Here is a 72,089-nt window from a genome sequence, read left to right as displayed (position 1 = left end):
CATTGCACGTTTTCACATATGTATTTAGGTATTTTGAAAATGTTACATACATTTTTTGACTGAACTATCCATAATTTGATATTTGATGTTCCTTGCAGTTACGAAACTTCTCCAACAAAAATTGTCAACATAGGTCCACGTTTGGTAAAGCCCACATATAACGATACCTCCAGATTTTAGTTATTTTGAGGAGTTTATCTAAATTTTTCGACCGTACTATATGTTATTTGACATTTGAGGTTCCCAGTGACTGTCAACTGTAGGTTCATGTTTTCTTAAAGGCCGCATTTAACGAAAATCGGGATGAACATTTCTATGGGGGATATATGATGACGTGGGTCAGTCAATACCGACAAATTTTGAGTTGAAATTGTATATCCCCAACGAAGACTAATGGCGTGTTTCTCTAAAGGGGAGTACACACTATCATTCAAAACTGACAGTCAACGTACTTTTAGGACAATTTTCCGGAAAATAACAACTTTTATTTAGCTAAAAACTGTTGAAATACAATATATACGGTATTATTTAGAGATTTCAAAAAAATTTATAAGTTAGGCTTTGATATTCACGAAATAGTCCTCGATGACTGTCAGTTTTGCTTGTCAATGTGTACTATACTTAAGACGATTCGAATTCAAATTAGATCGAAATACTATCAAATCCCTGTTATTGTACACAATTTGTGTGTGATTGAAAACAAAAGTTAATCAAATATTGTTCAAAAAACTGAATTCGAATCGTCATAGTGAAGCAGGACCTTAGTACCAAATTTAAGCCATTCCGGTCCTATATAAGGGCGACAGCTTTTAAAATACATAAAATCTAAAGGTGGACACTGACCTCCCCGTGGTGTCACATGGGGAACTGCTTTTAACACCCGTTAAAGGTAGTGAGCTAACATGTGCCGCACGTTCACCCATAAGAACGTTAAAAACTTGGGTTTGGGCGTCAGGTTAGTAACCCTCCCCTAGAAAAAACAGCCTACTATGAAAAAAACGAAAGAAAAACAAACCCCTCTAAAGTTGACGAACCCCGCAAACGTTTTAAGGACCATGATCTGCGAATCTGCACCTGGAATGTTCGCACTCTTTATAGAGAAGGTGCAGTCTTCGCATTGGCAAACGTACTTTAAAAGTACAAGGCCGATATTACTGCCATACAGGAAATACGATGGATTGGGAAAGGCGTCACAACAACACCTAAAGGTGACGCACTGTATTATAGCTGCCATGACGTAAAGCATGAGATTGGTTGCGGATTCGTAGTTAGTCGGAGACTAAAACATCTGGTATCCAGCTTCACCCCAGTGAATGAAAGACTTGCTGCAATTCGAATAAAAGCTAAATTCTTCAACATCAGCTTTATTTGCGCTCATGTTCCCACTGAAGAAAAGGACGAACAGACCAAAGATATATTCGACGAGCGCTTAGAAGAAACATAGGACCGTTGTCCTGCCCATGACATTAAATTTGTTCTAGGCGATTTTAATGCCAAAATTGGAAAGGAGAATATCTTTGGACAAACAGTCGGGAAATTCAGTCTACATAGTGAAACATCTGACAATGGTATGAGGCTGATAGACTTTGCAGCTGCAAAAAACATGGTAGTTAGCAGTACCAGATTTAATCATCTCGATATTCATAAGGGCACCTGGCTGTCTCCAGATCAAAGAACTAGTAATCAAATTGATCATGTTGTGATAGATGGAAGACATTCATCCAGCGTGTTGGATGTACGATCGTTCCGAGGCGCAAACATTGATTCGGACCACTACCTTGTTGCAGCAAAGGTACGTACCCGTCTAAACGTTGCAAATAAAGCACGAACAGACACAACGCGGAAGTTGGACATCGATAGGCTGCAAACACAACAGATAGCCACAGCATATTCCACTCAACTAGCCCAATTGCTTAACGCGAGCACTCCTTGTCCCGATAACATAACAACACAATGGCAAAATATTGCCCACTCCATGCAAACAGCCGCAAAATCCATACTTGGATTCCAGAGACCTCCACAAAGGAATTCATGGTATGACCAGGAGTGTCGTGCTGCTACCGAAGTTAAAAATGCGGCATATAGAGCTACTTTACAATCAGTAGCAACGCGTAGCGCACGAGAGAGATATCGGGAGAAAAAGACAGAAATGGAAAAGCGGGAGTGTGAAAAAATCAAGATGTACAGGAGCCAGAATGAAGTCCGAAAATTCTACCAAGGAGTGAAACATCAAACAGATGGCTTTGGTACAGGCACATCCTCCTGTAGAGACCAGCAAGGTAATCTGGTAACAGATAGCGTGCTCAGGATATGGAAGGAACATTTCTCCAATCTGCTGGTATCCAATAGTAGCGAAGACGATGATACCACATATCCCATCCCAGAAGATGGTATAGAATGTATACCACCCGGCCAAGATGAGGTAAAAACAGCAATCAACCGGCTGAAGAATAATAAAGTAGCAAGAGCCGATGGCTTACCAGCCGAGCTGTTTAAAACCGGAGGCGACGCGCTGATAAGGTGTATGCATCAGCTAGTTAGCACCATCGGGCAGGAAGAACGCGTACCCGACGATTGGAACCTGAGCATCCTATGTCCCGTCCACAAGAAAGGAGATAAGACTGTATGCTCTAACTATAGAGGCATACGTGTTCTCCCTATTGCCTTTAATATAGTGTCAGGGATATTATGCGAACGACTAAAGCCTATGGTCAATAAAATAATTGGTCCATACCAATGTGGCTTTAGACCTGGCAGGTCCACCATTGACCAGATATTTACCCTGCGGCAAATCCTAGAGAAGACCCAAGAGATGCAGATTGACACATGTCACCTTTTTGTCGATTATAAAGCAGCATTCGACAGTCCCCTCCGATCAAAGGTATTCCATGCAATGTCTGAATTTGGTATTCCCGCAAAGCTCATCCGGCTTTGTAAGATGACTTTAACTGATACTAGGTCCTCAGTTAAAATTGGAAAGAACCTCTCCGAAAAATTTTGTACCAAAAGAGGTTTCAGACAAGGAGACAGCCTTTCGTGTGACCTATTCAACAGTTTGCTGGAAAAGGTAATACGAGATGCAAATGTCAAAAGAAATGGCACAATTTACACCAATAGCCACATGTTACTTGCCTATGCTGATGACAAAGACATCATGGGACGATCAGTAAAGGAAGTAACTGATACCTTTAGGAAGGTCGAAGCAGAATCTGCGAAAGTGGGTCTGGCGGTAAACGGCGAAAATTGATGGTATCGACGCGCAAAGCGTCCATAGAGCTCGGACCAACTGTGGAAGTTGTTACCTACAATTTTGAGGTAGTTAAAGATTTCGTCTACCTCGGCACTGCCATAAACACAACAAACAACATCAGTTGTGAAATAAGAAGAAGAATTGTATTGGCCAACAGATGCTACTATGGTTTAAGTAAGCAATTTAAAAACAAAGCCACATCTCGTCAAACAAAAATAACACTATACAAAACGCTGATACTACCCGTGCTAATGTATGGCTCCGAAGCATGGGTACTTGCGCAAGCAGATAAGGCAATGCTTGGTGTGTTTGAGAGGAAAATTCTTCGAAAGATATACGGGCCGATTTGCGTTGACGGTGAATATCGACGTCGTATGAACCACGAGCTATATAAGCTATACAAAGACATGAATATAGTTAAACGTATCGAGATGCAACGATTGCGTTGGCTAGGCTATATTATGAGAATGAACGATGATGAACCCGTTAAAAAGGCGTATGAATACATGCCACATGGCGGTGCACGCAGAATCGGCAGGCCTAAGCTTCGATGGAGCATACAAGTGGGTGAAGAAATGGAAAGGCGCGGTATTCCAAAAAGTCAAACGAAAAACAGAGAGGAATGGATATCTTTTCTTAGTTCGGTCTATGGAAAAAATGTTCTGTAATGGGCCAACTAAGTAAGTAAGTAAAATCTAGAGGTACCGTTCTATGTGGGCTCTATGAAGGCGTGGACCTTTACCGACAAATTCTACATACCAAATTTCAGCCATGCCGGTGGAATATTGGGACCAAAAACTTCAACATACCGAAAATTATGGAAGTATCTTTCCATGGGGCTGTATAAAGACGTAGACCTATAACAACAAAATTCAGTTGGAATGTTTAATATCCTAAACGAAGAGTGCATTACAAATTTCAGCCAAAAATCGTAAGGTACTGTTCTTTGATAACCAAATTTCATGAGGAAAGTTTTATAATAAATACTAAAGACCAGGGACGTAGCCAGGATTTCATTTCGGGGGGGGCCCACCTGACCAAAATTTTGAAAGTTCATGTTAGCGAAAATGTCTTATTTAGCAAAGATGTAAACCTTATTTCAGACCAGGGACGTAGCCAGGATTTCATTTCGGGACTATGTAAACCTTGTTTTAGACTTATAATACTGATAACATAATTTTCATTGAAATGTCATAAGACTTCTTGACTAATTTTCCCGTTATTCAACAATAAATAGAAGTTAATATACATATGTTCAAAACAATTGGTCTATTAACAATTGCATTTATTTTTGGTGTCATGTATCAAATTGGAGATCCTCGTCAATATACTTCACAACTAGAGTAAATGGTAAATTTCAAATATCCTTTTCAATACCAATGAAAAAAAATTTTTTTTTGCGAGCACATCCGCCGTTTTTGGTACTTAGGTTAAGAAATAAATTGTGGTTTCAAATATTTTCGCGTTCACAAAATTGGATGCTGCACCCAAAAGTTATGGGGGTTATGTTCACTTATAAAGAAAAAATATTTAAAAATTCCCTTTGGGTATTAATAAGAAAATATATGTACAAATCATTAACAGAATGTTATATCTATCCGCTGATGTGAAAATATTTCTAAATTTGTTTTTATTTTCGCGGAAAATCAACAAATAATGAAAAAATCTTAGAGTAAATTTAATTCATTCTAACTCAGAGTCCATATAAATCTCAAAAAAAAATAAATTCAAAATCTCTACAGAATATAGACAATGCCCAGAAAAATGTGAGACCAACATTTTAAAGATTGGTTTTTTAACTTGCATATTGCAGCAACAACAAAAGATAGAAACTTATTGTTGGAATATTATTTCAAAAATATATTTTTTGGTTTAATACGAAAAATTGGAGAAACAGTTTCAGGAGTTATTCTACTATTTCGCTAAATTTCCATACAAAGCCTGAAGTATTTTTCTAAATCTTCTTCAAGGAAAATAGTTTGTCATCGTGAAAGTATATTTGCTTAGTGTGATTAGCAATAGAATTAAGAAGTACAGAGTAATATTGAAATTACAATCAAAGAAAAAACATAGAAGATAAAACCCGTATAATTCGCGAATCCGTTTAAATCAGTTGAGGTGCATGTGCTTTTCGGATACAGGGAGTCCATGTCTATCAATATGCATGGATTTTCCACATGTTTCATTCAGTGGCCAAAGTGTGCCATCAGTTGCATCTTACTATTCAAAAAACCTTCAAGTGGGCATATGATTACAAGGAGCATCCGATTTCAATGGCCGCCTATTAAAAATACGTCAATATAAATTGTTTTAGACAGATTCGTCAAGAACTGCGGATTTGCCACCACATTCTATTTTGGGATAAATAGGGATAATACTCACGAATCTTTGTAATTTGTGACACACCTTTTTGGCAAATATATAAAGGATTACATTTATGTAAAAATAATCAATGAAAATCGCGGTTCAATTCGCGAATTGTCAAAATATATTTTTGCAGATTTTCCTACTTTCAAGGTATCTATATCCGGCGTTTTAGTATATGGATTCGAAAGCGGAAGGGCTTATTAGATCTGGCACATAAAAAAACTAAAATCACGCCTGTACCTGTACGACAGTTGTAAATTTTAAAGCCAAAAAATAGGTTTTTTTCAGAAAATTTACGCACCAAATTTTCGCCTTTGGACTTCTATTACTCGGAAGCTGTACGGAGCACACTCATGAGATATATGTACATCGAACGACGTGGAATCGCGAGTTCTACAATCCTATAACTAGTTTGGGTTATTATCTAGTTGCACCCTCTAATTATAAGAAAAATTCGAAAAACACTGAAATCAAAAAAAAAATGTCAGCATCGATTTTAGGGGGATGCAGTGTATATATCGAAAAGTCATGCACTAGAACCATGTTACCCAAGGGGTATTCTTTAGTTCTTTCTTTGAACACAGATTTGAATTTTGCGTGGTTTGGCCAGAAATCAAGAAAGAACACAAATAAACTTGTTTACTTCAATACATTTTCCCATTTTTTTATATTACCACCAACGCAGCTTCCACGAAAATTATTTGTTATGGTCCATATCATGAGATCGTGGCTAAAGCACTTCAATTAATATAAATATATTCATATTTTATAAAATATATTAGCAGTTCGCGACTTATTAAATGGTGAACCTCAACTTCAACGATTGTAAAACTTTTTTGAATATTACCATATACATACATACGATAAGTATCATTCAATTCATTGACATCACTTCGGTAAGACCAACGTAGTTAAATGAGAAAAGAAATCGAATACAATCGGAAAACCTTAAAAATATAAGAAAATATCTTAAAAATATTGTTTTCTTTGTTTACAAATACATATTTAATTTAGAACAGAGAATATAGCCAAAGCAGTTGTAGCGCTGTGGATAAAACAACTAAAAAATTTCTTAGGAAATGCAATCTTCTCGAAATAATGTTTAATGTTCCTTGCCTTGCTTTATGTCTGACATAATAAAAATAAAAGAGGTCTTTAGATCCTTTCCTTTGAACAAAAATTCAAAATTACAGATTTATTTCTTCACTCTAATTTTTTGAGTAATTTATTAGAAGATGTGATTAGATGAGAATTGATCCATGCAGAGGGAACGTTGGGACATCATGGCGTCATCCACTTGTATTTTTTTGTATGTACAGATGGAATTCAGGAGTTGTGAAAGTGATGGGAAAAACGCCGAGACGCATGTCCTCGTTGTTAGTCTTTAATCACGCTGCGGTGTCAATATGGTCAATTTTCCATGACCCAAAAATTACGCACAGTGTTCTGTTTTTATTAATATTCCAATCGTTGTTGTTTTAATAAGAAACCAAGATATTTCTAGAACGGAGCAACAGATTGGTCCAAGCTTTGGATTTAGTAATATTTTGTGAAAGATCATTTTTAGCTCGCCATATCGGGGCGCTCCTTGGGTAACTCCCCCACTAAAGTTCATCTTTGTTTAAGTGCAGTCTGTTAGAGGATCCTTTGGAAATGTTTACAGAAGGTACTCCCTGTTTAGAGCGATACAGCCTTACCCGGCAAACCCGACTGATACTTTTTTACTTGTTAAGATTTTGAGGAACAAGAATCGGCATCCGATCAGTTTTTTCTTTTGTCTTCCCAAAGTCGAAGAAGAAATAGGAAAATTCTTAGAAATATTATGCTTCCATTGAAAGTACATATTTATTCCATAGCGTCCTATTTTACCCAAAATACAAATATTTTGGTTTTCTATGCTAGATGCAGTCGGTTTAAATCAACTCTTCTGCCTTTATTAACAAAATAACAAGTAAGAAAGTATCAGTCAGCTGAGCCGACAGAGATATACCCTCAGCCTGTGCAAATTGAAACACTTTTTTCACAAAAAAAAACTTATGTATTTAGGGGGTTTCAAAATTTTGGTCGTAAGAACCGACAAAAATGTTGATTAGGATTAAAGTTCAAAAATGTTGAGGAAAAGGTACTTAAAGGAATGGACCGACATAGACCATGGGGGTGCCATAGGGAGTTTTTACACCCTACGGGCTGTTTTCTCAAGAAGTATGGACTTGCCCCTGAAACAACTTTTACCATCGTGATTGAGGCAGCGAATGTAAGTTGCGTCAACAAAAATCAAAGTGATTCAATAGCAGGACTTAAAGTGAACTTATGGACAAATATAGTCCATATTCGAACCTGATCTATATCTGGTAGACATTATGAGAATGTGTAAAGTATGGACCAAATCGGTCACTCCCATCAACGTGCGCACAGTTTTTCCGAATATTTTTGAACTTTTGTGGGGTAGGTACCTGAAGGAGTGGACCGATATGGCTTATCTACGAACTTAAACTAAGTTTGGAAACAATATTACGAAGGCCAAATTTTGGCCGGAAATGGCTTTCCCGTTCGAGAATTATCTTGCGCTTCCACCCATAAACATGGTGTCATAGGGTTTGTTTTTCAACTTTCAGGCTATTTTTTCAGGAAGTGTGGACTTGCCCCTGAGGAAACTTGTATCTTCGTATAGGGGACAGTGAATACAAGATGTTACAACAAAAACCAAGGCGATTCGAGAGCAGGTCCTAAACTGAACTTTTCCCAAATTTTGTGTGGGAGGTACTCGACGGAGTTTACCGATTGGGTCCATATTGAAACCTCATCTAAGTCTGGTAGAAATTTCATAATGTGCAAAGTATGGACCAAATCGGTTACTCCCTTCAAAAGTTATCGTACGCACAAATTTTCCGAACATTTTCGAACTTTTGTGGGGGAGGTACCGGAAGGAGTGGACCGATATAATCCATCTTTGAACTTGAACTAAGTTTGGACAAAATATTACGAAAGCCAAATTTTGGACCGAATCGGCAGATCCGTTCGAGAGTTATCTTGCGCTCCAACCACTACACACGGTGTCATAGGGTTTTTTGTAACTTTCAGGCTATTTTCTCAGGAAGTATGGACTTGCCGCTAATGAAACTTACAGCGTCGTATAGAGGACAGCGAATACAACTTGCGTAAACAAAAATCAAAGCGATTCGAGACCAGGTCCTAAACTGAACTTTTCCGAAATTTTGTGTGGGAGGTACCCGAAGGAGTGGACCGATTGAGTCCATATTGGAACCTCATCTATGTTTGGTAGAAATTACACGATGTGGAAAGTATGGACCAAATCGGTTGTTCCCTGCAAGAGTTATCGTGCGCACAAGTTTTGCGACAATTTTTGAACATTTGTGGGGGAGATACCTGAAGGAGTGGACCTATATGGCCCATCTTCGAACTTAAATCGAATATGGACAAAATATTTCGATACCCAAAATTTGAACCGAATCGATTGATCCGTTCGAGAGTTATCGTGCGCACCAGCCAGCCAGCCAGACAGACAGACGGACAGACAGACAGACGGACGGACGTTGCTAGATCTACTCAAAATTGTCTGAAACGGATATCGTACAAACATACTTGGGGTCTAAAACCATTATTTCGATGAGGCACATTTTTGGTCGTATCAAAGTGTAAATACCCTCTTTAGCCTAAAGGCTGAGGGTATAATCAGCAGAAATTTCCTATTTCGTTAAATAGACATTTAAGAAGAGTTCAAAATAGGGCTTATTTTCTAACGTATGCTGTATCTCTGAAACGTATTCGAAGTAAAACAAATAGACCAATTTAACATAGTCTTAACGGACATCTCTGCGGTGGAACATAAATTGTATCATGATAAATGGTTGATATATATATTTTTTGCATATTTTAAGCACAATAAAGAGTTTGTAATTCTTATAATAACCAGAATAGCTCATTACAAAAACCAGTTCATTTATTGTTGAATTAATGTTGTCAAAAATTTGTTCATAAGTATTGGACGTTTTATGCCACAAGCGTTCAATAAATATTACATTGTTCTGAAGTCAGTAACACTATAGCCGGTCCAAATTACGATTAGACCCTTCAAAACGAGTATAAACTGGACATCAACTGTGCAGAAAATTAATCATATATTTTGGACAATAAGTATACAGATGTAGTCAAATTATATTCTGTAATACTCCCTCCAATACTTTTCATATTTCTCGACAAATTTAAAACAGTATAAAATTTTAGGAAGAAATGAAAAAAGTGTGTAGCATAAGCTAAAATCATATGCGAACCAAAATCATTTCGGGGGGGGCCCGGGCCCCCCGGCCCCCCCCCCTGGCTACGTCGGTGCTAAAGACTAAATGACACATTTCAGACATTTTGGTGGAATATTGAGATCACAGCCTTAAAAATACCGAAAATCTAGAGGTATTGTTCTTTGGGTGCTATATAAAGACATGGACCAATATCGACAAATTTCAGGTGAAAATTTGTATACCCCGTGCGAAGACTAAATGCCACATTTTAGCCATTTCTTTGTGATAATAAGGCTAAACTCTTCAAAATACGGAAAATCGGGAGTTACTATTCTATGGGGGCTATACCAAAATGTGGACCGATATAAACCATTTTCAACATCAACCCTCCTGGGAGTAATAAAAACTTTTATACAAAATTATAAAGCTCTATCTTAAAAACAGCAACCTCTATCTTGATTTCAACAGACGGACATGGTTACATATATCGACTTAGAATTTATATACTTTATAGAGTCTCCGACGTATATTTTGATGTGTTACAAATGACAAATTTGATTATATCCTCCATATAATGGTGGAAGGTATAATAAATAGAGCTAGGGGAGGTACCCCGTCCCCTCCAAAATTCAACATAATATATAGCATCTTTTAAACAGAGGTCACCCTGTATATTATCTGAAAATTTCAGGAAACTACAAACATATAATAATTGATTTTTACACCCTCTACCATAATATGGAGGGTATAATCAAATTTGTCACGCGGTTTGTAACACATCGAAATATACATACGTCGGAGACCCCATAAAGTATACAAATTCTAAGTCGATATAACCTGGTCCATCTCTCCGTATGTCTGTTGAGATCAAGATACAGCTCGCAGTATCTTAGATCCAGTTTTATAATTTAGTATAGAAGTTTTTATTACTCCTAGGATTTTGAAATTGAATTTGATATAGCCCTATAGAACGGTACCCCTCTGTTTAATGTTCGTCGACATTAAACCATTTTTAATAGCATAGTATGACGAACATATTTAATAATAACATTATTATTACTTTTACCATCCCAAATTCATATGGAATGACCCACATACTTATTATTTCTACTCTCAAAAATAGATTCAAGGCCATATGTACATTGACCTCTTTTTATGTTTAAACAATAATAACAATAACAACAAACATCTTAGTTACGATCCACAGGTAACGGACATGTCTCTTGTTATTGTCTATTCTTTTCTTCTTTCTCTAATCTCAATACACAACAACAACATATCATTAGTAGCCGCTGGTTATGAGGGACCTAACCAACGACTTACATTGTTGTTGCTAATAATTTGCAACTGACTTCTAATGACATCTTCACTGCAACGAAGAGTCAGTTAGCAAGTCAACGTCATCAACAGAACATCAACGAGCCCTCACCAAACACAGAAGGAGAACAAAAAGAAGATCACATCAATTACAAAAACAAAACAGTGGAACATTAAATTAGAAATAAACGAACAGAAATAAAACATTGTAAAATAAAATTGTAAATACATTTAGTTAAACAAAAACAAACAAAATCAAATAAGAATTAAATATTAAAAATACGAATAGAAACTGAACATAAATGTGTAAATAAATTGAATAATAAATAAAAACAAATATGAGTATACATAAAATAAAATAATTGGAATTTGGAAATAAAATAAAATACAGAACATTGTAAAACTAAATTTGTAAATAAAATGAATTATACACGAAAATAAGTTTAGAATAAAAACAACAAACACTGGTATACAAAAAATACAAAATTTAAAATAAAATAAATTAAATTGTACACAAAATATAAACACAACAATAAAAATCTTTTACTAAACAAACGGAAAAAAGGGTAAAAATTTAGAACACACAAAAATTAAGAACTAAATAAAAATCATCCTTGACAAATTAAAAACCCACACCCCACCCCTAAACATTTGGTCCTAGCGAGCCGAATTGTGTTTTAAAAAACTTTTGTGATTAATTCCCTCTTATGTGTACCAGTGACTTTACTCTTTTTCTTTCATAAAATTTGATAAATATTGTGAAAGGTGACCTAACTCACAAAAAAATAAAATCAATTTAAGAAATAAAGTCTAAAATAAAAAGACAAACTACAAGGAATTTAAAACAAAAAAAAAAATCTTTCTCATAAACGATTAAATCAGCAGTCACAAATTAGAAAATACATAAACTAATTTTATTGACTTTTGAAAATTCGATGGTGTAAATGTTAACTTAAAAAAAAAAATACAATCATCAAACCAACACACGCAGAGAAAAAAATATGTTTGATCCAACAATATTCCAAGAGCAAAATATGTATTGTTAACATATTGTTGGATTCCTCATGTAGTATTGTAAATCCAAAAATAGTTTGTGTCAACTGAACAATATTTCTCTCTTTTCTTCGAAAATTTGTTTCTCTTCTCTCGCTATTCGATGCCGTGTTGAAAAAACAATTTTGGTGAGTTGTGGTGTGTTTGTATGACATGCTGCCTTTACCTTTGTTTTTGTGTGTATGTACTTGTGAGACTCTTGTTTTTATTTGTTTCTGTTTTGTTTCATTCTTCTTTCCTTTTCATGTTTGTTATGGTGTTTAATTATTCCTTATGTTGTGGTGGGTTCTTGTGGCTTTTTGTTTGTCTTTGTTGTCAGCCAATGCAGCAAACCATGTATTGTGTTCATCAATGATTGCAATATTATACGCGACATTTATATCCAAGTTATGCGAAAAGTGTATATGAGAAGTATATGCACTCAAATCAAAAATTTCTGGGCTGGTTTTCTGTATTGACAATACTTTTTGTAAACAAAATTAGATTATGATAGTTCCTACAATCGGTATTGTTAACGATTTTAACAATATTGCGGAAATTCGAAAGTTGTTTTTGTTTTCTATGTTTGGAACAAAAGATGGTATTTTTGGATTTGGATTACAATGTTTGAACAAAACAAATACATTTTTGGAACCAAAACATATATTTTTTTTCCAACAAAAGCGAAAAATATTTTTTCTGTGCGTGCAATCACAAAACATAGCGCAGCGATTAAGTGTGCATTTGAAAGTCGAAAACATCTGCACAATTTCTGGGAAAGTACTACAAATTCAAAGGCTGACCTATAAAATTCAAGTTCTGGAGTTGGAACAAACCTGAACCGCAGACCTTTCGTTTGGAAACTTTATTCAAAAACAAACAACAAATCACGCAAGTACACAACTACTGACAGTTTAAGTGAGTACAAAACAAAAAAACATCATAACAAAATAGGTAAAGCGCAGACGACTCATCACAAATAAATTTTCAATCTTTGCATGGTATAAGTAGCCAAATTTGACTTCTACTATAGTACGTGGAAAAAGGTTTCGTGCAACTAACGCTTTTTGAAATTTGCAAAAAATACTCCAATATTTAGACTTTTTCTCTAAAGAAAATGGGCCTCCCAAAGAAGTTTTTGAATATTTATAATGACCTTGTAGACTTCGAAGAATCTCAGTTAAGCTGTAAGGCGGAAGACAATAAACATACATTCCAAGTACTTCAAGTACATTTAGATTATGTCTGGTCACAGCTTAAATCTTGTTATCAAGATTGTGTGGATCATGTAGACAACGATCAAGACCTACAAAATTTGAGAGGAATGTATAGAGACGCCTTTTCCCTTTATATATCATCTTTAGTTTTCTTAAATGACAAAATTGATGCGATCTCTTCAACGACAACCTATAATAATTCCTCAAAGGAAAATCAACTTCCCAAATCAAACCTAATGAATATACAGTCCACAACTGCTAATACGAAACTTCAATCGTCGCAAGCTCTCCATGGTAGTTATCACAAAATATCACACTACAATTTGCTTACTGCACCTCTTCTTGAAACAAATAATTTGATATCAAAACCTCCTTGCACACTATCCGACTGCGACTTGCTAACAACCACTTCTTTTGAAACAAATAATTTGATATCAAGACCTCCTATTGAAAAATCTCGAGAACTCTTAACAAAAACTTTGTTTTCTGAACCTCCCGTGACCACAAATCCTTCACCACAAACTGCACTTCGTGGTATACATCAAGAAATATCAGAAGAGACCTTGATATTCACACCATATAACCAAGCAAACATTCGCAAATTCGTAACCCTTCGTGGCAAACATCAAAGGCAATCCAAAGACGACTTGCTATTTTCATCCAATACCAAATCAAATCATCCTGGGCAACTACATCTTCGCGATGAGAACAGACATCAAACAAAATCTGAAGAAACCTTGCTATTCACTTCTCTGGTGCAAGTTAAGTCCAACAATCAGACATATGGTATCCAAGCAATTTACAATTCTGGTTCGACCTATAATTCTGATGACCTTGAACAGCGACTTAGACTTCCAATGAGAACATTAGAACTAACCTCAGGCCTAAATCCAGCAGTGATTGAAACGTCAACTCAAGCTTGTGATTTCACACTTTGCTCGCGATTGCAGTCTGACTTCAAATTAAACGTCCGCGCCTCCTTTACAAAGACCGCATCGTTTAATTTGCCTAGCTTAAATTTAGATATCAATTATCATCCCATGTCCAAGCGAATCAACTCTAGTCTATCATTTCTCAAAGCTGTAAGGCGGAAGACAATAAACATACATTCCAAGTACTTCAAGTACATTTAGATTATGTCTGGTCACAGCTTAAATCTTGTTATCAAGATTGTGTGGATCATGTAGACAACGATCAAGACCTACAAAATTTGAGAGGAATGTATAGAGACGCCTTTTCCCTTTATATATCATCTTTAGTTTTCTTAAATGACAAAATTGATGCGATCTCTTCAACGACAACCTATAATAATTCCTCAAAGGAAAATCAACTTCCCAAATCAAACCTAATGAATATACAGTCCACAACTGCTAATACGAAACTTCAATCGTCGCAAGCTCTCCATGGTAGTTATCACAAAATATCACACTACAATTTGCTTACTGCACCTCTTCTTGAAACAAATAATTTGATATCAAAACCTCCTTGCACACTATCTGACTGCGACTTGCTAACAACCACTTCTTTTGAAACAAATAATTTGATATCAAGACCTCCTATTGAAAAATCTCGAGAACTCTTAACAAAAACTTTGTTTTCTGAACCTCCCGTGACCACAAATCCTTCACCACAAACTGCACTTCGTGGTATACATCAAGAAATATCAGAAGAGACCTTGATATTCACACCATATAACCAAGCAAACATTCGCAAATTCGTAACCCTTCGTGGCAAACATCAAAGGCAATCCAAAGACGACTTGCTATTTTCATCCAATACCAAATCAAATCATCCTGGGCAACTACATCTTCGCGATGAGAACAGACATCAAACAAAATCTGAAGAAACCTTGCTATTCACTTCTCTGGTGCAAGTTAAGTCCAACAATCAGACATATGGTATCCAAGCAATTTACAATTCTGGTTCGACCTATAATTCTGATGACCTTGAACAGCGACTTAGACTTCCAATGAGAACATTAGAACTAACCTCAGGCCTAAATCCAGCAGTGATTGAAACGTCAACTCAAGCTTGTGATTTCACACTTTGCTCGCGATTGCAGTCTGACTTCAAATTAAACGTCCGCGCCTCCTTTACAAAGACCGCATCGTTTAATTTGCCTAGCTTAAATTTAGATATCAATTATCATCCCATGTCCAAGCGAATCAACTCTAGTCTATCATTTCTCAAAGCAATCAATGATTCCGGTTCGAACTATATGTTCGTTGAACTCAAACAGCGACTTATTCTTCCGGCAATAAACATCATACCGCACTTTTCAAGTTTAAATCCAGCAGTTATCGAAACATCAACTCAAAATTGTTCTTTCATACCTGACCTGAAAACTGACCTTAGATTAAATGTTTGCGATCTTTCTTCGAAGATTAATTTATCACTCTTACATCTAGACATCATTCTAAATACCTTTGAATATGTCCTAGAAACATATTTAGCGGATTCCTACTTGTCAATCAATCGAGAACTACAAATCCCTATAACCATTTGCATCGTATCGAGGTTATTCAGCATCTCATTTCTGGTGTTTACACCTAGACCGCAAAAGTCAACATCCAACAAAACTATTGAGTCAACGCTTCATAAATTACAAAACTCTTCATATAAAAATACGTTGACATTGCAGCACACAGCTACTTACAAATCTACATCTGACCTCTCCCGTGAGCATGACACATCAATGCCAATCAAATTATATTATTTCAAAAGTCTTAGAAGAACATTCATTCATAACTACCATGTTGCCAAAATATCATACGTAAAAGTTGCCGTTAAAAAGCCGCCAAAGCGACAATCGTTCAAGAAAATCTATTATTCGAAAGCCTTACATCAACACAATTTTCTTTATATACAGCGAAAATTTAGAAAGCGGCTAATGTTTAACGACCCTCGAAGACTGCCATTAATAACTGCAAGCGAAATAATCAACAGTCGACCTAAAACCGGTGTTCAACATAGAGGAGACTTCAATATTAACATCATTACTCTATTTCATTTTAAATTTACTTGGAAAACATACTCACTCACACTCTTTACAGATTTGGCAAACGTAGCAGAATTCAAAAACGACCTAATTTCAGGCATTCGAATGCGACCTTTCCCGGAATCCCGTAGCCTTGGACTGAACCCTTCATGCCAGCAGCCGAGTTCCTTAAATGTGATCAAGTTCCACCATAGACATACTTTACCAAGTCAACAGATTTTGCAGCGACCTCCTTATCGGATAACCATTATACCAACAAAAAGTCAACAATGTCAATCGGTATCAATATCTCTATTGAAAGAATCATTAGCCATCATAACAAATCAAGTCAATTTTATGTCAAAATTTCACCCATTCTCAATCTTTGCAGATTTTGTAATAATAAGCAAATATTCCATAAAACGCCAGACGTCACAAGCCATCTTACAATTGCAACACCAAATATTCCAAGGACATATCATTCATCGTTGTAACTCCAAATTACCTCCACAACGACCTGATTGGAAATATAAGAAGAAGAAGCAGGTTTCCGTCAAAATCTTAATCGCCGACATTAACGCAGCCAACCATCAAAATCAGCAGATTTTCATCATCGCCAGAAATTTGGACACTGACGTCAACCACTTGATGATATCATTTTTAAATTTCAACAAGAATTTCATCTTTGGATTTAAGCTTAAACACATCATGGGGAGGCCGGTATGTTTAATGTTCGTCGACATTAAACCATTTTTAATAACATAGTATGACGAACATATTTAATAATAACATTATTATTACTTTTACCATCCCAAATTCATATGGAATGACCCACATACTTATTATTTCTACTCTCAAAAATAGATTCAAGGCCATATGTACATTGACCTCTTTTTATGTTTAAACAATAATAACAATAACAACAAACATCTTAGTTACGATCCACAGGTAACGGACATGTCTCTTGTTATTGTCTATTCTTTTCTTCTTTCTCTAATCTCAATACACAACAACAACATATCATTAGTAGCCGCTGGTTATGAGGGACCTAACCAACGACTTACATTGTTGTTGCTAATAATTTGCAACTGACTTCTAATGACATCTTCACTGCAACGAAGAGTCAGTTAGCAAGTCAACGTCATCAACAGAACATCAACGAGCCCTCACCAAACACAGAAGGAGAACAAAAAGAAGATCACATCAATTACAAAAACAAAACAGTGGAACATTAAATTAGAAATAAACGAACAGAAATAAAACATTGTAAAATAAAATTGTAAATACATTTAGTTAAACAAAAACAAACAAAATCAAATAAGAATTAAATATTAAAAATACGAATAGAAACTGAACATAAATGTGTAAATAAATTGAATAATAAATAAAAACAAATATGAGTATACATAAAATAAAATAATTGGAATTTGGAAATAAAATAAAATACAGAACATTGTAAAACTAAATTTGTAAATAAAATGAATTATACACGAAAATAAGTTTAGAATAAAAACAACAAACACTGGTATACAAAAAATACAAAATTTAAAATAAAATAAATTAAATTGTACACAAAATATAAACACAACAATAAAAATCTTTTACTAAACAAACGGAAAAAAGGGTAAAAATTTAGAACACACAAAAATTAAGAACTAAATAAAAATCATCCTTGACAAATTAAAAACCCACACCCCACCCCTAAACACCCTCTATTTTCGGTATTTGGAAGGTCTTAGCCTCATTATAAAACGCCTTCATATAGAATCCATAGAGCAGTACCTCCCGATTTTCTGTATTTTGAAGCTTGTGGCCTCAGTATCTCACCGAAATGGCTGAAAATTTGTATGAAGTCTTCGTTGCGGGTATAAAAATATGTCGGTGTAAATCCCCACAATGATATAGCCCCCATAGGAAGAGAGATTCGAAATTCCGTATTTTTGAAGGTTTTATTTACCCTTATTAAGGCACCGAAGTAGCTGAAAATTGGTATTTAGTATTCGTTGTGGGGTATAAAACATTTCACCTGAAATTTGTCGGTATAGGTCCACGTCTTCATATAGCCCCCATAGAGCGGTGCCTCCCTATTTTCGGTACTTTGAAGGTTGTGGCCTCAATATCGAAACAAAATTACTGAAATTTAGTATTTAGTCTTCGTTGGGGGTATAAAACTTTCCTCTTGAATTTTGTCAGCATACGTCCACGTCTTTACATAGCCCCAAAGGTAGGTGAACTACAAAACATTTCCCACAAATGTTTCTGTACAGGTCCACGTTTTGATATAGGCCCTATAGAACGGTACCGCCTGATTCTCTGTATTTTCAGGATTTTAGCCGCAGTATCCTACAGAAGTGGGTAAAATGCCGTATAGTCTTCATTTGGGAATATGAAACATTCCTGCAGAGAACAGTGGGTATATGTCCACGTTTTAATATATGTATGTAGTTCCCTTAAAAGCTGGTACATGATTCTCGATATTTTGAATGATTCAATCGAAAAAATCTGTAATTTTGTGTTTAGTGAAGTCTTTTAAAGGATTTTTCTACGGAAGAGCTTAGTACTTTCGTAAACGAAAGGAAACTAATTGTTCCATTTTACTTCAATACAACTCGTGGTGGAGGATATAAATAGTTCGACCAGGTCGTTAGGTTTAAGTTTTTAACTGTCAAATCATCATATAGTTGTGCATACATCTATATAATATATAGTTACGGTGACCAACCGTACTCTATTATAGAGTGCAGTACTCTATTTTAGGTTTCCGTACTCTTTTTTTTTCAACATACTTTGTTTATCCTCCATTTTCATCGCACGTACTCTATGTCCTCGATTTTTTGATTTGTTTACAAATATGTACATACATTAAAGAACACTAGACAGCAATTAAATACAACCACTATTACAACACTCCACAGTGGCCAATTTTACGAAAAAACCTGGCCAAAACTCTAAAAATTAATGGATTTAGACCAAACCTTGTGTTCTTATGTTTTTCGGGTCGCTGGTTTAATTTTTCATTAAAAGGGTCGTTTTGGTCCATTCTCCTATAAAATGTGATCGTTTCAGATCAAAATATTGCCCAAATTTGTTTGCAATCAATTTTTACTATAGGTCCTAGAATACACCAAAACTCTATATCTTACCTAAACTACAAAATTATAAATAAATTTTAGGGTTAGTCGTACTTCATGTGGGTTTTGGCAAAATTATCATACAAAGCATCATTTAGGAAGCATGGCGTCAAAGACAAAAATGTTCTCCGCTAAAGTCACCAAATAAATGAAATATCTATTTGCAATACATACCAAGGAAATACAGGTATCAATTTTTCGAAAATACGAAACTAAAATAGGGTTGCAAGCTTCTACACGCAGAAAAATATATGTTAGAAATATGTTTGGGTCCAAACAAATATTTGTTTGGGACTGATTGCAAACAAATATATGTTTGGATCCAAACATAATTTGTTTGTGTCCAAACAAATATATGTTTGCAACATTTTGTAACATATCTCAATTTAATATGTTTGGGTACCAACATATTCTCTATGTTAGAACATATTTTTCCCTACATTTTCATCGGTCTCATCGTCTCACCAACACATTGACAATGTATCAACAAACCACAACGCAATCCACCATCGTCTCACGATAACATTAAGACTTTATCAACAAAACACACACACACAACAACTACCGCTGTCGCAAAAATGTTGTTAGTTAACTGACAAACCAAACAACAAAGTTCGTATAGTCAAATACTTCGCAATTACAAATTTGTAATTTCTTTAATATAAAGGCAACATCTAATATCTTAACCTAGCGCTGATAGACTCAACATGTATGTACATATGATTCATATTGTTCTGCTATGCTTACAAGACGATAACAACTACAGTGAAAATCTTTAGAAGAAACGGTAAGTTACAATATTACAAAATAAAAGAATTAATAAATAAAAAGCAGCAAAATTTGTCAATGCTTTGTTTGGTGGTGTGTGTGGGGTAGTTGTTAGTCAATAAAAAATAAAAAAAACTCGCCAAAATGGTTTTTTTAATCTCTCAGAAAAACCAGTATTTTTTCTGCTTGCAAACAAATATATGTATGTTTGCTGCAAAATATGTTTGGGACATATGTTAGAGAGGCCATTTTTTCTGTGTGTACCATTTCTACAGTTTTGGAAAGATCACATGGAATCCTTGCACTTTAGCTGTATTATGTCTTTGGCAACTTCACTGACAAGAATGCGAGGAATGTTTTTCTTAAAAAACAGCACTCGTGCAATGGGTCTTTTTGGTCCCTTTTTCCACAAATCTTTAAAATCTCCTATAAAATGTGATGGAATCAGATTAAAATATTCTATAGGTCTTAGCATACATCAAAACTCTAAATTATACCCAAACGCCAGAAAGTAACCCTGTACTATATTCTGACATTCTAAAGCAAAGAAAATCTGTACATATCTGCAAGACAAAATATCGCATAAAAACGAAAAGTGCAAATATGTGCTGGATGTTTCGATGGAAATTGGTAAAAAAAACTCATCCCTTTTTATGAAATGGTAAGGTACGCAGGCCAACTCGATCATACTCACAACTATTTTCATCATTTATTGTGAAAATTGATCCGTAATAAATCAACAAGTACGGACATCAATTATTAAAAAAGGCGCGCTTTATTGGCGACACATATTAAATTCGTTTCACATACCTTTCATTTCAATTACACCAAAAATATTTAAAACCCTTCGTTTATTTTTAATGTTATAATATTTGAATAATCAACTTAAATTTTGAGAAAAAATTTATTCTAAATAGGGTAATTTTGACCTGCTTTTATACCCACATTTTTCGTAACTACTATTTTGCGAAAATTGATAAAAGTTTTTTTTTCGATTTTTGACCAGGTTTTTCGATTTGACCACGTTTTTCGATTGAAACACCTTCAAAAGGAAGGTTTTGAATCTTTTAACAATATGTTCAAGCGATTGCTGTTTAGTTTCTGGCTTATACGCATAGAACCATTATCCGTCATAAGCTTGTGGAAGAAATGCCCAAGGATGACTCTATCATGGCGATATTGCATTCAATATTTTCTGCCACAATCGCAGTTTTTGCACGACCTTCACTACCTTCGTCGCTGAGCGAGCAGCGACCACGATTTAATTCATTAAACCAGTTTTCCACAGGTTTAGTTTCATCGATGCAACCTTGCTGTGATAATCTCCGTCGAATGCTGTAAAAAATTATCGGACGAAAATGATCACAATTAACACATGGTGGTACTAGAGATGGCAAAAAATCGATGGTACTATTAATAGTATCGATTCTTTTTTAAAAATTCGATATCGACAGATAGTTTTGTCTATCGATATTATCGGATTAAAAACCCGTAACCTAAAATCTATTCAAATGAATGGAAATTATGCGGCTTTTCGGTTTTGTGGATGTGAGAAAGTAAATCCGTATTCACACGTACAAATAGTACGGAAAAGTAAATTGTGTTTTTCTGTTTTTTTTTTTATCAAATAAAAACAATTATTTTTTTCTCCTTTATGTTTCTGTGAAGTTCTCTTGCAAAGTGTCAATAAAAGCATTTCCGCCATTTTTATTTTGAAATGAATGGCGTTGGCAAATTAACCAATATTTAATGTTGGGCGTATCTATGGTTTGCCAGCTCTAGCTGGTACGTCAAACCATACTGAGACGTTTATGCTAAAAAGTATCAAACATTCCAATGGAAAAATGTAATGACGGCTGGTAACTCGTATTTTTGCCTAGGCTAGAAACGTATGTAGTAGCTCTTGTATATGTACTCTTTTTCATCCAAAAATATTGGTAGCCGCATGTATAGTCCATATTTGAAACTAATCTATATCTGAAAAATAAAAATATTTCGATGAAGAAATTTTGGACACAATCGGTTGATTCGCTCCCAAATTATCTAAGTCCCACGATATCGAAAAATGTTGAACTTTTATGGGGGAGATACCGAAAAAAGTGGATCGATATGGCCCATCTTTAAACTTGATCTAAGTTTGGACAAAATATAACGAGGACTTAACTTTGCAACAAATCGGCTGATTCGTTCGAGAGCTATCCTGTTCTCCAACCAGTCAGACAGACAGACGGAAGAGCAGGTCTAAATTGACTCCAAACTGTCTGCATTTTCTCCATTATTTCGATGAAGTAAATTTTTGATCGTTTCAATGTGTATATAAACTCGTTAGCCTAAAGGCTGAAGGCATATAAAAAGTATTCTATAAACTTATGTGTTGGTAATGAGATTTTTGTCTGGCATGTAATTTGTATTGTTAAATTGTAGCAAAGTTCGTTAATATAAAAAAAAATCTAAATATATTTTATCACATATAAACCTCTAGTTTATTTTATATGTATTCATTTACCTACAAAAATAAATAGAACTATATAATGACGAACAGTATTTAACAAAATAATCAAAAACATTATCTCTTTATCTCTTAATGATGGTAAGCGTATGCGGGAGTTTCGTAGGATGTATAATGGGTAGGGGCAGCATAATGAGCAACTGGAGCAGAATAGTGGGCAACTGGGGCAACAGTCTTGACTACAGCTGGAGCAGCATAGTGGGTCACAGGAGCAACAGTCTTTACAACAGCTGGGGCAGAATAATGAGCAACTGGAGCAGTGTAGTGAGCAACGGGAGCAACAGTCTTTACAACAGCATGACCCAAAGGTTCACGTTGTACAACTGCGTTGAAACCATTAGCATCATCAGCAGTATAGTGAACGGTGCGCTTGTAACCATCAGCATCGATCAAAGAGTATTCACCACGTACAGCATCACCATCACGTTCTTCCTTTTGGCTCTTGTTATCACCGGTCAACTTGTCGTCAACACCATAACTGAATTTGTATTGTGGATGAGGATCAAATTCTTCAGATTTTACAACAACTTTTTGGGCAACAGCTACGGGGGCTGTGTGATAGGCAACTGGAGCATAACCAGCACTGGCGACGGCAACAAAGGCAAGAGCAAAAACAAACTGCAAATTGGAAAATCCAATATTAAAAGATTTGTTTTCAATGCTGTCACTGTTGTTGTCTTTATTTTAGGACAAACATTGACCATCCGGTCACTAACTACACATACACAATACGACTTACCTTAAAGGCCATGTTGTGTTAGTTTAATCTGTGAATACTGTTGAAGTTCTTTATGGAGCTAAACGCAAAATGTGAATGATATCGTTATGATGTTTTGATCAACTTTTATACAAAAATGTATCAAAGCAAAGCCCAAAACAAAGACAACTTAATGTAATTTATCAATTATTGCAGACTTTTGTAGAGAATAAACATTTTTTTTAATTTGCATTAATGCTTGGGGTTGTGATTGTGTTGGTATTAATGGCCAGGAGGTTTAGTATGGAGCATTATTCAATAGAACCAAATTTCAAGAAAAACTCATAAACACACTATGAATCGAGTATGAGTGCAGTACCAAGACATTCATTCTTACTGTCGCCGTCCTGCACGGTGAAAACCTCCAACAAAAATTTCCATTATCGAATAACGGCTTTTTATGGTACTTTTGTAGATGATACTACTTACAAATCTGTCCACTAACCCGATACTTTTACACGGGCGAGCACACCGAGTATTCAACGGTTTTGTAGTCGGACGTACAAGCTCTGTGCCGCGGTCCATTATTTTTAAGCCTACTGGTAATGCAGATGGTAATTTGGTTATATTACATAAAAAAAACAAATCAACATTTATGAACGGTCTTTATGTAAAATCCTATGGAGCAAGTCAATCTGATCAACCAAATTGTGCAGAAATGACAAAACTTCCGGAACACTAGCAGCGGTGTAGAACAAAGAAAACATTGATTAATTTAAAGAACTATTTGTCATCACCAGGGTAAAAGGTGAAAGGATGTGCAAAGAGGAAAAAAAACTTCTACAAATGTAAATTGAGAGCAAAGGTAGCGATTGCAAACCTGCTGGGGATAATACCATCCACTCATAGAAGCGAAAGAGGACAGTGGATGCAACTGTGTCTACGCTTACCAGCTGAGCGATACCCCATTATTCTGAAAGTAGCACGAACTCACTCGTCAGCAGTATAGATTGTCCTTGGGAGGATGAAAATGCTGCATAAACGAGAAAAGGCAGCATAACATAGGCATTGCAACTGTCATCAGATAAAAAATTTAAAGCATTGAAGGCAATGAAATGCCAACCCCATGTCTGTAAGGAATCGACATGGCTATCCACAAGAAAGCTGATACAGTGAAAGAGTACATTGTAAGCACTCTTTATCTGGAAAAGTGGAGCACTGGACTTTGACTACAAACATTTTGAGAGCTTTGAATATTAAGTCCAATTTACATATGCACATTAAATGATTTCGTTTTATGAAATCCTAGAATCAAAAGAAGTGTATTTACATCTGTTTTTTGCGTCATTTGCTTACGCACACAATCGCACATACACACTTATACAATAACACAAACACACGCACACAATATATTTATTCAGAGAAATAGGAATTTCACAACACAAATGTGTATCAAATAACTTAAATTAATTCTAAAAACAAAAAACATAATTTTTGCATGTTTTTTAAACATTTATTTTCACTTTTGTCATCGTTTGAGTATTTTTGTTTTTCTACAACACACACAAACAAACAAAGACATCATAAAACAGTTGCATTTTTTGGTAGTTTATGACAAAAAAACTGGGCTGCTTATAATAGTATGGTGTTTTCGTGCGTTGTTTAGAATAAATGATGCAGCTATCGTCATTTATTTTTGTATGGTAAATGACGCAAAATGTTGCCTGTGTTAGCAAATAAATGACGAAACAGCTCCAAATGACGAAAAAGTTGCTAATGTAAATTGGACATTAGACAGTAATCCTAAATAATGAATCTATAGAAACTAAGTTGGCTGCGCTCAAATTGAAAAATGAGAATGCTCAACCAACCGCTGAAGGACTCCAAAATGTGCTAGATGTGTACAATTGCTGTTGTTGTTGTTACAGTATTTTTATGTTTGTAAGTTCATTCTTCTGCTTAATCTGGCTCTTCGATGGGATGTAACCACAGTTATACTGGAATTAATAGAGAAAATTTGACATGGCAGCTGAAAAAGTGCAGTGAGTCGTGCGGGCCTGTACAGCATGATATACAAATGATGTTCTCCACGGACCGCATACATATGATGTTTTTTTATGGCTTCTGCGACGGTATCCATATGAATGCTATTCAAACCAGATGGTATGCTTGTTGATATAGGGGATCTCTCTTTTAACACTGGACCTCTCTTCCTAGATCATGAAGGTCCCTACTGACATGCCTGGGTAGGGGGCCCTATCCACCATATCTTGTTGATATAGGGGATCTCTCTTTTAACACTGGACCTCTCTTCCTAGATCATGAAGGTCCCTACTGACATGCCTGGGTAGGGGGCCCTATCCACCATATCGTGATTAGGATAGCTCCCACGGTAACAACCGAGCACGCACTGCAACGAAAGCATGCCATTGTGTTGTTGTACACGCACAGAAAAAATATTTTTCGCTTTTGTTGGAAAAAAAATATATGTTTTGGTTCCAAAAATGTATTTGTTTTGTTCAAACATTGTAATCCAAATCCAAAAATACCATCTTTTGTTCCAAACATAGAAAACAAAAACAACTTTCGAATTTCCGCAATATTGTTAAAATCGTTAACAATACCGATTGTAGGAACTATCATAATCTAATTTTGTTTACAAAAAGTATTGTCAATACAGAAAACCAGCCCAGAAATTTTTGATTTGAGTGCATATACTTCTCATATACACTTTTCGCATAACTTGGATATAAATGTCGCGTATAATATTGCAATCATTGATGAACACAATACATGGTTTGCTGCATTGGCTGACAACAAAGACAAACAAAAAGCCACAAGAACCCACCACAACATAAGGAATAATTAAACACCATAACAAACATGAAAAGGAAAGAAGAATGAAACAAAACAGAAACAAATAAAAACAAGAGTCTCACAAGTACATACACACAAAAACAAAGGTAAAGGCAGCATGTCATACAAACACACCACAACTCACCAAAATTGTTTTTTCAACACGTCATCGAATAGCGAGAGAAGAGAAACAAATTTTCGAAGAAAAGAGAGAAATATTGTTCAGTTGACACAAACTATTTTTGGATTTACAATACTACATGAGGAATCCAACAATATGTTAACAATACATATTTTGCTCTTGGAATATTGTTGGATCAAACATATTTTTTTCTCTGCGTGTAGTGGACGAATCTTTGCCTGCTCATGTAGATGGTCCACTAAAGACATGAGGAGGCAGCATATTGCTGTTTTTAGGGCAGCGTTGCATTTATATTCGCATAGCTTACAATAGACCTACCTATCGGTTTTTATGTGGTCAACAAGGTTTTTTTTCTCTGCATCCCAAGTGCTGCCGGCTAGGAACTTGAGAACCTTGTTCCTACATCTCGTCTTGTCGCAGATAGTTGTGGCATGAGCGACGACGTGATCATGCTGTCGAATGTGACCCCTAGAATTTTTTGAGCAGTTTGTGGTCGGAATTCTGCTATCATCGAACATGACATTCAACTAATTTCTCATCTGAGCCGTCCATGTGGTGAAATACAGGAGAGATAGATGTTAAACAGTTCCGGATATATCACCCCACCTTGGGGAACTCCCTGTTTTACTCTACGGGGCTTAAACTTTTTTTACCCCAAGGTTTCAAACTTGGCCGGAGGGCTGTCTGTTCGATGTCCTCAAACAACGTGGAGTGTTTGACAGTATCAAAAGCTTTTGTTATGCAGGTTTTGGGTTCTAAGGTCACCAATATTATGCGCTATACTTCGCAAAATTACAGATAAAGCTTTAAAAATTGATAGAGACCTTTGGATTACATATAGAGTAATTGGTACAAAAAGTGGGTCATGCCGTTCCATTTTTATTTTGTATTGGGCCCTTAATAGGATATACCCCGATTTCAAGCCATTTTTACGTATTTCCCATATTTTCTAACAATTTTTCGCCCAAAGTTGGTATTTTGAAATCATATACAAAACCATCAATATATGTATGTATGTCCACGTTTCGGTATAACCCTCATATATAGGTAACCCTTAACCCATATTTCCTAAAAGATTTGACGGAAAATGTGTATTTTGGTTTCTTTGGGAGTAATTTATGCCCCCATTACCCTCAAATTATTGCACAGGGCTACTGGTTCAGTAGTCCATTGTTCCGCCCTGAATGACTAATGATTAAACAATATCTAACGCTTACATCGCACTAATAAAGAAGAGCAACTGTTGTGTAGGTAGAACTTAGCTTACCAGATCATAAATTTTGATCGTTATTGGGGTCTGGTACATCCTGATACAGTCCATTTTCGAAATTGATCGAAGTGAAATTATTAAATTAAATTACGCAATAAACATAATGACTTGGAAGTTTACATCTATTTCAAGAATATTTTAAAGATCAACTGATCCATAAAATTGAGTTTGCTCCCTTCGCCGGCAGGTGTGGGAAAGTGTGGCGTTGGAACCTCAAAAAATATAAAAAAAAATCCCAGATCAGAAAATATTACATTTTGCCGCCTTAGCAAATATCCTCTCACTCAAATATTGACGACATTTCTTGTGTATTTTAGCCATGTAAAAGTTCTCTACAACTTGGGTCGTTGGTGACACCATTCGGCGATTAAAAAGGTGGTCTCATATACCATTGGACTAATACGAATCTCGTGCACTCATTGATATATAAATATGTATGTAGGTATATCGGCCTTTTTGTAGAAAATTTACTTCTGTTGAAACTGAGGTATGGGGTATTGTATCTCGCGAATTGTTGTAATATACCATAACTTTTGAACACATTTAGGTAAAATAAACTGTTTTAGCACGATTCACCGATGGATTTCTTAAAATTATAATTTGAGCGGAAGCTGTGGTCATATTAATGTAAAAAAAGAGTAAAAAATCGTTGAAGGAAACGAGTTTTTTTAAGTCAATTTTCAATTAGTGGCTTTACAATACAATGTAGAGTATAATGTTTAAAGAAGAAGTTAAAGAATACACTTCAGAGATGAAGTTTCTAATGTATGATTTTTTAATATAACCACCGCATCAATCTCAAACGGATGCAGACATTTTGAAGACTGAAAAATTGGGTTTTTTGAATTTTTGCTCTAATCGGAACGCGCAACTGTACTCCTTTAAAACTGATTATGAGATTGTAGTACGCGCGATTACGCTTTTTTTGATGTATAACTCGGGCGTGTAGCCTTCAAAGGTTCACAACAATCTCAGCTTAAAGTCGAAATTTTTGTGCGTAATTTTTTTTAAAAAACCAGTTTTTTGGATTCGAAACATACAAATGCCTTTCGATTTCAGTGGAAACCCGCGTGAACTTAGTTTTTTTACGTTCTGAATCTAACAAGACTTTGCGCGTCTAAATCCATCCACTAGATCCGCGGATATGATACCCCTCAAATTTCGAAAATATGCAAAAAATATTTTTGAAAATATCGCGTATTTAGACGCGTTTTAGATGTGTTATTCCTACTTAGATAAATAGAGCGAAACGCATATTTAAAATGTGCGAAAACATATATTGAAAAACGTTCGCGAATCCGGAGATATAATAGATTTTTTCTAAAAACTGAGTGCGATGCTACATCCACGGTTCTTGATGGATCGCATTGAAATGACATAGGATGATGTATTTTTTAATGGTGATCATTGAAATCGGATGCGCATAAAATGCAAATGTACTTCGTGGAAATTATGGGCATTTTACTGTTTTTTGCACCCTAACATGCAACTGATGCTACATCGTGGTCGTCAAATGGAATTTCACAATGCGTATATCAAATAAGAGGGATTGATTCGCTGTTTTGGAAAATCGGATGCGCATCTTGTGATTTCCACTATTACGCGGTTTCTATGCGTTTCAAATGGTGTAATATTCAATATAACATTAATATAATAATATAATATAACATTATTTTAATGTTATGCCACAATTGGAATTCCTTGTGATTTAATATAATGTTCTAAAAATATTCGCCAATAGGAAAACTATAAGTGAAAAAGTTGTTGCAAAGGAATATCTTCATTATTGCGTGAAATTTGGACGAAAATGACGAAGAACTCAATCTTTTTTCTTCAACATTTCCTATAAAACCATAAAAAAAAATAAAATTAGAATAACATAATTTTTAGTTTTTCGTCACATTTTCATTGTATTTTTGCAAATAACACGAATACTATAGCTCCAAACTTCACGACTTAGGTTTCATTTTATTCCTCACAATGTCTGGATGCTGCTATAATTTTTTTATATATTTTTTTGTAAGTATATGCGCTATTGTTTCAAAAATATGTTTGTAAATACGTGAAATTATTTAACAAATTTAATTTTTCGCGAATCCATTGAAACTTTTTGAATTTTTTTTGCATATTCTCAAAGGGTGCGAATTCAGTTAACGACAATAAATAAAAACAGCTTACTATATTAAGCCGCGATTTTTTTAGAATTTTTTCTAATTAGCATAATTAAAACGGTCATATCTTTTGTGCGCAATAATCAAAGTTGGTAACGAAAACAGATTTGGAATGACGATTTTTTTCTTAATCTATGTACCAAAAATCATAGATGTAGTATCAAAATTTTTTTTTGATTTTTTTGAAATGGAAAAGACGATTTTAGACATTTTTGCTGATATACCAAAAAACTACTCTATAATTCCATTATTTGGTAATGCGATTTTGTGCTGAGTATGTGCTTTGTGTGGCTTTATTTTATTAAAGGCATTAATGCAATTATTCCCTTTTGTTAATAATAAAAAAGTTGAAAATATATTTTATCACATATAAATTTCTAATTTATTTTATTAGTGTTTATTTAGAGGTAGTTTACACTATCTATCAATGTCATATGACACGAAATAAAAACATTCCATATCTACCCACGGAGACAATGTGGAGACGTAATTTTTGGGGTGGACGCACAGAATAAAAGGCGTAAGGAAAATCTCCAATATTCCACATATTAGTGCATATTTAACGATGGAAAATTTCATGTCATATGACATTTACATATAGTGTAAACTACCCCTTAGCTACAAAAATAAATAGAACTATGAAATGACGAACAGTAGTTAACAAAAAATCAACAACATTGGCTCTTAATGGTGGTAAGCGTAGGCGGGAGTTTCGTAGGATGCATAATGGGTAGGGGCAGCATAGTGAGCAACTGGAGCAGTGTAGTGAGCAACTGGTGCAACATGTTTAACAACAGCAGCTGGAGCAGCATAGTGGCCCACAGGAGCAACAGTCTTTACTACAGTTGGGGCAGCATAATGAGCAACGGGAGCAACAGTCTTTACAACAGCATGACCCAAAGGTTCACGTTGTACAACTGCATTGAAACCATTAGCATCATCAGCAGTATAGTGAACGGTGCGCTTGTAACCATCAGCATCGACCAAAGAGTATTCACCACGTACAGCATCACCATCACGTTCTTCGTTTTGGCTCTTGTTATCACCGGTCAACTTGTCGTCAACGCCATAACTGAATTTGTATTGTGGATGAGGATCAAATTCTTCAGATTTTACAACAACTTTTTGGGCAACAGCTACGGGGGCAGTGTGATAGGCAACTGGAGCATAACCAGCACTGGCGACGGCAACAAAGGCAAGGGCGAAAACAAACTGCAAAAGGGAAAATCCAATATTAAAAGATTTGTTTTTAATGCTGTCAGTGTTGTTGTTTTCTTTATTTTAAGACAAACCATTGGTCATTCAGCCACTCACACACATCACTACTTACCTTAAAGGCCATGTTGTGTTAGTTTAATCTGTGAATACTGTTGAAGTTCTTTATGGAGCTAAACACTAAATGTGAATGATAACGTTATGAAGTTTTGATCAACTTTTATACGAAAATGTATCAAAGCAAAGCCCAAAACAAAGACAACTTAATGTAATTTATCAATTATTACAGACTTTTGTAGAGAATAAACATTGTTTTAATTTGCATTAATGCTTGGGGTTGTGATTGTGTTGGTATTAATGTTCATTAATTTTACTCTGAACGGTATGGTGGAATGGTCTTATATTTGGTCAGACCAGGAGGTTCAGGTGAAGCATTATTCAATAGAACCAAATTTCAACAAAAACCATCAACACACTATGAATCGAGTATGAGTGCAGTACCAAGACATTCATTCTTACAGTTGACCGTAGCAGTCGTACACAGTGAAACCCTCCAACAAAAATTCCCATTTTCAAATAACGGCTTTTTGTGGTACTTTTGTAGATGAAACTACTTACAAATATATCTACTAACCCGATATTTTTACACGGGCAGACACAACGACGGTGAGCGTTGAAGACTCGGTTTTGTAGTCGGACACACAATCTCTGTGCTGCCGTCCATTATTTTTAAGCCTACTGGCAATGCAGATGGTAATTTGGTTACATAACTTTTTTACAAAAACGGTCACTATATAAAATCCTATGGAACAAGTCAACCTGATCAACAAATTTGTGCAGAAATAGCAAAACTTCTGGAACAGTCCCGGCAATGTAGAAAGGGTAAAAGGTGAGAGGATGTACAAAAAACTTCTACAAATGTAAAGTGAGAGCAAAGGTCGCAGCGATTGCAAACCTGCTGCGGCTAATACCATCCACTCATGGAAGCGAAAGAAGACAGTGGATGCAATTGTGTCCACGCTAACCAACTGAGCGATACCCCATTCTTCTGAAAGTAGTACGAACTCACCCGTCAGCAGTACAGATTGTCCTTGGGAGGATGACAATGCTGCATAAACGAAAAAAGGAAGCATAACACAGGCATTGCAACTGTCATCACATAAAGAATTGAAAGCATTGAAGGCACTGAAATCCAAACCACATTTCTGTAAGGAATCGACAGGGCTATCCACAAGAAGGCTGCTCGGGTGAAAGTGTATATTGTAAGCACTCTTTATCTGGAAATGTGGATCATGGGACTTTGGCGACCAACACCTTGAGAGCTTTGAATATTAGACAGTAATCCTAAATAATGAATCTACATCTATATATGAAACAACCGCTGAAGGACTTCAGAATATGCTAGATTTATCCAATTGCTGTTGTTGTTGTAACAGTGTTTTTATTTATGTTTGTAAGTTCATTCTTCTGCTTTATCAGGCTCTGCGTCTTTCTCCAGTTCTAACAATGTGGCTGTCTCGATGGGATGCAACCACAGGTCAACTGGAGTTATTGGAGTAAATTTGACAGGCCAGTTAAAAAGGTGCAGAGAGTCGCGCGGGCCTGTACCGCATGCAAGGCAGATGTTTTGCACGGTGTCATCGATCCTTGCCATATGGAAATTTAGACAACTATACCATGCCGAGAGTTGTTGGTTTTTTTATCTGCAACATAAGTGCTGCCGGCTAGGGACTTGCGGACCTTGTTCCTACATCTCAGCTAGTCGCAGATAGTTGTGGTATGCGCAACGACTTGAACATGCTGTCGAATGTGACCCCTAGAACTTTTTGAGTAATCAGTGGTCGGAATTCTCTTATCATCGACCATGACATTCAACTAGTTTCTCACCTTAGCCTCCCATGTGGCGGAATACATAAGAGTTTGAGGTTAAACAGTTCCGGAAATATCACCCCACCTTCCCACCTTGGCGAACTCCCTGTTTCACTGTACGGGGCTTGCACTTTTGTTCGTGAATTCCACGTAGGACTGACGTCAACACATATAATTGATTACCCAAGGTTTCAAACTTGACCGGAGGGTTGTCTGCTCGATGTCCTCAAACAGCATGGAGTGCTTGACAGTATCAAAAGATCACCAATATTATGCGCTATACTTCGCAAATTAACAGATAAAGCTTTGAAAATTGATATAGAACTTTGGATTACGTATAGAATCATTGGTACAAAAATTGGATCATGTCGGTCCATTTTTTGTATTGGCCTTATAATAGGGTATATCCCTATTTCCAGTCATTTTTAAGGTTTTCCCACATTTTCTAACAAATTTCGCCCCAATTTGGTATTTTGAAATCATATACAAAAACATCAACATATGTAGGTCATCGTTTTGATATAGCCCTCATATATAGGTAACCTCTGATTTAGATATTTCGAGGGCCTTAGCCGTATATTCCTATTTTTGTTTTGCAGAAAATGTTCAATGTAGTTCCATGTTTTGGGAGTAGAGCCCATATAAAGTTACCTCCTGATTTAATCTATTTCGAGGGTCTTGGCCACATTTCCCAAAAGATTTGGCTGAAAATTTGTATTTTGGTTTCTTTAGGAGTATTTTACATATGCACACATAACCCGCAAATTGTTGCACAGAGTTATTGGTTCAGTAGCCAATTGTTCCGCCCTGAAGATTTTGAAGAGCTATCTATAGCTCTGAATGACTACCCAAAAGCCCTCAAATGCATGAAGACCCATTAGGTCTGAATTGAACCAATGAAAGTCACTCCTTTCGATAGTTGTCGTTTCAGGAAGCAACATATGCCTACGACTTGCCTGTAAGTTATCGAGCTCATGATTTTATTTGGTGCCGGCAGAATTTCTTAATGCTTGGACCATTATCCCATGAAAAAACCAGTAAGAAAAGGATCAGAGTCGGGCGGGGCCAACTATATGATACCCTACACACTGTGAATATGTAAAATATAGGATATATATATCAATTTGAACTGAGTTCTATTTAATATGGTACACTTATTACTAGACAAAATTCCGTCACACATTCCAAAGTTCATCAAAATTGGACAGATATAGGGTGTTTGGTGCAGCAAATACGTGAAATCGGGCGAAAATATATGGGAGGTATATCCAAATCTGAACCGATTTCGACGTTTTTTGGCACATGTATTTTTAGACCGAATTCAGTCACACACTCCAAATTTCATTAAAAACGGACGTATATAGCGTGTTTCGTGCAGCAAATATATCAAATTGGTCGAAAATATATGTTGGAGCTATATCCAAATCTGCCGATTTGCATCACTAGCAATAGCGTTCTTCCTATGGCTGAAAAAATTATATTACCCAATTTTCAGCTAAATCGGACAAAAACTGCGACCTGTAAGTTGCGAACAAAAATACATGGACAGACGGACGGACACGCATAAATCGACTCAGTGATTATTTGTATATCCCTAAAAGGAACAATGGGTCTATTTCGTTTCCTTTTGTATGTTACATACAAATGCACAAAGACATAATACCCCTTACCACAGTGTGGTGTAGGGTATAATTACATCATTTTAATCAGGACCAAAACTATCATCCACTTAGCTGACATAATCTGTCCATTTCCGAACTTCATACGAATTTTGACAAAATCTGTTACTCCCTTTGAGAGTTGTCTTGTTAACCATCTAAACAGACGGACAGACATAACTAGATCGAGTTACAGTCGTCTGAAAACGATTTGTTGTTATTGTTGTGTACCTAACATATAATTTTCCTCGGTTCGTTTTTGTCTTCAGTCGGAAAAACTGTAATATGCCAGATAGTATTTAATATTCTACTTTCGGATTTGTAAATTGAGATGTCCCTAGTTTTTGTGCCTACTCGAAGAATATATGCCTTACTTGGTCAAGGAGTTTTTTGTTTCCTTATTTAACATAAAGCGGACCGCATTCTAGGAAGTACTGGGCTTTCATCTACATGTTGTCTCCAGATTAACTCCCAGAATTGTGTATCAGCTTGATTTATTGCGAAGTCAATTACTGAAAGGCGGGTATATCGGCCTTGCACTTTCTAAATTTATTAAAGAAACCGTAAATTTTGTGAGCTGAACAATATCTAACGCTTACAACGCAGTAATGAAGAAGAGCAACTGTTGTGTAGGAGGAAACATAACTTACCAGATCTTAAATTTTGAACGTTATTGAGGTCTGGTACCATCCTGATACAGTCCATATTCGAAGTTGATCGAATTAATTTACGCAATGAACTTAATGATTTGGAAGTTTACATCTATTTGAAGAATATTTTGACGATCAACTGCCTAAGCCGGCATGTGTGGGAAAGTGCGGCGTGGGAATGTCAAAAAATATAAAAAATCCAAAATTGTTGCCGCGTTGGAAAAAACCCCTCAGCCTAATATTGACGACATTTCGTGTGTATATAAGCTAAGTAAAAGTTCTCTACAACTGGGGACGTTGGTGACATCTTTCGGCCATTAAAATGGTGTTCTCATATACCATAACACTAATATGAATCTCGTACACTCATTGATATAAAAATATGTATGTAGGTATATACCAAAAATACTACTCTATAATTCCATTATTTGATAATGAAATTTTTTGCTGAGTATGTAATTTGTGTGCCTATATTTTATTAAAGGCATTAATGTAAAATCATTCCCTTTTGTTAATAATAAAAAAAATTGACAATATATTTTATCACAATATAAATTTCTAATTTATTTTATCAGTATTTATTTAGCTACAAAAATAAATAGAACTATGAAATGACGAACAGTAGTTAACAAAAAATCAACAATATACACGCAGAGAAAAAAATATGTTTGATCCAACAATATTCCAAGAGCAAAATATGTATTGTTAACATATTGTTGGATTCCTCATGTAGTATTGTAAATCCAAAAATAGTTTGTGTCAACTGAACAATATTTCTCTCTTTTCTTCGAAAATTTGTTTCTCTTCTCTCGCTATTCGATGCCGTGTTGAAAAAACAATTTTGGTGAGTTGTGGTGTGTTTGTATGACATGCTGCCTTTACCTTTGTTTTTGTGTGTATGTACTTGTGAGACTCTTGTTTTTATTTGTTTCTGTTTTGTTTCATTCTTCTTTCCTTTTCATGTTTGTTATGGTGTTTAATTATTCCTTATGTTGTGGTGGGTTCTTGTGGCTTTTTGTTTGTCTTTGTTGTCAGCCAATGCAGCAAACCATGTATTGTGTTCATCAATGATTGCAATATTATACGCGACATTTATAACCAAGTTATGCGAAAAGTGTATATGAGAAGTATATGCACTCAAATCAAAAATTTCTGGGCTGGTTTTCTGTATTGACAATACTTTTTGTAAACAAAATTAGATTATGATAGTTCCTACAATCGGTATTGTTAACGATTTTAACAATATTGCGGAAATTCGAAAGTTGTTTTTGTTTTCTATGTTTGGAACAAAAGATGGTATTTTTGGATTTGGATTACAATGTTTGAACAAAACAAATACATTTTTGGAACCAAAACATATATTTTTGTTCCAACAAAAGCGAAAAATATTTTTTCTCTGCGTGTAGGCTCTTAATGGTGGTAAGCGTAGGCGGGAGTTTCGTAGGATGCATAATGGGTAGGGGCAGCATAGTGAGCAACTGGAGCAGCATAGTGAGCAACTGGTGCAACATGTTTAACAACAGCAGCTGGAGCAGCATAGTGGGTCACAGGAGCAACAGTCTTGACAACAGCTGGGGCAGCATAATGGGCAACTGGAGCAGCATAGTGAGCCACAGGAGCAACAGTTTTTACTACAGTTGGGGCAGCATAATGAGCAACGGGGGCAACAGTCTTTACAACAGCATGACCCAAAGGTTCACGTTGTACAACTGCGTTGAAACCATTAGCATCATCAGCAGTATAGTGAACGGTGCGCTTGTAACCATCAGCATCAATCAAGGAGTATTCACCACGTACAGCATCACCATCACGTTCTTCGTTTTGGCTCTTGTTGTCACCGGTCAATTTATCGTCAACACCATAACTGAATTTGTATTGTGGATGAGGATCAAATTCTTCCGATTTTACAACAACTTTTTGGGCAACAGCTACGGGGGCAGTGTGATAGGCAACTGGAGCATAACCGGCACTGGCGACGGCAACAAAGGCAAGAGCAAAGACAAACTGTAAAATGGAAAATCCAATATTAAAAGATTTGTTTTTAATACTGTCACTGTTGTTGTCTTTTTTTAAGACAAACCATTGGTCATTCAGCCACTCACACACACATTACTACTTACCTTAAAGGCCATGTTGTGTTATTTTAATCTGTGAATACTGTTGAAGTTCTTTATGGAACTAAACACTAAATGTGAATGATAACGTTATGAAGTTTTGATCAACTTTTATACAAAAATGTATCAAAGCAAAGCCCAAAACAAAGACAAGATAATGTAATTTATCAATTATTTCAGACTTTTGTAGAGAATAAATGTTTCTTTTTAATTTGCATGAATGAGAGCGGGTTGTTAGTTGCTATTAAGCAAACTAATATTAAGGTTCATTAGTTTTACCCTGAACGGTATGTTAAACTAAAGAACTCTTAAAAAACTGTTAAAGCTTTGTTATATTCGGCAGGAAATTTGTTCGTTTGTAAATATGACAATATGTTTATCGGTAAAACATCAGTTAAAGTTTAATTGAATATATGAATTTGTTTATCAAATCGTTAAAAATTTTGTTCTCTGTTAGTTTCATCCGTCTTGAGATACATTGTTCCTGTGTAAAACTGAGCTTTGGCGCTACAAAGGCCACAAGCCTCAGAACTTGAGTTTTGGTGTGAAAGAAATTTGGAGACGATCAGTTGCTACGAAGTGATTTGATGGCTCCGTTATATGAGGGCTATATCAAAATGTGGACCTTATATCTAGTTATACCCTCAGATTTATGCTAAAGAGGGTGTATACACTTTCATACGGTCAAAATGTGCCTCATCGAAATAATGGTTTAAAAACCAAAGTATGTTTGGACGTAATCCGTTTCCGACAATTTGGAGTCGATTTAGCAATGTCCGTCCGTCCATCTGTCTGGCTGACTGGAGTGCACGATAACTCTCGAAGAACCGATTTGGACCAAAATTTATAATAATATAATTGTTCCACAAACATCCCATACGGGACAAGGCTGACTTCTCTCATATCAATGAGTGCACCCTGATTCATATTATCTCAATTATATGGGACCCACATCTTATCTCAGGGTCCGAACCAGTGTTGTCAGTATTGGGGATTTGTCCCCAAAATGGGGATTTTTGTTTTAAAATGGGGATAAAAAATTGAATTGGGGATCTGGGTGGGGAATTAAGCTCAAAAATTGGGGATTTTCTGCTTTGAAAATATCTGTTACATTACGCATTTTAATAGTTATGTTAAAGTTACTTAGGCGTTACGTCAACCAATAAAGGTGATCTTAATACAAAAAACAATCAATGGGTAATGAAGAAACAAAACTTTGTTTGATCTCATTGTCCCCTATTATAAAAGAAATTAATATTCTTAATGTTACATTCCAAAGTGGTAAAATGGAACCAAAAACTATATATGACGAATTGATTATCTTCTTGTTGTGGACAAGAATTTTGAAACCGTATGTAGGGGTAAACCTTGAGGACGAGGATGGCATTGATGCAATAATGGAAACTATTTGTTATCATTCATCGTTCTTACAATTAGAAGCAATGAATTTAGGGTGCGGATGCCTGCCAGAGGTTAAAAATGAAACATTTACTGGCCCAGATGCTTAAACCAGAAATGTGCAGTTTTATAAAACATACAAAAAATGTTTACGAATATATGTTGTAATTCTCTGGGGCAAACAAATGTCAGTTCATTGAGAGGATTTTTGGAACACGTTGTAAATGCGCCAAACTCAATGAACCTTTATGAATCGCAGTAGAGGAAACTGCGTTTAATAAAATGTAATGATATATTTAAAAAGATTCAACCAATAATATAAACATATTTTGGACCAGGGTATATTTGTATATTTGTGTCAAAACTGCAACAGGATCAAAGCCTTTTGAACAACATGCAGATATCGTTTTAAATACGCCTTCGGTGCCAACCAGCAATGCTTATGTATAAATAGCTTTTTAGTTATGAACCCACTAAAGAAATGTTAAACATTTTTAATTACTCAGGCATTTTCTGAGAATAAATATAGAGGCTACAAAAACCCTAGTTGGGCTTTGTGGGGTTAGATTGGATTTGGATATTACAGCCTCACTTAAACCGGACTAAAACTAACCCTTTTGCACTGATTGGAGCTTTATCTCTGAAAGTAATGGAAATTTAGATGTGCTACCGAAGCGGTGTTGTAGCCACGAAGAGAGTATTAAACAGTCCAACTAGAAAACTCTACATCAAAAACGGCAAAATATAGGCAAATTTTTCTGGAATTTTGGTCAGTAGGAGCTAAAGTATTGGAAGATGGATGGACAAAGTATTTATTTGAAACATTTTTACAAGGGTTTTTCTCGCTTATGTCTGTAGTTTAATAAAATCCGCAGTAGAAGTTGTTTTCACATGATTATCTTACAAATGTTGCCCAGTGTTATATGAACTCATATAATAAACAAGTAAAAAAGTGTCAGTCGGCTTTGCCGACAGATATATACCCTCAGCCAATGTGAAGCGAAACTTGTCCGATCGAATGTATTTAAGGCCTCTTCAGAATTTTTGCCCTTTTTGGACATTTGAACTTGCCGCAAAAATGTGGATTAGGAATTAACTGCACTAAGACACAAATGTTGAACTTTTATAGGGCAGGTACCCTTAAGGAGGACCGATAGGGCCATTTTAAAAGTTAAACTAAATTTTGTAAAATATTCCAAATATCCAAAGTTTGGTTGCCTCATTCAAGTGATATCATCCTAGCATTTTAGTGAAATTTTTTTTTAAATATTGGGGAGAAGTACCGAAGGTTGTGGACCGGTATTACCCATGAAACTAACTGGATATAATATGACGAAGACCAAATGTTAGACCAAATCGGTTGAACAGTTCGACCGCCACATATGGTGACATAGGGGTTTTTAACACCTTTCGGGCTGTTTTCCCAAGAAAACTGTTACCGTCGTAATGGAGGTATCGAATGCAAATCGCTTCAACAAAAATCAAAGTGATCCGAGAGCAGGTCTTAAAGTGAACTTATCCGAAATTTTGTGTGAGAGGTACCAGAAGGAGTAGACAAATATAGTCCATATTCGAACCTGATCTATATCTGGTAGATATATTAGGATGTGCAAAGTATAAATTACATCGGTCACTCCCTTCAAGAGTTATAGTGCGCAAAAATTTTCGGAACATTTTTGAAGTTTTGTGGGGGAGGTACCTGGAGGAGTGGACCGATATAGCCCATCTTCGAATTAAAACTATGTTTTGATAAAATATTACGAAGGCCAAATTTTGGACCGAATCAACAGATCCGTTCAAGAGTTATCTTGCGCTCCAACCACTACACAAGGTGTGATAGGGGCTTTTTGCAACTTTCCGGCAATTTTCTCAGGAAGTATGGACTTGCCCCTGATGAAACTTGTACTGTGTGGGGGGAAGTGAATACAAGTTGTTGCAACAAAAATCAAATCGATTCGAGAGCAGGTCCTAAACTAAACTTATCTGAAATTTTGTGTGCGAGGTACCCGAAGGAGTGGGCCGATTGAGTCCATGTTGGAACCTTATCTAAGTCTGGTAGAAATTTAACGATGTGCAAAGTATGGACCAAATCGGTTACTCGCTTCAAGAGTTATCATGCCCGCAAATTTTGGAACTTTTGTGGGGGAGGTACCGGAAGGAGTGGACCGATATAGCTCATCTTCGAACTTAAACTAAGTTTGGACAAAATATTACGAAAGCCAAAATTTGAACCGAATCGGTTCATCCGTTCGAGAGTTATGGTGCGCACCAGCCAGACAGACAGACGGACGGACATTGCTAAATCAACTCCAAATTGTCTGAAACACATTTCGTCAAAACATACTTGGGGTCTAAAACCATTATTTCGATGAGGCACATTTTGCCCGTATGAAAGTGTATATGCCCTATACCCTATCTAGCCTAAAGGCTGAGGGTATAATGAGACTAACAATTCTGTAGAATTAGAATTTGAAATATTTCACGTTTTTCATTTTAATAATATATATGTACTTCAATTTTTCTTATGAATGTATTGCAATGCAATATTAAAAATGCTGGTGTATGAAATAAATTTCATTCCTAAAACTTTGTACTATTATTTAGTATAAAGAATTTCTATTTTCTTTAATATTGTTTCAAATAAATATATTCTCCTTGGGTTTTCACAATACATATGTTTGGGGATCTATTTTGGGGAAAAATTAATTTGAAATTGGGGATGAGAGACAGAAAAATACTGGCAACACTGGTCCGAACGACGTGTCCTAAGACACCACTTGTTGAGAAGTTTTACACGGCTGAATTACTCAGGAAATGTCGCCAACATCACTGAGGGGTATTTTGCCACCGTTGAAAATTTGATGTTGCCTGGCCGGGGAATCAAACCCACGACCTTCAGCGAGCAAGGCGGGTGTGCATACCATTGCACCACGGTGATCCATAATTTGTCCTTCGTAATATTTTGGCTAAACTTAGCTTAAGTTCGTAGATCAGTCCACTGCTTCAAGTACCTCTCCCACAAAAAAAAAGTTCGGAAAAATTGTGGGCAATATACATACATACATACATTGCATATCTCGAAATATCTACCAGACATATGTGAGGTTTCAATATGGAAGAAGTTTAGTGTAAGACCTGCTCTAGAACCGCTTTGTTTTTTGTTCCACTCACTTGTATTCGCTGCCCCCATTGCGCCGATACAAGTTTTTTAAGGTGCAAGTCCATGCTTCCTGAGAAAATAGCCCGAAAGCTGTAAAAAACCCTTGTGGTACACGGAGGCAAAAAAGGCCTCTCTAACATATGTCCCAAACATATTTTGCAGCAAACATACATATATTTGTTTGCAAGCAGTCCCAAACATAACATATGTTTGGGTCCTGCAAACAAATATATGTTTGGGTGCAAACAAATTTTTGTTTAAATGAAATATAAATACAAACACAAAATTGACAAAAAACAAATACACCAGAATAAGGCAGTGGGTCTCCCGTGAGCGTAAATTTACTCTCGCTGACAACCTGTGTAGACTCTAACTGGTGGTGACCGAGAGTAAATTTACGCTCACGGGAGACCCATTGTCTTAATCTGGCATACACACATTTATAAATGGTGGTGGTTTTTTTTATTGAAATGTATAGAAATACCAAACACAAGAGCAACAACAGACGCATAGATACATAAAAAATTTACAAATAAATGAAATAGTGTCACACTTTTAGAAATAAAAACAAATAAAAGCTATTACCCAGCAAAAATTAAGCACGTGTCATTACTTCTTGCATTACCGGGTAATGAGTGCTCATTACACTCCGCATTATCTACAGTATATATATAACAGTTTACATATAACTAGTTACTTCCTTACTTACTACTTACTTACTAAGTAATGAGTAAGGTGGCACAGAGCTAGTGTGTCCGACTACAAATTCTAGAGTTGTGTGTTCAAAGCTCAGCGTCGGCATGGGTGTTATTTGTTTACAAAATTACAAAAACATGTTGATGTACATGGATCCTCACAATACCGAAAATCGGGAGGTACCGCTATATGTGGGCTATTCGAAAATATGGACGTAAATTAAAAATTTTTCTTGTAGAATTTTTGTTTGCTCTCAAATTTCAAACGACAGACAGTTCGGCCAACAAATGGAGAAGATTTGTGACCACTGGAAACCTTAAACGTCAAATTAGAAGTAGTTGAGTGAAATATATAGCTAAAACCCTCAAAATACCGAAAATCGGAAGATACCATTATATGGGGGCATATCGATGATATGCCTATGTTTAACATTTTTGGTAGGGTATTTTTGTGACCACTAGGAATCTCAAACGTCAAATAGCAGAAACTTACGTCAAAAAAGGTAGCTAAAATACTGAAAATAGGGAGGTTTGTATGGGGGCTATACCGAAACATGGACCTATTTTGACAATTTTTACAGTGATAATTGGGGCAATACCGATGCATGGACCTATGTCGACAATTTTGGTAGAGAAGTTTCTTGACTGCAGGGAACCTCAAATCTCAAATGACGGGTAGTTCAGACAAAAAATTTTTACCTAAATCCTAAAAATAACGAAAATCGGGAAGAACCGTTATATGGGGCTATATACAAACATAGACCTATGTTGACAATTTTTGGTCGAGAGGTGTGGTGACCACTAAGAACTTCAGGTGTCAAATTACAGCTAATGCGGTTAATAATTGCAGCTAAAATCCTCAAAATACCGAAAGTCGGGGGTACATTTATATGGGGGGCTATATCCAAATATGGACCTATGTTGACAATTTTTGGTGAAGAGGTGTGGTGACCACTAAGAACTTCAAATATCAAATTACAGCTAGTCCGGTTAAAAATTTTACCTATATTCCTCAAAATGCCGAAAATCGGGAGGTAACGTTTTTGGGGGCTATACCATAACATGGACCTATGTCCATAATTTTTTGCATATAAGTTTTGTGGTTACTAGGAACCCTAAATGTCAATTTATAGCTAAATCGGTTTAAAAATGTGACTAAAAACGTCAAAATACCTGAAATCGGGAGGTACCGTTATATGGGGGCCATTCCAAAACATGGACCTATGTCCACAAGTTTTGTTATATAAGTTTCCTGACACTTAAGAACCCTAAATGTCAAATAGTAGCTAATTCGGTCTGAAAATGTAGTTAAAATCGTCAAAATACCGGCAATCGGAGGGTACCGTTATATGGAGGCTATACCAAAACGTGGACCGATATAGCCCATCATCGAACTTTGCCTGCCTGCAAACAAAAGACGCATTTGCCCAAAATTTCAGAGTCCAATCTCCATTATTGCGGATGATAGAGTGATTACCACAGACGGACGGTGGGACGGACGGACACGCATAGATCGACTCAGAATTTTACCCTGATCAAGAATATACATATATACCTTATAGGGTCCCAAATGAGTAGTTCAATGCGTTGTAAACTTATTATACCCTCCATACTATGGTGGAGGGTATAAAAATAAAAAAGCTGTTGATGCACATGCATGCTATTAAGCAAACTTTAGTGTTCGTAAATGTGGCACAGTTGATAGTGAATTTAGCGGGCATAAAATAACTACTTATTGACATGACAAGTCATTGTAAAAATATTAGGTTAGTAGGTTGATTTGTAAGTAGCCAAAAAGTAACACATAAAACCGTTCTTTAGCGATGGAAGTTTTTGTAGAAGACGCAGAACGACGTCACAGTGCAACCGTGAGAATGTATGCACCCAGCAAAAATTCGGACCCGTTAGCCATTATGTAACCCATTACAAAGTAATGTAAACAAAAATAACTAATTTTATTACTACTTACTGAGTTATGAGTACGGTGGCACAGAGCTAGTGTGTAAGACTACAAATCAGAGGATTGTGTGTTCAGCGCGCCGTCTGGTTCGTGGTGCACATGTAAACACATGTACGCATTCAAACAACCCTTAATATTCGTACGCGTGGTCGAGTGTATAGTGTGTTAGGCTACAAAGAATAAGTTCGTGTGTTCAAATTCGGGAAAGGGCGAAATAAAAAATAGAACAAAAAATGTAAGTGTGTTGAAATTGAAAACAAATTCCACCTCAACTGTTCTAAAAATAGAAATTTCTTTTTTTAGCTTATTTTTCAACTTCCAGTGGCCACAGAATAACTAGTAATTCAGTGTGACATGCCCTTGTTAAAATAATGGGTTAGTAGGGGGATTTGTAAGTAGTTATGGCTACCAAACATCCCTTATAAAACCCATTATTTTGGGAGAATTTTTTTTAGTCGATTCAAAGTATGTTGATGGTTTTTGTTGAAATTTGGTTCCTTCTATAGAATGTTTCATACCAAATTCGGAACGAAATACAACACTTTTCTACTTCGCCGTTCAGAGTAAAAGTAATGAACCATAATATTAATTTGGTGAATATCAGCACAATCACAACCTACGAAAAACATTAATTCTCTAAAAAACTACAATAATTGATAAATTACATTAAGTTGTCTTTGTTTTGGGATTTGCTTTGAAACATTTTTGTATAAAAGTTGATCAAAACTTCATAACGATATCATTCACATTTTGTGTTTAGCTCCATAAAGAACTTCAACAGTATTCACAGATTAAACTAACACAACATGGCCTTTAAGGTAAGTAGTAATGTGTGTGTGATTGGCTGAATGACCAATGGTTTGCCTTAAAAAAAGACAACAACAGTGACAACATTAAAAACAAATCTTTTAATATTGGATTTTCCATTTTGCAGTTTGTCTTTGCCCTTGCCTTTGTTGCCGTTGCCAGTGCCGGTTATGCTCCAGTTGCCTATCACACTGCTCCCGTAGCTGTTGCCCAAAAAGTTGTTGTAAAATCTGAAGAATTTGATCCTCATCCACAATACAAATTCAGCTATGGTGTTGATGATAAATTGACCGGTGACAACAAGAGCCAAAACGAAGAACGTGATGGTGATGCTGTACGTGGTGAATACTCCTTGATTGATGCTGATGGTTATAAGCGCACCGTTCACTATACTGCTGATGATGCTAATGGTTTCAACGCAGTTGTACAACGTGAACCTTTGGGTCATGCTGTTGTAAAGACTGTTGCTCATTATGCTGCCCCAACTGTAGTAAAAACTGTTGCTCCTGTGGCTCACTATGCTGCTCCAGTAGCCCACTATGCTGCTCCAGCTGCTGTTGTTAAACATGTTGCACCAGTTGCTCACTACACTGCTCCAGTTGCTCACTATGCTGCCCCTACCCATTATGCATCCTACGAAACTCCCGCCTACGCTTACCACCATTAAGAGCCAATGTTGTTGATTTTTTGTTAACTACTGTTCGTCATTTCATAGTTCTATTTATTTTTGTAGCTAAATGAATACTAATAAAATAAATTAGAGATTTATATGTGATAAAAAATATTTTCAGCTTTTTTATTATTAACAAAGGGGAATAAAAACATAAGTGCATTTAATGAAATATAGTCACACAAATTCCATACCCAGCAAAAAATCTCACTATCAACCAATGGATTTAAACTTTAAATTAAATTTAAATTTTGAAAGGTAGTTTTTTGTATATACCTAGATTTGTATATATCAATGAGTAAAAGAAATAGAAAAATCAAAAAATGTTCAAAGTGGTTTGTGCACGACTTTTTCAATATTTTAATGGAATAAAAGTTATTTTAGTTACAAGTATATAAGTTCACATTATAAGTTCATTCGTGCAACAGAAAATAATTTTTGAGAACATTATTTTTTTCATTTCATACTTTTTTGCAAAAAAATATTTTTTTGAAATTGAGTTGTGCGTGAACTTTTTTATATTTCAATGGAATAAACGTTGTTTTATTGATATACATTAGGGTTATGACTTTTCGGTAATATTTGTCAAAAATGATTTCCTGAAGTGAGAATGAATGACCATTTGCCTATTAATGCCTAAAATAACATTCATTCCATTTTATTACAAAACAAGTTTCCGCTTTGAAAAAACAATTTTAAAATGCTATGAAATGAAAAAAAAAATTCTTAACAATTTATTTTCTGTTGCACGGATGAATGACCTTTTGCTTATTAATGACTAAAATAACTTTTATTTCATTTGAATATTGAAAAATGTCCCGCACAAATCACTTTTAATTTTTATGATTCAAATATCAAAATTATATATGTACATTAGGGTTATGACTTTTTGTCATTTTTCCTCAAAAATGATTTCCTGTAGCAGGGATGAATGAACTTTTGCCTATTAATCACTATGCTATCGTTTATTCCATTGAAATATAAAAAAAGTTCACGCACAAATCGATTTTAAAAAAATAATTTTTTGAAAAAATATATGAAATGAAAAAAAATTTTTTTTTCAAAAAATTATTTTTTGTTGCTCGAATGAATAAATGTAAGCCTACTAATAACTATAATAACGTTTATTTCATTCAAATATTAAAAAAGTCGCAAAAATGTCACCTTGAAAAAATTTTATTTTTTTTTTTGGTTTTTTGTGTAAAAAATTATATTTTTAATAAAAGCGTTTACGACATTTTTACGATTCTCAGAATTGAAGAAAAATAGTGAGAAACAAATTTTATGTCATTTTAATTATCTCATGTGGCTCTAAAGTTATTTTCAATTATATATCTGTTTTCAGTGACTTCAAAAAATTGTCCATAATTTTGATAAATTCAAATTTTAAAATCATTTTGTGCGTGAGGTTTTTTCATCGAATCACCTTATAATTAAGATTTTATGTAATCTTATGGCAAAACTCATCACGTTATGATACAGGGATATGAGGTTGTAAAAAAGTCATAACCCTAATGTACATATAATATAAAATGATATATGTATATGTAATAATACGATGATAAAATTAGTGAGAAACAAACGATCATGTTATTGTGGTTATGCCGTGTGCGTTTTCAGTTAAATATCTGATTCAAAAATTGTCAAAAAAATCAAATGATCTGAAAAATAAAAACTTTAAAAAGCTTTTTGTGATTTTATGTAACCTTAGGTAACAACTCACCAAATATCATACAGGGATACGAGGTTGTAAAAAAGACATAACCCTAATATACATATATGCAAAAGTCCGTGCTACAGGAAATAATTTTTGAGAAAAAATGTCGAAAAGTCATAATCTTATTGTACATACCTCCCAGTTTGTGGACACTCCAAAAATCTCTCTAAATTGTAATTAAATAAAGAAAATACTTTTAAATATCGATTTCCAATAATTTATTAACTCAACAATAAGGTAATCAGGTCATAGTTTTTTTTTTAACGAAATGAACATTTAGTGATGGACAACATGGGTAGCAGGTACGGAGTAGGTGGTGTGATAAGCTGGAGCAGCATAGTGGGCAACAGGAGTAAAAGTCTTAACTACGGGAGCAGTAGCAACAACAGTCTTAGCTACCAAAGGATCACGGCTGACAACGGCGTTGAAACCATTGACGGGATCAGCAGTGTATTGGACAGTGCGTTTGTAACCATCAGCATCGATCAAGGAGTATTGGCCACGTACAACATCACCGTCACGTTCTTCGAATTGGCTCTTGTTGTCACCAGAGACGGCATCTTGAACATCATAAGAATATTTGTATTGAGGATGGGGATCGTATTCTTCAACAGTCTTGGTCAAGACTGGGGTGACGGTTTTAACTACAGCAGCGGGAGCAGCATGATATACTTGAGCTGCTGGAAGGATGCCTGCATTGGCAACAGCGAGCAAAGCAAAGACAGCAACAAACTGGAAAAATGATTTAAATATTTGTTGTTAATCATGCTTATCCTCGTATTCTGTTGATTTATGTCTTACCTTGAATGCCATTTCGTAAAAATTGATTAGTAGTGACCCTTTGTTGGATTTGAACTAAATGTAATTGAATAGAATGTTCAATTAATTGTGATAAGAATTATTTACTGTCAAAAGCTTTTATACGATAAGTAAACTTCTAAAGAACTGCGAACTCACTCATTTTTCTCATGTCGCCAAGTTTATGTGGTTGAACCACATAATTTAAGATTTGTTTTGATGACAACGCATGTTTAAACGTTTTTAGACCAATTAAGTTTATGAATGAATTGTAGTGTCGTCGTTTAAAGTAATGTAAACGAGATAATACAAATAAACAGTATTTGATATAGAAATTGTGAATACTTAATTTATTTGTTGTTGTAATGGTGAAATGGACGCAATAATAGTTCGAGCAATTTTAAATAAGGACAGAGTATGTGACAAAGAAGCTTGCAATTTGATATGGCTATCAGAAAATATTTAGATGGTTAAATGGGCCACAACTTTTGTGTGGAAGTTGTGAACATTTTTAATACACAGTTTATATCTTTATTCCTGGAAGAGACATTCCGGGCAAGTAATCTATACTTGGAAGAGGAACGCTTGACCTTTCTATTGATGTCAATTGTTTTGGTGTACATGATAAGAGAACAGAGTTACAGCCTATTATACCCAGTTATTTGTTTGTAGTGTAAACATAAACACGCTAAGGTCGCAATTATAGCTCAATATTCACGAAATTTTGCAAGAGGAAAGAGTTAGGTAGGAAAAGATGCCTACAATTTTGGATGATGATCTGATATTTTTTAGCGGGTGAAATGGACCATTACTTTTGTGTGGAAAAATATATATATTTTTACTCCAAATTTTTTTCATGCAGATATACCAAATGGGTTTTTTGTAGAGAACCACATTATCCCATTCCCAGTTTTGCTTTATTGAAAATTACATGGATTTATACATAATTGCAGCATGGGTTGCTTTACCACCTTTTTTTAAACAATTCCCCAGCCAGTCAACACCAACGGTGGTAAAATACCCTTCAGTCATATTGGCGGCATTTTCTGAGTATTTCAGTCATGTTAAACTTGTACATTGTACATTCTGGGATGTTTGTGAAACAATTATTATATTATTATTTAAGCTCGTAAGTGATACGGTGCCAGAATCCACATAGTTATTACTTACAATTAGTTTATTTGAAGCGTTCGGAACTAGAAACTTTTTTATTAGATTTTCTTCATCTGAAAGAACATAACAAAATCTGCTTTCTGAATTTTAATTTGAAAAATACCACGATGTTTTGTGGCAAATAGCCGTATACGAAAATTCTCTTTATACCCTACACCACTATGTGGGGAGCAGGGGTGCCAACTTGGTGGCTTTCCCGCTACTTTTGGTGATTTTTGACGTACAAAAACCAATGTTTAAGCAGGAATGTCAACTGTTTTAAGGTAAAAATCGCTACAGACCTATGGTGCGTATGTGGCTGTTGCGATTTTTACTTCGGGACAGTTGACATCCCTGGTGGTGTTTTGGTTTGGTTGGTTTTGGCCAAAACGTTTGTAACGCATCGAAATAATGGTCGTAGACCCATACTTATATATACCAAAATGAATGTCTCGACGAGCTGAGTCGATCTGGCAATGTGTGTCCGTCAGTCGGTCCATCTAAACCTTGTACTCACGCTACAGGTCGCAATTTTGATCGCATCGTCACCAAATTTTGGGTGTTGATGGGGGTCCTGGAGGGGAATAAGCCTATTGATTTTGGTGATGGTCGGAAAATATCACCTTTGCAACGATGTAACGTAGGTATCACAATAGCCGCTAATAGAACACAACATTTCATTTTTGCGACTTTAATTGTAACGACGAATATCTCAGCTTAGGTTGGAAACCTTCCAAATGCAAAACCTAGTTATGAAAGTAGAAAATCACATCTTTACAACTATGGAAAGTAGATTGGGGTAGGTGGCCAAATAACGGAGATATCGTAATAATCGGTAATACATCCCATTTTTCCATTTTTTGGAAATCACGCTACACGTCGCAATTTTGATCGGATCGTCATGAAATTTTGGTGGTTAATGGGGGTCCCTGAGGGGAAGGAGTCTACTGATTTTGGCGGTGGCCAGATAATATTCAGGGGTCGGAATGGGCATAAATAAAACTTATTTGGAGAAAAAGTCAGCGTTTTATTACAAAGCGAATATCTCCGCTTCTATAAGGGGTATACCAAAAGAAAACCCAATGAAAGAAGAAAATATCAATGCAAAATAGGGAGGCGAAGGTGGTCAAACAAGGGAGATATCACAATAGACGGTAATGCACCCAATTTTTCAATTTTTGGTAATCACGCTACAGGTCGCAATTTTAATCGGATCGTCAAGAATTTTTTTGCCTAATGGGGTCGCAGAGGAATAAAACATATTGAGTTTGGTGGTAGTCAGATAAGATTCCCTAAAATAAATGTTTACCAGTGAAAATCTTATGCACAAGGATAGTGGTGTAGGGTATTACATAGTCGGCCCCGTCCCGTCTCGTCTCCCGTTTGCTCACTTGTTTTATAAAAGCGTTTTGCGGTGCCAACTCGGGAACTAAACCGATTGCCATATATTTTTGTCTTATCAAGGACATTAAAATCTAGTACTACATCGATCGACTTTTTAAAAAATATTACATTTTACGGAAATGGTGGATAGAAAAAGTCAAAATCTGACGTTTTTGTCATAAAACGGGTCAACAAAATATGACAAATAAAATCGATCGATGAATTTCTAGATTCCGATGTTCTTTCTAGATTTTTACAGAATTCTAATAATTAAGTTTTTATCCAATTTTGTGTAAAATCTCTTCAAAATAGACCTTGGTGAGAAGACCAGTAGGTCTTTTGACATAAGACTTGTAGAACTTGTACAGAAGACATTAAATGCCCAATTATAATTCGAATATCATAGAACTTTACTTCTGCTTGCAAAAAATTAAAGTATCAATTGGACCATAAAATATTCTCAACCTGCATTTTGTAATCAAAATAGAGATGAAAAGATTTGACTTCAAAGGATAGTAGATATCCTGTGAACCGCCATCTAACTTAGTATACCGTTTGCATAATTGTTTTCTTATATTTTTGTTTTAAAATAAATAATGATTTTTGGAAAAAATTTTGGTGTCCCGAATTTAATGTTTTATTTCTATAATGTAGAAAAAAATTGCCCGAAGTCGAGTTATTTTTTTTCGACTCAGACTCCGACTCCAGCAAAATTGCTCGACTCCGACTCGTAGACTCCGACTACGAAACCCTTTTCCAAACATAGTTTAAGTTCGAATATAGCCTTGGCTTACTTGTTCTAATGTATAATAGTACGTTTATATATAACCGGATTTAACAAACCCACTGGGTTTTAAATGTCAATACCATTGCTTTTATTTCAAATAAATTCTCAAAAAGAAGGTTAACCCTGCAAAAGGCTATAATATAACCATGGCCTAACCCTGCGTTTACACATGACAGGACAGTTGAGTACATGTGTTGATTGTCAAAAACCCAAAACATGTCTGTGTGACATAGGCGTCCAGACAACTGCAAAAACAGTTCTAAAATTATGAATAAAATCATGGATTTCTTTTTGTTTTCCGTTCACATATTTTGTTTTTCTTTATGTTCTTTTGTTTTCAACACATTTCAATAATTATCTCCCTTATTTAAAAAAAACGTCAAAAATTTATGGACAGCTGGGAGACAGCCGACAAATGTATGTATGTGTTAGTAAATCAGAGTTGTATTTGAAGACAAACTGTCTGGTGTAAACGCCTAGTTATACTTCCAAAACTAGTGAACGTAATTTCATCAAATTTCCAGTATATTTTCAGGAATGCCATGTGGTGAAAATGGGCTATATATGGGGATTTCTGAGTGAAATCGAACACTTTTTCAAAATGAGGTATTTGATTTCCTTTATTTTTTGCTGTGGTGATGCTGCTCATCAGCAAAACATTGTAGTATTTTTTATACCCTACACTACTATGTGGGGAGGGTATTATAAGTTGGTTTTGGCCAAAAAGTTTGTAACGCATCGAAATAATGGTCGTAGACCCATACTTGTATATACCAAAATGAATGTCTCGACGAGCTGAGTCGATCTGTCTATGTGTGTCCGTCCGTCTGTCCGTCTGTCCATCTAAACCTTGTAATCACGCTACAGGTCGCAATTTTGATCGGATCGTCACGAAATTTTGGATGTTGATGGGGGTCCCGGAGACGAAGAAGCCTATTGATTTTGGTGATGGTCGGATAATATTTAGGGCTCGGAAAGGGCAAAAAATTTAGGTGGCTAAAAAGACAACGTTTTTGACAATGAAAGCAGAAAATATCACCTTTCTAATGATGTAAAGTAGGTACTCGTAGGTAATCAAACAACGAAGATATCACAATAGTAGCAAATAAAACCCCAATTTTCATTTTTGCGATTTTAATTATATTGACGAATATCACAGCTTTAGTTGAAAATTTTCCAAAAGCAAAGCCTGACTATGAAAGTAAAAGATCCCGTCTTTACAATGATGCAAACTAGGTCGGCATAGGTAACCAAATAACGGAGATATCGCAATAGTCGGTAATACATCCCATTTTTCTATGTTTTTGGAAATCACGTTACAGGTCGCAATTTTGATCGGATCGTCACGAAAATTTGAGGGTTAATGGGAGTCTCACAGATGAAGAAGCCTATTGATTTTGATGATGGTCGGATAATATTCAGGGGTCGGAATGGGCAAACACTTATTTGGAGAAAGGTCAACGATTTATTTCAAAGCCAATATCTCTCTTTCTTTAAGAGGTATATCAAAAACAAAACCTGGCAAGGAAAGTAGAAAATATCACCTTTCTAGCGATGTAAATTAGGTTGTCGTAGGTTGTCAAATAGCAGAGATATGGCAATAGTCGATAATGCATCCCATTTTCCGATTATTTTGTAATCACACCACAGGTTGCAATTTTGATGGGATCGTCACGAAATTTTAGGGGTTAATGGCGGTCCCACAGAGGAAGAAGCCTACTGATTTTAATGATGGTCGGATAATATTTAGGGGTCGGAATGGGCTAAAACTTATTTGGAGAAAAGATCTACGTTTTATTTCAAAGCCAATATCTCTGTTTCTTTATATATCAAAAGCAAAACCTGGCTAGAAAAGTAGAAAATATCACCTTTCCAGCGATGTAAATTGGATTGTCGTAGATGGTCAAACAACAGAGATATCGCAATAGTCGGTAATGCATCCCATTTTCCGATTTGTTTGTAATCACGCTACAGGTCGCAATTTTGATCCCAGAGAGAAAGAGGCATATTATTGTTGGTGGTAGTCGGATTATATTCCCTAAAAGAAATGTTTACCAGTAAAAAGCTTATGCAGAGGGGTAGTGGTGTAGGGTATCACATGGTCGGCCCCGTCCCGACTATAGCCTTTGCTCACTTGTTTTTTTTACTAAAGATATATCGCGCCTTCAAAAAGTCGAATTCTGTATTATGTAATAATCATAACTTTAACTCTAATATTAGTCCAAATATAAAAAATCTTTTTTTTGTATTTTTTATCAGCTATCCTTTAAAAAATATAAAAAATTGCCCAGTGGGCTTGGATGCAATTTTCGTGATTTAATATTAAAAATCAATTTTTATAAACTCATCGATTTTCTTGAAATTTTTTCGTATTAAACTACGACTAATTACAAAAATGTTAAGTCCTATTTGGTAATGGGATTTGAACAATTACTACTTTTTATACCCTCAGCATTTATGCTACCTAGGGTATATCAGGAATATTGTCAATTATTTCATATTCCATTTCAGAAAAAAAGGATAATTTTTTTTCGCGCTACATCAACGATTTTTGATATGTAGGTTAAGAAAAAGATTCCCAGTACGAATCTGGTCGCGCGCCAATTTTTGTTTGTTGCGGACAAGAGTTATGGCGCTTTTATTTCGCTTTTTAAGACAGAAAATATTACAAAAACGCTAATTATTTTAATGAGCACAATTGTTACAAAAAAGTTCTCTCGAAGTGACTTCAGCGAGTAGATTTTATAATACCTGCAAAATGTTACACAGAATTCGCGGAATGAACATAAAATTGCTAAATTATTGAATATAAGTCTACTTTTTTCAAAATTAAAGACCATTTAGTGGTCATATAATTACATAAAAAATTGTTGTGGATCCAAACTTCACGGCGTATCAAATGAGACTGCTATCATACATATTGGTGTTATAATTTGGATGTTACAGCCAAAATAAGCACATATTTTGGTCAAAAAATAATTTTTTGTTCGAAAAAATATTTTTTTCACATGCATTATGTAGTAGAAAATATTGTAAAAATTTACAGGAATACGTCCTTCATTTTGCTTAAATCTCCCAATAAAATAGACGGATTTTGCTTTATTGACATTCATATTAAAGCTTTCCCATTAGGGAAGCTAATTGGGTTAATGAGGATATATGTCAAAGCTTCTGAAATGAAAATAGAGGTCAAATAACCCATTTTTATTTATATGCATTTGAAAATACGTGTAAATCGCGTAATTATCAAAATCATTTTGTCCGCATGTGATTTTCATGTACAGCAAGACCATATCTTTTAATTTGTATATATTTTTCGAAATTTAATTTGGAGGCTAAGATGTAGCATCAGCGGCATCTTAGCATTAAAATACCTATAAAATATCGCTAATTTGCGCAAAGTGCATACAATTTTTGTCCGCATCCGATTTCAATGTCCACCATGAAAATCTACATCGAAATATATCTATTTCAAGGCGATCAATTAAGAACCGTGGATGTAGCATCACGCGCTATTTTTTGGGATAAAATGAATGTAGCTCCCTTATCACTGAAGTTTTCAAAACTCTGTTTCCGCTAAAACGAAGATGCTGTATTAGTTGTTTCGTTGCAGTGGAAACGAACCGCAGAAAACGCGATAAAATACGCGTTATTTCCAAAAACAATTTTAGGTGATTTTTCTACTTTGGACTTTCTTGTAACTCGCGTTTTAGTGGATGGATTTTCACGGGGAATGATTTATTAGATCCGGAACGTAAAAAACTAAAATGTGCAATCAAGTACGAGGAAATCGAATGACAATTGTAAAAATTAGTCCCGAAAAATATGATTTTTAGAAAAATGTGCGCACAAAATTTCCGTATTTGGATGCAGATTTCTATGAAGCTGTGTAGACTACATTCACGACACATATATCAAATAACTCAGAATAGCGAGTTCTACAATCCTATATACGATTTTTTGTAAAACCTGTTTGCGGAATTAAATAAGAAGAAAATGTCAAAAAACACTGTAAAACTGGCTTCAAAATGTCAGCATCATTTAATGGTAGAAGCAGTTCAAATTTTGAAAAGTAATGCATTAGTGAGATGATCCTTATTTAGTTTGCTTCTACTTTTACTTTGACAGGAAAATCGAGAGAAGTGTGGTTTACTCACAAATCGAGAGAAAACAAAAAAGACATGGTGGCTTCAACCCATTTTTACCCATTTTTTAACATAAATATAGCCACAGCTTCCACAGAAATTATCTTTTAAGGCCAATATTTTTTTGTAACGTCCAACAACATTTCATTGTATCCAAAAATATTTAATTTGTATAGTATAGAACCACAAGTCGCGTATTCTAAAAGGGTGAACCTTGGCTTCAGCTATGTTAAATTTTCAAAAATATTGGTGATATATACTTTTATACGGGCAAAATGTGCCTCATCGAAATAATCGTTTTAGACCCCAAATATGTTTAGACGAAATCCGTTTCAGACAATTTGGAGTCGATTTAGCAATGTCCGTCCGTCTGTCTGGCTGGCTGGTGCGCACGATAACTCCCGAACGGATGAACCGATTTGGGCCAAAATTTGCCACAATAGTTCGAAAATGTTCGAAAAATTTGTGCGCACGATAACTCTTGAAGGGAGTAACCAATTTGGTTCATACTTGGCACATCGTGAAATGTCTTCCCAAAATGGGTCCATTCGGTCCACTCCTTCGGGTACCTCCCAACTTTTAGTCTAAAGAAGATACATACACTTTGATACGGGGACAAGTCTATACTTGCTATGAAATTCCCCCAAATTGTGTTTACTTCTTCTCTTTAGGTCCGAGGCTAAATTTTCTTACTTGGCAAATACAAATGTTAGGTAGGAATTTCGGAGGTGGCACGGTAGCTCCCCTATTACAAACAAAAAAAAAAACGATAAATATACAAATTGCCTTAAACGATGAGGTTCGACGAAACAAAATCTGTCCATTAGCAATTAAAAACTAAAACATATACGGTCTATATACATTTACGGTCTCAATAATCAGAAGAATTCGGCATCTAAAGCCGTTATATGCCTTATGAATTATAGTGTTTTTCAAATTATCTGTGTCAGGATTTTACTGTATATCAATATGTTCGGATGACCTCCAGTGTTCGATAGTTTGAGCTACATATTCCAGATGTAACAAACTACTAGAGTGATTACACAACATAGAAGAAAACATCAAGCAATTCTTATTAGAATAAAAAACTAACAGTAAGACCACAGTGACTTTAAAATTATGTATGTACATACCTCTAAGTTAGAAGAGACTGCAAACAATCCCCCTAAATTGCAGTTGAACAAAGGAAGTAATTTTAAATAATAGTTTCCAATAATTTATTAACTCAACAATAAGGCAATCAGGTCATAGTTTTTTTTAACGAATTTGACATTTTAGTGATGGACAAAATGGGTAGCAGGTACGGAGTAGGTGGTGTAAGCTGGAGCTACAGTCTTAACAACAGCTGGGGCGGCATAGGTGTGATAAGCGGGAGCAGCATAGTGGGCAACTGGAGCAACAGTCTTGACAACAGTAGCGGGGGCAGCATAGTGGGCAACTGGAGCAACAGTCTTAACTACGGGAGCAGCAGCAACAACTGTCTTAGCTACCAACGGATCACGGCTGACAACGGCATTGAAACCATTGACGGGATCAGCAGTGTATTGGACAGTGCGTTTGTAACCATCAGCATCGATCAAGGAGTATTGACCACGTACAACATCACCGTCACGTTCTTCGAATTGGCTCTTGTTGTCACCAGAGACGGCATCTTGAACATCATAAGAATATTTGTATTGAGGATGGGGATCGTATTCTTCAACAGTCTTGGCCAAGACTGGGGTGACGGTTTTAACTACAGCAGCGGGAGCAGCATGATATACTTGAGCTGCTGGAAGGATGCCAGCATTGGCAACAGCGAGCAAAGCAAAGAGAGCAACAAACTGGAAAAATTAAATAAATATTTGTTGTAAATCCTAGTTATCCTCGAGCTGTTTATTTATTTCTTACCTTGAATGCCATTTCGTTAAGATTGATTAGATTTGAACTAAATGTAATTGAATTGAATGTTCAATTAATTGTGATAAGAATTCTTTTCCGTCAAAAGCTTTTATACGATAAGAAAAAATCTAAAGAACGGCGAATTCTCTCATTACCTCGTGTCGTCAAAAATTAATGTTGTTGAACCACATACCATAGCATTTTTTGGTGACAACGCATGTATTAACATTTTTAGACCAATTAATTTTATGAATGAATTGTTGTGTTGTCGTTTAAAGTAATGTAAACGTTAATAGGGTTAACAAAAGAGTAATACACATAAATGTATTTTGAGTGTAAAATATTCACATACCAATGTTAACAGTAGTTTGACCAAATCTAAAATGTTGTTGCAACTAAGTCAGCGTTAAAATATTGAAATGACTTAAACTTACAGGGCAATCATGAATAAAAATTCCGTGCGGAATTTGTTGTCTTTCATCAATTTCACATTTTTTTATTTCCATATTAATGTTTAAAAAATTAATTAGGTGATTCTAGAAGTTTACTAAGTTTTAAAATATTAATTTTTAAAGAATAATTATTGATTTACAAAAATGCCGACAAAGTATCCAGGATTGCCCTTGCAATCATGGCCTACAAAACTTTCTCACATAATTTTGTCACTACAGGTCCACGTTCTTATAAAGCCCCATAGAAAGGTAGATTGTTGGTATTTCTAGGGTTTTTAATCTTATTATAACACAGAAATGGGTAAAATTTCGTAATTTATCTTCGTAGGTATAAATAATTTACCTTATGCCCAAAGTTTGTTATAGCCTTCAAAGAACGGTACCTCCCGATTTCCGGTATTTCAAGTTTTAACATCTTTATCGCACCGGAAAGGCTGAAATTTCGTAGTTGGACTTCGTTATGAGAACAAAACTTTGCTATAGAAACTCGTCGATAAGTTCTATATTATTATGTAGGCCCCAATCGAACGGTAACTCTCTATTGTCAATATTTTCAAGGTTTTATCGACATTATCACACAGAAATTCGGTATTCAGACTTCGGTAGAGATATAAAACATCCCTTCTGATGATTTTCTGTATAGATCCAAGATTTAATATAGGAGCGCCCAATTTTTGGTATTTCGTGGATTCTTTGTCACATTTTCGTACTGAAATGTGGATAAAACAAGTAAGAACGGCGTTAAGTTCGGTCGGGCCGAACTTGTTATACCCTCCACCACAAGTTGTATTGAAGTAAAATGGAATAATTAGTTTCCTTTCGTGTATGAAGAAGACTTAATACTAAATTTCAGAAATTTCGGTAAAACTATGTGAGGCACCATTCTATGGTGGCTATTTCAAAACGTCGATCTATACCGACAAATTTCTGACGGAAAGTTTTTAGTCTCAAAGAAGACTAAATACCAAATTTCCTATACTTCTGTAAGAGAATGTGGCTAAAACTAAAAAAATACCGGAAATCAAGAAGTAAGCTTCTATGGGGATATGGGAAGACGTGGACCTATACTGATAACACTCTTTTGGAATATTTTATAACTCTTGGAAGACGAAATAATGAATTTCAGCCATTTTGGTTGGATATTGACGTCACAATCTTCAGTATTACGAAAATCCGGAGGTACCGTTCTATGGGGGCTATATCGAAACGTGGACCTATACCGACGAATTTTAGTCAGAATTGGGGCAATATGAAAGCCTGGACATGTAGAGACATATTTCTGGCGAACAGTTTTATATCACATTGAAGACCAAATACCAAATTTCAGCCATTTTGGTGGAATATTGAAGATACAACCTTCAAAAAACGAAAAATCGGGAGGTACTTTTCCATGGGGGCTATATGGAGGCGTGGACCTATACCGACAAATTTAAAGGAGAAGTTTGAGTACCCGCAACGAAGTCTAAATACCAAATTTCAGCCATTTCGGTGGAATATTGAGGCCACAACGTTCAAAATACCGAAAATCGGGAGGTACCGTTCCATGGGGGCTATATGAAGGCATGGACCGATACCGACAAAGTTCTGGGGGAAAGTTTTATACCACCAACGTAGACTAAGTACCAAATTTCAGCCATTTCGGTGTGATAATGAAGCTAAAACCTTCAAAATACCGAAAATCGGGAGGTACCGTTCTATGGGGGCTATATGAAGGTGTGGACCTCTACCGACAAAATTCTGGGGAAAAGTTTTATACTCCTAAAGAAGACTACGTACCAAATTTCAGCCATTTTGGTGGGATAATGAAGCTAAAACCTTCAAAATACCGAAAATCGGGAGGTAAAGTTATATGGTGGCTAAATGAAGGTGTGGACCGACACCGACAAAATTTTGGGGTAAAGTTTTGTACCCCTAAAGAAGACTACGTACCAAATTTCAGCCATTTTGGTAGGATAATGGAGCTAAAACCTTAAAAATACCGAAAATCGGGAGGTACCGTTCTATGGGGGCTATATGAAGGTGTGGACCGATACCGACAAAATTCTGGGGGAAAGTTTTATACCCCTCAAGAAGACTACGTACCAAATTACAGCCATTTTGGTAGGATAATGAAACTAAAACCTTAAAAATACCGAAAATCGGGAGGTACCGTTCTATGGGGGCTATATCCCATTTTCAATACCAACCATCCTGCAAGTAATAAAAACTTCTGTACCAAATTTTGACTCTCTATCTTTAAAATTGCGAGCTGTATCTTGATTTCAACAGACAGACGGACGGACGGACGGGCAGACGGACATGGTCAAATCGACATAGTATTTTATGCTGATCAATAATAAATATACTTTATAGGGTCTCCGACCAATATTTCGATGTGTTACAAACGGAATGACAAATTTAATTATACCCTCCATATGGTGGAGGGTATAAAAATGTTATTCGGAAAATTGTTGATACCATTGCGGGGGAGCTGAGTACTTTCATAAATTAACCCTGCGTTTACACACAGACAGTATTGAAAAGACAATAGCAAAGTTACAAACCATTTTCACCAATACATTCATACTTTTCTCTATACATATTTAAAAATGGATAAATGTATTTGGGGAAAAGGTTTGTATTTTTGCTATTGTCTTGCCAATACTGGCATTTGTAAACGCCGGGTAAAGAAAAGTAATTATTCCATTTTGCTTCAATGCAACTCGAGGTGGAATTTATTTAACGAGCTTATTTGTATAAATGCGTAGTCAACCAAAAATTATCAGATTTTTTATAAAAAAATATACTCAAATATTTGAGATTTTGTGGAATAATGCTAAATTAATTATTGTAAAATGTTAAGAAAAATGCTAAATGCCAAATGGAAATTTTGCGGCTAAAAACTAAAAAATAATGCTAAATTTAGCTGCAAACATTGTAAAATGGTCAACCTCCCAGCAAAATTTGAAGGAAGGGGTTTCGATGCGATGGTTCAAACGAAGTCATGAAAGATCCGATCTTTTCATCAGCATTTGAACCAATGCAATGGAAGTCGTGAACGATCCGATCTTTTCATCAACATTTGAACCCATTGCATCGATCCAATAGAGATGAATTTTGTGTTTCTATACCCTCCACCATAAGATGGGGGGTATATTAAGTTTGTCATTCCGTTTGTAACTACTCGAAATAATCATTGTAGACCCCACAAACAATATATATATATATTCTTGATTAGCGTGCAATTCTACATCGATATAGCCAAGTCCGTCCGTCTGTCTGTCTGTCCGTCTGTGGAAATCACTCTAGCGTCCGAACGGATTGAAGAAGGTGGATGAAATTTTGGTAAAATCTATTATATATACGTAGGTCTTTTGGTATTGAAAGCGGGCTATGTAGGTCTACGTTTTTGTATAAACTTCATACAAAGTGACATGTGACGCATCGTCGTTTTAATGAATTTTTAAGATATTTGTCCCATTTGACCACCGATTCGGTTGTAATTTGGTATTATGTGTTTTCAAAGGCTTAAAAATATATCTACCAAAGTTTGTTTACATAGGTCCACGTTTTGGTATAGCCCCCATATAACACCCCGTATATAGTACGCGTCACTTTACGATATTTTGAATGTATTAGTCCCATTTGACCACAGAATCGGTTGTAGCTTTGTATTTTGTGTTTTCAGAGGCTGAGAAACCTTTCTACCATAAAATGTTTACATAGGTCCACGTTTTTATAGAGTCCCCATAGGACGATACCTCCCTATTTTCGGTATTTTGAAGGTTGTGGCCACATTAATCCACCGAAATGGCTGAAATTTGGTATTTGGTCTTCATTTGTATTAAACGTTTCATATGAAATTTGTTGGTATAGGTCGACGCCTTTATATAGCCCCCATAGAACTTACCTACCAATTTTCGGTGTTTTGAAGGTTGTGGCCTCAATATTCCCCAGAAATGGCAGATATTTGGTATTGAGTCTTCGTTGGGGGTATACAACTTTCTCCCAGAAACTTGTCGGTAGAGATCCATGCCTTAGTATAGCCCCCATAAAACGGAACCTCCTGATTTTCGGTATTTTGAAGGTTGTGACCTCAATATCCCACTGAAATTAATAAAATTTGGTAGTTAGTCTTCGTTAAGGGTGTACAATTTTCCACCTGAAGTTTGTCGGTATATCTCCCAATTTTTGGAATTCACTTCAATACGGTTCGTGGTGGAGGGTATAAAAAGTTCGGCCCGGCCGAACTTAACGCTTTTCTTACTTGTTATTTATACACATTTTTCTAAATATATACGATTAAATATTTGCAATAGGCTTGATGTTGTCGGAGACTCGAAATCACAACCAACGTTGTTAAATAGGGTTATGACTTTTTGACATTTTTCCTCAAAAATGATTTCCTGTAGCAGGGATGAATGAACTTTTGCCTATTAATCACTATGCTATCGTTTATTCCATTGAAATATAAAAAAAGTTCACGCACAAATCGATTTAAAAAAAAATAATTTTTTGAAAAAATATATGAAATGAAAAAAATTTTTTTTTTCAAAAAATTATTTTTTGTTGCACGAATGAATAAATATAAGCCTACTAATAACTATAATAACGTTTATTTCATTCAAATATTAAAAAAGTCGCGAAAAAAGTCACTTTGAAAACATTTTAAATTTTTTGTTTTTGTTAAAAAATTATATTTTTGAATAAAAGCGTTTACGACATTTTTACGATTCTCAGAATTGAAGAAAAATAGTGAGAAATAAATTTTATGTCATTTTAATTATCTCATGTGGCTCTAAAGTTTATTTTCAATTATATATCTGTTTTCAGTGACTTCAAAAAATTGTCCATAATTTTGATAAATTCAAATTTTAAAATCATTTTGTGCGTGAGGTTTTTTCACCGAATCACCTTATAATTAAGATTTTATGTAATCTTATGGCAAAACTCATCACGCTATGATACAGGGATATGAGGTTGTAAAAAAGTCATAACCCTATTGTTAAAACTCTCGTCGTAATGATAATGTCATTGCAAAGGGTTGGTGAAAATGACATGCCAAAGCATTGGTGAAAATGACAAGTCAAAGCATTTATGTAAATGACATGCTTTGGATCCAAAAGTGAATAGCATATTTTGGGGTCCACACTCATATAAAGTTCATCGATGAAGATGCTAAAAACATGACATGCCAGATCACTTGCCCCCATGATTGAATGGCATCTTTGGCATCGAACATTTTGCTGGGCTGGTTAAACTGAAACTGAAACTATAAGTCTAGTGACTTAATTTTTATAAGAGTCGTTCAAAAAAAAGTGCAAGCCATCTTTGTATGATTTACTCAGACGAGTACACAGCAAAAGAAAAGTCAGTGTTTGTATGCTCTTCATGCCGTATCTTCAGATTTTGTACTTGATTATATCGATCAGATTTTATACTGTCCACTATAAATTGAAAGTCTGTTTGGAACATTCCATATAAAGTTACCACTCAATGTTTACGGCTATTTAAGCCACTGTCCAGGTTTCTGTACGAGTATAGCTCTTATTCTCATAACCCTTTACTATCACATACTATGTAGTTCATATCTCTTCTATATAATGATTTAATGCTCATGTCAATGTTGTACTTGTACTTTACAAGCGAAAGGTTTGACATTGGCATTCGTTGTCAAAAGAAAAGAAAATAAAATGTGTCAATTCATGACGGTTTTACACTTACCAACAATGTGGTCGGTCGTGTGAGCTTAACTGCACAGCCAGACAGCTATGCGAACGATTCGGCGTCCGTCCTTCTTAGAAAAAAAACAACATCACAACAACATAAAAAAATTGGAGTAATTTTTCTTTTGACCACAACCTTAAGCTTTACTCAAAACATATCCGTCAACGCCGTAATACGCTTCAAGCCACATTCATTAAATTGTTTGACATTCAAAGTGATTAGCAGTGCAAAAGAACAACAAATATGGGAGTTAAGCTACCGGATATTGTTGTTGTCGTTTATAATCGTATTTGTGACGCACAGAACTTGTTCAGTTTTCTTTTATTTCGAATTGAAATAATTTTGTTAAGGAATTTTTGGTAATTTTACTCAACGTATCCGCAATAATAGAAATTGCTGATTGTTTGTAAGTGGAAGGTGTGTATATGAACAGCATTTTTTTAAATTTATAATTTAATATTTTGTGTAATGTTTTCCCAGCAAAAAATTAGGAGCTAAATTACCAATTGCCAAAGCCACTTTTTGCAAAATGTTCTATTCCAAGGATGGTATTCAAGCCTGGGTGGAAGTGATTTTGAAGCTGATTTAGAAGAGCGTGACCCCCAAAAGATCCTAAGCATGGCATCTTCACTAACCCCATGGAATGGCATCTATACCAACACTTTGGCTTACCATCTTAACCAATTCTCTATAATAGTATTTTCACCAAATCTTTGCCATGCCATCCTATTGAAAATCAACAGAAAGTTGCCGGTCTCTCTTCACAACATACTTTGTATGTTGTATATAACGAAGTTTTTTATAGCAACCCTGTCGGACTTTTATTAACCAGTTGATAAAATGATTGATAATAGATCGATAATTTTTAAACTGACTAAAAACTGGCTGAAAAGAGATGAACCACTTTGAACAGAAAAAATTTTCGGCAATTGTCCATGTCTAGATAACTTTTCGACCAATATAAAGTTAGTCGAAAAGTTATCTAGAGATTAACCACTCTAAAAACAGAAACATGTACCGTCTGCAAAGTATTTGTGTTTGTCGAAGAAATAAGGCACAAATGTATAAAAAATTAGCACTTGCTTTTTCTTAATATTCTTCGTATAAATGCAGCATCCAGTTATAGAATACAATGTTGATGGACTGAACATATTCGTACATACCCGTATTACTCATATTATTCTGGAATTAAAAAGGAACACAAAGGAAATATACAAATTTGCCCCTTCTTCTCTCTAACAAAAGAGAGAGAGAGAGACAAAGAGAGGGAGAGAGAGAGAATATGAAAAGTCAAAAATAAAAAACACACAGAAACAAAAATTGTTTTTTTTACATTATGTTTTAAACTGACTAAAAATAGGAAAAAAAAGTTAGTTTATTATCAGTCGAAAAGTTATCTGGCGTTGGACAATACTGACTACTCAGGCGCTCATCGCCTTGTAAAATTAGTCAGTTGGCATAAGGCAAAATGATCGATAAAATGCCACTTATGTTTAAAAAAAAAGCTAGCTTTATGTGAGCTTTAAATCGGCCACAGTCCCTACAGGGAAGTAAAGAAAGTATCAATTGCTTTTGCCGACTGAGATATATCGTCAGCTTGTGACATATGGGAGGTCATCGTTGTTTTTTTACAAAACATGGACCCAAATTTCAGAATAGAGCTTTTTTATCCTCTGGCAACACTCAATATTAAATTACAGCAATTTCGATTAGAAAATTTAACAGAAAAACCCTCGAAATACCTAAAATTAGGTAATACTTAAACCTGGATACATATATGGATAGTTGTTTTTGCTAGTAAGTTTTCTATCTTCTTGAAACACAAAATTCCAATTAACAACAACTTCGGTAGAAAAATGTGGAGCCTATACCAAAACGTGGACCTATACTGTCTGTTTTTTGCAAGGAATACTTTGTGTCTGTTATATTTTGTAACCCTAGAAAAGACTTTATACGAAATTTCAATTAATCCGGTAATGGGGAAAAATGTTTAAAATACAGAAAATCGGGAGAACCGTCATATGCGGGCTGCACTAAAATGTTGGCCTGTATCGAGTAATTTCTGGAGGAATGTTTTGTAACTACAACGAACATTAAACGCTAAATTTCAGTCTAACGCATATCTGTCTGGCTGTACAAGATACACACGATTGGTAAGTGTAAAACCGACATGAATTGACACATTTTATTTTCCTTTCTTTTGAGGCCACAACCTTCAAAATACTGAAAGAGGGAGGTGCAGTTCTATGGAGGACCCATACCGACAAAGTCAGCCATTTCGGTGGCATATTGAGGCCACAATCTTCAAAGTACCGAAAATCGGGAGGTACCGTTCTCTGGGGGCTATATAAAAACGTTGTCGGATATAGCCCACTTTAAATACCAAACACCTAAGGAGTGAAGTGGTAATAGAAACATCCAAAACAAATTACAATGCTCTATCTTAAAAATTTTTTGATTTCAACAAAAAGGCGGTCGGAATAACACTGTTATATCAACATAGAATTTTATACTGACTATATATACTTTAAGGGTCTGCGACGAATATTTCGATATGTTACAAACGTAATGACAAATATAATAATACCCTCCACATCATGGTGGATGATACAAAAACAAAGCGCAAAAGTCTCAGGCGGCTCTGTCAACCGCTGAATATCTTGTAAAATATCTTGTACAAACATGTTTGTAGATGATGAAAGTAGTTTCGGAAGTATTCATCAATAACAGTGTGCCCAATTATTCCACTAACAGACATGATCGAAACGGTGTTACTTACTTAGTTGGCCCTCTACAGAGCATTGGCCCATTAGCCGAACTAAGAAAAGATTTCAATTTCTCTCTACTCCTTGCTCTGTTTTTCCAGTTTGGAATATGGTGTTTTCTGATTTTGTCTTCCACTTGTTGACTCCATCGAAGTCGTGGGCGTCCACTACCGCGCGTACCTCCATGTGGCCCGTATTTTTACGCTTTTTTAACTGGTCCATCATCGCTCATTTTTATCACGTGGCTCATCCCGATACGTTTAACTATACTGATGTCGCTGAATAGCTGATACAACTCATGGTTCATACGACGCACAGTGGGAAAAAATACCGATCTAGCGTGCAGAAAATCAAAAAATGGACCTCAAAGAAACGATGAAACTTTAGTACAGTATTAAACTAGAGGGTTGACTGTACTTAACGGTACATTGAACATAGATATTTTTTAAAGTGTTCACGATGATGTTTTTTAGTTGTAAAATTGCGATAGACGTGTGCCGTATGTGAACATATTATTTTGGAATATTTTGTATTTCTGGTTTATCGTAAAGGTATTTAACTAAATTAAATAGTTTTATGAGCCAAAAGTTATGTTAATTTAGATGTTAATTATAAGTAACCCCCATTTTATTCCATTTCTGCAAATTAAACGGGGATAAAGTGTAACATCGTATCAGATTGGATCGAGATATTTTTTTATTTTTTGTATATATTGTCTAGAATAACCTCTCAAATTATTTCCTGCGATTTTTGACCTTTTTAAGGTAATCTGCCAATTTAGCACAGGATGCTTTTTAAAGTTTAATTCAACTAAAATGATGATTCTGGAATATTTTTTGATATAAAATCTCTGATATCAGTTAGAATTGATCACAGCATAGCAGATAAGAAAATAAAAATTGAAAATGTCCATCCTGCGGTTCCTAGGAAACGGGGGAAGTACGAAAATGAAAGAAGTAAAGGGCCTCCAAACAAACTGCTAAATAAAAGTTTTTATTACTTTAAAGAGCATACTGGGTTGATTTTAAACTATATATTATACCCTCCGTCACAAAACCGATTTTAGGCGTTTCGGTTAGATGATGTGACTGAAGCTTTAAAAATACCGAAAATCGGGCGATGCTGTTCTATGGGGGCTATATAAAAACGTAGACCTGTACCAATAATTCTCTGTCGGAATGTTTTATACTCCCAACGAAGACTTAATGTCAAATCTCAGCAATTTAATTTGGAGAATGTGGCTAAACCTTCAAAATTACCAAAATCGGGCAGTACAATTCCACGGGGGCTATGTCAAAACGTGGACCTGTACCGATAATTCTCTGTCGGAATATTTTATATTCCCAACAAAGACTAAATGCCAAGTTTTAGCCATTTTGGTTGGGTATCATGCCAGAAATCTTCAAAATACCGAAAGTCGGGAGGTACTATTCTATAGGAGCTACTCCAGAAAGGTATTAAAAAATACAAATTTGCCCAATATATCAACAAAAAACGGTAAAATTGTCAGATTAATGCTGTTCTTATCCAAATTATGGACAAACATACAATAAAACATCGAGTTTTATTTTCTGCACGCTAGATCTGTATTTGTTCCCACTGTGCGCCGTTCGAACTCGGTGGTCCCATATCATTAAGCCAATGAATCGGTGCGCACTCATTGATATGAGAGAAGTCTCCATTGCCCCTGGAGCATGTTGTGGGAACACATTAACATTATTGACATCAAGAATCCCTTTTTCATACAAAATTTTCTTCGCCGGAATGTGTCTTCCTGGAAAGGAATATAGGCTATCACACAAATAGTCCTTAACCACCATTAAATATTTTCCTATCATCACACAAAATTGCAGACGTTTATAGCATGTCTAGATCTGATGAAATAAAAATGTGACTATAACGCGAGGACGAAATTTCGTTTTCACCTGCTATACATTTTACGATCATCACCAAAGCCTATAAGATGGCCTAACGCACCGAAACATATAGCTTGATAGCTTCACTTGATCGCGATATGAATTTTGGTATAGGGTATAAACATTTCAAAGAATTTGATTAAGAACGTAACTAAAATTTATTTAAAACAAATTATTAACATTATTTTAGAAGAATATTTATTGCGGAACTTAATGATGAGCAATGTAGGTGGTGGGGGCAGCAACATGAGCAACAACTGGTGTGGCAACGTGCGCAACATGAGCAACTGGAGCTACAGTTTTTACAATGGCAGCAGCAGGAGCAGCGACATGTGCAACTGGAGCAACGGTCTTAACTACAGCAGCTGGAGCAGCAACAACAGTCTTAGCCACTACTGGTTCACGGTTAACAACAGCATTGAAACCGTTCACGGCATCAGCGGTATATTGGACGGTACGTTTGTAACCATCAGCATCAATCAATGAGTATTCACCACGAACCACATCACCATCACGTTCCTCAACTTGGCTCTTGGAATCACCCGAAACGACATCATTAACATCATAGGAATATCTGTATTGGGGATGGGGATCAAATTCTTCTACAGCCTTGGTTAAAACTGGCTGGGCAGCAACATGGACTGGAGCAACGGTCTTAACTACGGCAGCAGCAGCAGGAGCAGCATGATATACCTCAGCGGCTGGAATAACGCCAGCACTGGCAACGGCGAACAAAGCACATACAGCAATGAACTATAAAAGAAATTTATGAACAAATTTTCTAATTATTTTCGAAAATAGTATTCTCCACTGTGGCCCACCTACCTTGAATGCCATTTTTGGTATATTGATTTGCTTTTGAAGAACTGTTGTTGAGTTAATTTTGGTTTGAAGTTGACTACGATTTCTGCTAAAGTTGTTACAGTTTTTATACCCCCAAAAATCTCTCTCGCTCAACAACAGTCAACCGAGAAACAAGAAAAAGAAATGTCATTCAATAAGTTATAATGTTATGATATCTTTGTTGACATTAATGCTACTAGTTTGTTTAAAGGCAGGTTCCCAAATCTCATTATTCACAGATGATTACTTATGTCGGGGGACAGACAACTGGCTGAATTATTATTGTTGTAATTTTTTCATGTTCGAAATCATTTTCAATATAAACGCCAGAATGTTACACATTAAATATTTGTAGATCACATGTGACGGCAGCATTTTTATCATTGTTGCCAAAATGTTGGAGGTTGATTTCCGAAATGGCCTTTTGCTTTGAAGTTATTAGAAACAATGAATATTATGAATTGAATTAAAATATTCTTATAGATAACGTATTAGTATAATGATTCTTGGTAGAGTGGAGAATCAAGGATTGTTATCAAATAGTTTAATTAACAAACTGATGGTGGGTAGGTATGTAGGTGTTTAAACATCAAAATATTTGTGTAAATCACTTCATTGTAATATCCACAGGATATTACATATCTATAGTTTTATGAATATGTGTAATAAGATATCCAAACAAATTGGCTGTAATGTGGACTTCCGATATATCTTCAGAAATCTATTATTTAAAACTGAAATGACGTTCGTACGTTAATCAAAAAATCGGCCAATTTACGGCCGATTTGTTTCGCGTTTGTCTTAAAATGTTCATATTTATCCAAGGAAGGATCTGACATATTTTATTTTTTAAAATATCGCGAAAAAATTCGCGAAAACTTGCAAAAATATATTTTGAAGAAAGTTAACTGTTTCCTCACATTTCGTTGGAGGCTTTTGTTCTCGACTTATTTATTTCCAACTATTTTCAATTTTTTAGCGAAAATCGTATATGCACAAACTGAAATTTTATGTTTTGGTTTTATCAATATTTGAAAGTTCTAAAAAATATTTTATTTACGACAATCAAATATTTAAAAGAAATCAAGAAGATCGAAACTTTCAACGATTATTAGTGATTTCGAGTGATATGTACAATTATTGTTGGTTTATTATTTGGGAAAGTAAATGCATTTTCTGACCGTAAGTAACGACAAAAAGACCTTTTATGTGGCCTTGTTATATATTCTATCATATTCCAGTATCGCGAGTCTGAAGATATAACAAGAATAAGATGATCAAGAATACCTACAGCGCAGTGTTAAATTTGCCGTGTTTCGTGCTTCAAAACATGGATCTTTACTACTTTTTTCTGCACAAAATGTTAGGAAGACCAAATGCCAACATTTTTTGAGGCTGAATTTCAAAAATAACGCTATCGGGCCGTGGGGGCTACGCCGAAACGTGGAACTTGCAAAACAATTTCGGCAAGAAAAATGTGTAGCTAGACCGAATAGCATGTCAAAATTGCATAGGTTTCTATCGTACAAATTGCCTAAAACCAACAAAACATCGTAAATATGGATGTATTGTTTTACGGGCACTATGGACCTATAACGACAAATTTTTACAACAACATAGTGGTGTGCATCTAATTTCCGAACCTTCAAAATACCGAAAATATGGCATTGTTCTATGGAGTCTGTTTTATTTAAAACATAGACCGATAAAATCCATCTTCAATAACAAAAGTACTTCTTCTTTATCTGACAATCCGTATTCGAATGTTCCCCACTAAACAATTACAATATGGTGTTACTATAATTAATTTAAATAATTGTTAAAACTATTACCCAATAAAACAAGTGAGCCACGGCTATAGTCGGGTCGGGGCCGACTATGTGATACCCTACACCACTACCCCTGCAGAGATGGTCTGTCTACAATGATGACGTATATGACATACATTTCTGACGTATATTACATACGTCGGAAACGTCGTAAACCTAGCCAAACAAAGAAGGTTTTTGACAGATAAACAAACGAATTTTATATCCTAAAAATCTATGTTTTTCCATAATAATAAAACTCATTTTATTATTATTTTTTGAAGTTCCTATTTTATTACAAAACAGGCATAAAAAGATTTCACTCTAAAATGTACATCTATATATATATATAAAATTCTTCGAGACTGCCATGATGTTCGAAATTAAACTCCTCCGAAACGGCTGGACCGACTTCGATGAAATTTTGTATGTGGAGTTTTTAGGTCTGAGAATAGGTTTTTAGCTATTTTTTGTATTGGTCAGTGGAGTGACCAGGGTACCTCCCCCACAAAATTTTTTAAGAAAACGTGAAATCAAACGTATTTTTGAATGTATTGCTTAAAAATTGCTTCAATACTAT

General features: G+C 35.4%; 7 protein-coding genes across 7 annotated transcripts; 1 reads left to right on the top strand and 6 right to left on the bottom strand.

The window, feature by feature from the left end:
• Positions 1-22,896: 22,896 nt before the first annotated feature.
• On the bottom strand, positions 22,897-23,605 carry LOC141388826 (larval cuticle protein A2B-like). Its single transcript, XM_073959246.1, has 2 exons — positions 23,564-23,605; positions 22,897-23,442 (listed from the first exon to the last, which is right to left on the bottom strand). Exons 1-2 carry the CDS (start codon positions 23,573-23,575, stop codon positions 22,897-22,899), a joined length of 558 nt encoding a protein of 185 aa, XP_073815347.1. The 5' UTR covers positions 23,576-23,605.
• A 7,039-nt stretch (positions 23,606-30,644) lies between these two features.
• LOC141388825 (larval cuticle protein A2B-like) lies at positions 30,645-31,365 on the bottom strand. The gene is made up of 2 exons (XM_073959244.1): positions 31,291-31,365; positions 30,645-31,172 (listed from the first exon to the last, which is right to left on the bottom strand). The coding sequence occupies exons 1-2, from the start codon at positions 31,300-31,302 to the stop codon at positions 30,645-30,647; spliced, it is 540 nt and encodes a 179-aa protein (XP_073815345.1). The 5' UTR covers positions 31,303-31,365.
• A 5,397-nt stretch (positions 31,366-36,762) lies between these two features.
• LOC141388824 (larval cuticle protein A2B-like) lies at positions 36,763-37,524 on the bottom strand. Its single transcript, XM_073959243.1, has 2 exons — positions 37,473-37,524; positions 36,763-37,356 (listed from the first exon to the last, which is right to left on the bottom strand). Exons 1-2 carry the CDS (start codon positions 37,482-37,484, stop codon positions 36,763-36,765), a joined length of 606 nt encoding a protein of 201 aa, XP_073815344.1. The 5' UTR covers positions 37,485-37,524.
• A 7,904-nt stretch (positions 37,525-45,428) lies between these two features.
• On the top strand, positions 45,429-46,175 carry LOC141390992 (larval cuticle protein A2B-like). Its single transcript, XM_073963909.1, has 2 exons — positions 45,429-45,497; positions 45,614-46,175. The coding sequence occupies exons 1-2, from the start codon at positions 45,486-45,488 to the stop codon at positions 46,151-46,153; spliced, it is 552 nt and encodes a 183-aa protein (XP_073820010.1). The 5' UTR covers positions 45,429-45,485; the 3' UTR covers positions 46,154-46,175.
• A 1,974-nt stretch (positions 46,176-48,149) lies between these two features.
• Positions 48,150-48,695, bottom strand: LOC141389768 (larval cuticle protein A2B-like). The gene is made up of 2 exons (XM_073961794.1): positions 48,675-48,695; positions 48,150-48,605 (listed from the first exon to the last, which is right to left on the bottom strand). The coding sequence occupies exons 1-2, from the start codon at positions 48,684-48,686 to the stop codon at positions 48,150-48,152; spliced, it is 468 nt and encodes a 155-aa protein (XP_073817895.1). The 5' UTR covers positions 48,687-48,695.
• Positions 48,696-57,412: 8,717 nt separating this feature from the next.
• LOC141390991 (larval cuticle protein A2B-like) lies at positions 57,413-58,040 on the bottom strand. Its single transcript, XM_073963908.1, has 2 exons — positions 58,029-58,040; positions 57,413-57,961 (listed from the first exon to the last, which is right to left on the bottom strand). Exons 1-2 carry the CDS (start codon positions 58,038-58,040, stop codon positions 57,413-57,415), a joined length of 561 nt encoding a protein of 186 aa, XP_073820009.1.
• An 11,028-nt stretch (positions 58,041-69,068) lies between these two features.
• LOC141389764 (larval cuticle protein A2B-like) lies at positions 69,069-69,739 on the bottom strand. Its single transcript, XM_073961781.1, has 2 exons — positions 69,684-69,739; positions 69,069-69,611 (listed from the first exon to the last, which is right to left on the bottom strand). Exons 1-2 carry the CDS (start codon positions 69,693-69,695, stop codon positions 69,069-69,071), a joined length of 555 nt encoding a protein of 184 aa, XP_073817882.1. The 5' UTR covers positions 69,696-69,739.
• Positions 69,740-72,089: the final 2,350 nt, after the last annotated feature.

Source organism: Musca autumnalis, unplaced genomic scaffold, assembly GCF_047663935.1.
Source record: "Musca autumnalis isolate F117 unplaced genomic scaffold, ASM4766393v1 scaffold_1, whole genome shotgun sequence".
In the NCBI taxonomy this organism is placed as follows: Eukaryota; Metazoa; Arthropoda; class Insecta; order Diptera; family Muscidae; genus Musca; species Musca autumnalis.
Note: the sequence above shows the minus strand (reverse complement) of the source record. Positions and strands in the feature narration are given on the sequence as shown.